At 32.4% G+C, this 50989-nt stretch overlaps 4 protein-coding genes across 4 annotated transcripts; 2 read left to right on the top strand and 2 right to left on the bottom strand.

The window, feature by feature from the left end:
- Positions 1–4656: 4656 nt before the first annotated feature.
- Positions 4657–5742, top strand: LOC134253263 (complement C1q-like protein 4). The gene is made up of 2 exons (XM_062735777.1): positions 4657–4826; positions 5341–5742. Exons 1-2 carry the CDS (start codon positions 4658–4660, stop codon positions 5727–5729), a joined length of 558 nt encoding a protein of 185 aa, XP_062591761.1. The 5' UTR covers position 4657; the 3' UTR covers positions 5730–5742.
- A 2819-nt stretch (positions 5743–8561) lies between these two features.
- On the top strand, positions 8562–17422 carry LOC134253265 (lysophospholipase D GDPD1-like). Its single transcript, XM_062735779.1, has 10 exons — positions 8562–8816; positions 10415–10457; positions 10706–10841; positions 11406–11451; positions 11885–12012; positions 12315–12404; positions 13107–13240; positions 13408–13467; positions 13844–13895; positions 16095–17422. The coding sequence occupies exons 1-10, from the start codon at positions 8669–8671 to the stop codon at positions 16245–16247; spliced, it is 990 nt and encodes a 329-aa protein (XP_062591763.1). The 5' UTR covers positions 8562–8668; the 3' UTR covers positions 16248–17422.
- A 479-nt stretch (positions 17423–17901) lies between these two features.
- LOC134253264 (pre-mRNA-processing factor 19-like) lies at positions 17902–27349 on the bottom strand. The gene is made up of 17 exons (XM_062735778.1): positions 27253–27349; positions 26700–26849; positions 26489–26565; positions 25795–25852; positions 22138–22221; positions 21748–21815; positions 21581–21661; positions 21434–21475; positions 21230–21304; positions 21038–21113; positions 20817–20926; positions 20409–20564; positions 20077–20146; positions 19714–19869; positions 19258–19358; positions 19027–19088; positions 17902–18586 (listed from the first exon to the last, which is right to left on the bottom strand). The coding sequence occupies exons 1-17, from the start codon at positions 27269–27271 to the stop codon at positions 18442–18444; spliced, it is 1530 nt and encodes a 509-aa protein (XP_062591762.1). The 5' UTR covers positions 27272–27349; the 3' UTR covers positions 17902–18441.
- Positions 27350–39599: 12250 nt separating this feature from the next.
- Positions 39600–40934, bottom strand: LOC134253222 (fibrinogen C domain-containing protein 1-A-like). Its single transcript, XM_062735737.1, has 2 exons — positions 40792–40934; positions 39600–40128 (listed from the first exon to the last, which is right to left on the bottom strand). Exons 1-2 carry the CDS (start codon positions 40895–40897, stop codon positions 39902–39904), a joined length of 333 nt encoding a protein of 110 aa, XP_062591721.1. The 5' UTR covers positions 40898–40934; the 3' UTR covers positions 39600–39901.
- Positions 40935–50989: the final 10055 nt, after the last annotated feature.

Raw genomic sequence — 50989 nt, forward strand, 5'->3', positions numbered from 1 at the left:
ATTTTTATGGAATGCTTTCTTCTAAGTAAATATAATATAGCAAATAAAAACCACCTTAATTAAGGTCAAGATCTAGTAAATGAAAGGTGCCTACAGATTTATCAAATTTGAGAAATAAATTCCTTTAATGATACTTTACAACTTTAGCGTGGTCAGATAAGGTGTTTCGGGGCATAATTTGTAGGTAAAAAAGATGAAAACCCATGTTTTAAACTGTCATTTTCAATGAAGTAGTAAGAGAACCAGTCATGAATATGGGAGGGGTTTTTTTCATATTCGACAAAGGAAATGTATGCAGATTGCCTACAGTCTCTCAGAAAACGGTAATTTGTATGTTCATTGTCTCTTCTTTAAAATAACATCAAATTTAATATAAGTATCCTGATTCGTTTTCATATGATTTCATATGGAATGCCATGAAAATACCCTATTTTCTATTATAATTCTGCTAAAGCCGTAGAGTACGGGAAAAAGAAAGTTGATTATGACGTCATAATGGATCTAGCACCAAGTATAATATTTGTTAAATCAAGGATTTTTTGAGAAGTATATTTTGGATAAGTACTCATAAAGTGTAACTCAAAATAGCAAAGAAAATAGGAGGTCAGTGTGCATCCTACTGATTATTTAAGTTGACCTTTTTGCACTTAAATTTTATCTCTTTGTAATTACTTTAACCCTTATTATATTTGATCAGATGTAAGCATGGCAAGAAACACAATCTTATTTTAATAAAATAGTTTGAATAATATTTATCATTAAACAAATCTTGCAAATTAATGCGCGTAAATTATTGTGTGACCTTTTTTGCACTAAAAAATAACATATTTGGTGTATTAAAAAACTTAATAAGCAATAAAAAATTTTCTTATATCAAACTTTTTACGACTTAAGTGCTGATCAGTACAAGTATCGAGTAGTTTAAAATAATGAAAGAAAAAGGTGGGGTCAGTGATGTTAATTTTGAAATATTTGTCAAAATATGTTTTCAGGCAAAAAATTGTAAATTTGATCTTGATAATATATTTTCATTTTTTGGAAAAGTTTGTTGAGGGAAGGTGTAAAATTAGTCTAAAAATATAAATTTCTATATTAAATATTTTTAGCAATATCAAAACGGAAACTATTCTACAGTAAAAGTATATATTCCATTACATTAAATTTTATAAATGTAACATTTTAGAATTTTTGTAATATCCTTCCACCAAAAGAAATAGTTCATAAATCTTGCTTCTTTGTAGATTTTTTAGCAGCATTTTCATTGAATTTTAAAAAAATTACATTGTTGAATTTAAATATGTTATAAAAATTGAATTTAAATAAGTAGTTTTTAATATAAAAGCAAATAAAAAGCTGACGAGTGACTTAATTAAGGTCGCGGGTTTGTCGAAGATTAAAACTACGCAATTTATATGATTTGGGCCGACTTTCTTGTGCACATCTGATTATGACGTCACAACGAGAAATGGGAAAATTCAGTACTATTATCTAGCCAATCTCTCACCAGAGGGCGTTTTACGCGTCCGCTCCAACACGTAAGCGGAGCGCGCCCTCTGGTGAGAGATTGTTATCTAGCTATAACTTGTTGAAATTTGTAGTTTTGTGTAACAGTATTCATACTGCAGGGGCGTAGCTAGACGAAAATGATGTGCACGCCAAAAAAGGCAGGGGGTCTGGGGGCCGCCTTGAGGCCCCCAGTGGGTACAGGGCTTCGCCCTGGTGGGGGCCCAGGGGGCGAAGCCCCCGGGCTTGGGTTTTCACGTTTAGACTGAACAAAATTTACGGTATTTTTAAATATATAACGTACGCTACGAGATTAAGTCAACTTCGCGATATTTTGATTTATGACACCAAAAAATAATAGATCTATTAATATTTAAAAAATACATATTTTTTTTTTTTTTTGATAAAATCAAGTGCATTGTCTTAATTTTTGTGATTACTTTAAAAAGGTATTTTTAGTTCCATTTTTTGTCTAATTTTTAAATAATGAAAATAAAACAAAACAATTTCAATCCAGCAAATTTAATTTCCCCAAAACGTGTCGCGTCATGTTTCGTGTTTTATCGTTTATCCTTTACCTATTTTTATTTGTATATATATCTCGACAAATTTTACTATTATTTATCAGTCATTGGTGCTAAGAATTTTTATAATTCTTATTGTTTCACCTAGTGCTTCCACTAGTTGACACTTAACTCCATGTATGATCGGCCACCAAAAAATGATTGTAGCAACACGTTGGTTATTTATTTATTTATTAATTATTTATTTTTAGAAAATATTTAGTAGTCTACACGATCATACAGAGGCCTGTTCTCTTATTAGAACAGAGATTTTGAGGCTGGAAGCACTAGGTGAAACAAAAAGATTGTAAAAATTCTTAGCACCAATGACTTATAAATAATAGTAAAATTTATCGAGATATATATACAAATAAAATCCGGATTAACTATAGGTATTACATATATAACGTTAGGCCTGCAGGCATAGTAAGTTTACACGGAATCTTTTAGGAATTTAATTTTTTATATGACGATATAATCGATTTTTTAATAATTATTTTATAAAAATGCACAGTAATTTTTTTTTGGAAATGTGCACGCCATGGCGTTTTGCGTATACAGTACGCCCCTGCATAGAACATGCTGAAGTCATAAAAAATGAATTCTTTTTATACATGTATATCAGTCGAAAACGAAATATATGTATTTAAAAACAGCGTAAAGAGATAGAAGAGTAACATTATAAATAACATGCAATACGTATTAAAAATTAAAAATAAGAAAAACCCCAGAAAAACGGAAAGGGGGGTTCGATACCCCAATTGCCTGTGTAAGTAACGGCATACGTTATTAATTTCATGATTGTACATAATTATTTTATTTGCTACGTTGCTTTCCATGTTCATTCAGTAGAATTAATGTTATACTAGTATACATGTACATTGAAAGTCTAAGAACAAAATCTGCCTGTTGATTATAGATACCCCTGTGATTACGCTAAATAAAATTAATGTTCAGATTCTCGTCCCATTTACTCCTCTAAAAATTCCTTACAAGGTTTTTAATAATTTTTAGAGGAGTAAATGGGACGAGAATCTGAACATTAATTTTTTTAGCGTAATCACAGGGGTATCTGTTCCAGAAGGGAATACAAGGTCACTTTTATTTGCAAATCCGACAAGAATCTGTGCATGAAGAAAACAAAACAAAAAGAAAAGAAACGGTAAGAAATCAACACATAAAGAAAATATAAAAAAAGAAACTAAAGGACTGATTGTTGGTTTACGCCTCTTGCGAGAATTTTCACTAATATTTGACGTAAAGAGAAAAATGTCTAATAATTGTTTTATTGGTTTATTGACTTATTACGATGTTGGTCATTTGAAAGCAGATAGACGTGAATTTCCTATTTTAAAAAAATCAGTATAATTTGTTTGTTTGTTTGTTTTCGCTCTGTGCACCGGATCGATATTCACGACGTCAAGCGTGACGTCGCGATATTTTATGACGTCGTTCTTAAAGAGGCTGGGGTGGCAGCCATTTTTAGACTATTTCGATCTCCTTCAAAAGAAGAGCTCCATATAAAGATATACAAAAATGATCAAATTTTAAAACTAAAATGTATGATTTTTTTTTTTTGCCAAATGATAGTTGACAGCTTAAGACACCGTATCTAAAAAAATAAGTTACATCTGGTGGTTAATTTGTGGTTAATTTGTTGACCCCCAGCCTCCTTAAAAATGCTACATTTTTCAATATAAAAGCAATTATCTACAATTAAATTACGAGAAAATGAACCCGAAGACATATTAATTTTTTCACATAGTTTTATTTCAAATCAATTCTAGTTTTAAATACCAAAGGATAAACAAATTCGTCTGCACAATTTAAATAAAAACCTTGCATGAAAACAAGCCAAAAACGACGTTTTTCCTAAAAAATTCAATAGAATAATGTCGAAAATGTTACTACAATGAAATCTTTGGAATTCAATTACAAAAAACGGTGTAGACGAATTTTATAAAATTTTCAGAGAATGGAAATCAAAGGTAGAGAAATCATATCGGTAATTTTCATGGTATGTTTTCGGACACTTTTAAAAGCCCCGCAAACCCGCGACCTACGTTAAAGTCATTTACTAGATCTTGACCTTAAGGGGGCCGAGTGGGGTTTTATTGTGTGAAAACTACAATAGCGAAACTCTTCATTTTCATACCATATATAACATACATTAACTCCAGTGTACATGCCAAGTTTGGGTAAAATCTACCGTCCAGGTATTTTTAAGGGACCGTTTCAAAGTACAGGTACATTTACTGTAGGATTATGTAAGAAAATACCATTTTTTTTCTTTTCAAAGCAAACGTAACAACGTCAACCTACCAATCAATAGCAAAATCGGTTAAAAATCAGTTATATGAAATTATAATGACATATTAAAACCTGTATTTCCTTAATTTTGTTTAATTTTATCAATTAAGCAAAAAAAAATTGCTTTAAAACAGTCAATACGCTTCATTTTACTATGATGTGCGAAATATTGCGCAATGAAAACCACAGCCCCCCCCCCCCCCCCCCCCCCGAAATGTCAAAAAGTTTAATTAATGTAAACAAAATGAAAAACTTCATTTATTTATTGTTTTAATTTTAGAATGTTTGGAGTCCCATTACGATGTTCTCTGCTGTACTTTGCTCTACTAGCATCTGGTGAGAAAATATCCCAGAAGTTCAGCCTCGGGGCATTTAGAGAGGACTTTAAAAGTGTCGAAGAAACTTGTCAGGCGGTTGGATATGTCAAGAGAAATTGTCAAAATGTCTCCGGTAAGAACGTTTTAAATAAGTTCCATTTTGCATGTCAAATAGGACAACTTCTATGATTCCCAGTTTGGATTCCCAAATCGTATTTCTGTCTCCCGCATGATGCAGTGGTCAGAGTCCCTAAGTAAGATGTTGATCCTAACAAAGAGGGTTCGAATTCAATGTTTGACCCGGAGACTGGTTATGATATGAAACTATACAAACCGCGAGGTCCCGGGAAAGGTGGTGGCCAAAAATGATCCCCCAAATCCTAAAGCCCATAAAAGTGCCGAGTACCGGTCTAAATTTGAAACCCTCAATTGACAAGTGGTTGCATCTCAATACTATACATATGAAAGAAAAAAATTCTTAATGAAAAGTATAACTCTCGTAAATCTTTTAAAGCTAGCATTTTTTCCAATTCACAAAATTCGCTCTTCATTTCTTTGGCTTATTTTTATTGCTAAATTTATCTTAAAATACTAATATCATTTACTTTTTCACACATAAATTAAAGTATTTTTTATTTGCTTTTCAGCTACCCACATTATTGCTTTTCATGTCCAACTGAAAAATGATGTTGGAAATCTTGGAAATAATGCAAAGGTAGTTTTTGAGACTGTTGTCTTGAACGAAGGAAACGGATATGACGCAAAATCTGGTATCTTCACGACTCCGACTTCCGGGATCTACGTATTTGATTGGACAGCTGCTGCCCCGGGTGCCAGACATGCTTACACGGCATTACGTGTTAATGGGATCGGAAAAGCGTGGACAAACTGTCACTATGGTGGAAATAAATGGATGACTTGCAGTAAGATGGTCGTGTTGAAACTGAAGAAAGGAGACAAAGTACAGATTGTTGTTCACAATGGACCTGGATATTTGATGAAGAAAAATACTTCATTTTCAGGATACAAACTTTAGTCTTTAAATGAAGGGTGTATAGTTTGTTTGTTTGTTTGCTTTTCAAAATAAAAACTATGATGAAAAGTAAAAAAAAAAATATTCATGAGCATCTGTTTTAATATTTGATGAAAAGAGAAATATTACGGGACATACCGGTAGATATGTATGAAAAACGAATTAAAAGATATAATTTAACGAAAAAAGGTAAAGGTCACGTCCATTTTAGCTTTTTAAATTCCAGGGCCCAGGTTTCCATTTTGATTAACGTAATACGACTTCCATTGTTATTGTAATTGTGCGATTCCCCCCATGGGTTATTGATTTTATTGTAATTGAATGAAAAACAATTTTTTTAAAAGATATTATAAATCGGCAAATCAAATTTTAATATCTAACAAAGAGGAAGCCTTTTCAACACTTTATACAACCATTACCCACGACAAATTAAAGTCCAGGCTTTTTATATCATTGACAGCTGCATTTTCAATAAGAATTGAACTCGTAAAACTTACCTTGTCATTGGTCTTTAGAAAAATATTTTGTTAAAAAAAATCTTTGATTGTTCACATAATAAATCTAAAATGACATCGAAAAAATGCTAAAGCTATCCTAGCTAGTTTTCTGATTGACATTATCTATATGTAGTTTTTGGAAATCGGTCCTTCCAACAATCTGTCGGAATTCCCATGAATACCAATTGCGCCTCTTATTTAGTAGATCTATTTTTGTAATCATATGAAGCAGAATTTATTTAAAACCTTAAACATAAGAATTTAAGAATTTAAAAACACTTGCTGCTACTTTCAACTCGATATGCATGTATATAGGTATATCGACGACGCATTATATATCATTTTACAATTATATAATTATAGTACATGTATGTATAATTATTAATAATCACTTATTTTCGTTGGGGTTTAACTTTCGTTGATTTAAGGTATTGAGAGATCCACGAATTTATGACCACCACAGTTATGTAAATTTTCTTGTGCATTACTACTAAACATTCTCCAACAGCGAAATCAAATCCTTATACAAAGCAATATTTTTTCCTCAAACTTCGAAAATTTGAACTCTTGAAAACATGTGTTTTTACGGTAGTTACTTAGATATTTATATGTGGACTTGATATATATATGTACGTCCCATTGAGCTTGAAATGGAGGATACCACAGATTCTAACACACCTCTTTTTTATTTGGATATTTTCTAGAAAAAGACATTGAAGGTAACCACGGGCCTTTAGATCGCTTTAATTCGACTTAATTTGAAGTGTTATCTTTTTATACATGTACATTCCATTTTTTGAGTCGGATTTTTAAAAGCGATCTAAAGGCCTGTGAAGATAACCTAACTAGGAAACTGTATGACTAACTTTTCTGTCGTCAACCCCCTTAGTTATACACTGTATGTAGCAATATATATACCAGTACTTTTATCACCTCCAGTTGGGGTTTGATTAGATACGCTCGCAAGTGCATGCTATACGTATAAAGAACAATTTCTAAAACGAGAAAAGCTAATGTCAATTGACAAGTTGATGAATCAAGGATATCAACAGTCTCGTTTAATTAAAGTCATTGCAAGTTCTATGGTTGATACAATGGCCTTGTCAGCAAATACAATCTGTCATTAAGTTGAATGTTGACTGACGTTTTTTCATATCAATTGTATCCAATAATTTCCCACTAATTTCCCTCATCATTACTCGGTGTAAACAGCGGTTGTGACCCAACAAGGAATGCTCACTCCTTCATGGCACCTGATTCCACCTCTGATGTTTCTAAAAGTTCGTGTTTAATTGCTCCGCTCCTAATTTGAAGTGTTTAAATGGATTTCTGAGGGTGATTACGGTTTGTTCATATTTCTTCTTACCCCCCCCCCTTTATAGTAATAAAAATCTACATGGTAATGCCTTCCCCAAACCTTTAGGGGGTGGGGGCTTGGGGCGTAGATTCAACAAATCGTACTCTGCACTTTTTGGGGTTTATTCAATGATGACTTTTCCTGAATATTTTCCTTAAAATTCCTTTGGGGACTTACCCCCAGGCAGAGACAGGGGATTCCCCGTCAACGCCTGGAATTTTCATATACATGTATATCAAATAAAATATCTATGTAAAAGTAAAGAAAATTTATCCAAGGACCCATTTTTGTAATAGCCCCCCCCCCCCCTTTTGAAAGGAGAGTAATGCATCTTTAGAAAATTAACTTTGCAAATTGTCTTCTATTTCCCTTTTCCCTTGAAAGACATTTGTTTTCCCAGGTTTCGGAAAGTTGTCTTGTATCAGATGTAATTCTAACAGCATAGATGATGAAACTCATTTTTTAATAACATGTAAAAATTTGATAATCAAAGAAAAGAAATGTAATGAACAAAAACTTTATTGGTTACTCAATACAGAAGATAGAAAACTCTTAATTTTGTAGGCAAATTTATAAATGATAACATGTTATAGTAGTATTAGTCTTTTACACATACATGCATATTGTTGTATTCCTTTTAATTGAAACAGGATTATTGTTGAAATGATTTATGTCAATTACTAATTGTATAATTGTTTTGCTATTCATTGGCTTATCTTTTCCTTAATTATTATTGTAATAATCTCATACTGTCTGTAATGGGCTCTAAATTAGAAATAAATGTTCTGTTCTGTTCTTAATTATCCTTGAACCAACCGTCTATGGTCAAGTTCAGATTATTAATTTCCTTTCCAATGAGCACAAATTGCCTTTTTTTCCAACATTTTCATGTACATTTTTTTTCAAAGATATATATTTATTTCCAAAAATCTTTATTAATCATCGGGTGTGGAATTCTGATTATGAACTCTTCGAGAAAACAAGGTAGAAAAAGTACCAAGTCATGTGTCTCCTATGTTTACACTTCGGACAGGCAAATCATCATCTGACATCATAACTAATGATTGCTGAGAAAAATGTATTTCTAAATGGAAACTCGATATATCATTGCCATGGTTGTTGGATCAATTTTTGTTGGCTATGTGGTGACCTCGGTGATACTTTTTCGGTTCCCTGCAATCTTGCACAGGAAAAAGAAGCTATGTTTTCGACCAGCTCATATAAGTCATAGAGGAGGTATGGAATATGACTATGGTAGTAAATAATAAAAGAAATATGATTCTATTTATCTTTGATTAACTCAGAATTTTACAATTTATGTCTATTTAACAGTCTTACAGAGTATTTCATTTAAAACCTCTTTGTCTATGCTGTCATTTCTTCATGTCCCAGTATTTGCCCTGGTATTTCATACAATAAGCATATTGCTCCACAAGAAAATGTAAATTTATATTGCTAAATTTTCACTTGTAATGAATACCTGACTGCAGTCTTTACTAAATAAAACATTAACCTGTTAACATTGTATAAATATGATAATCTCGATATTCAAAGAGACTAAAAATGTGAGTGTGACTAAAATGGGTAGCGAAACCCGGGCCGGGCCGGGATTTTCGATAACGAAAACCGGGTTTTTGATAATCACGAAATAAATACTCATTCTTTCTTCATGAAATTTACGGACATAGTTTATTATTCTAGGATTGGCCTTCGCTGAAAGTTTTAGGTCAAAATGTTGTGTTTTTCAATGATTATCACCGATTGTCCTTTTCCAAGTGACTAAAATGGGTAGCGAGCCCGGATTACTCATTTTGGCGATTTAAACTTAATTTCGGCAGCATATTTACAATTACTTCATTTGGATCTTTGAAACTGAACTTAAACTACCTAAAACATTTAACTGTTGCAGTAATAAATCACGATTATTGAAAATATACGCATTTTTTGAACACCCGGGATTGGTCGAAACCGAACACGTTCACCCGGGAAAAACCTATTATTTCCGAAATACTTATCAGACAATGACATATAATTGAAATACAAATGACTCTTTTTTGGATTTGCATATTTTTATTAATTTTTTTCAATTTATTTCTTAGATTATCTCAGTCAGGGACTGAAAAAAATCTACATTCTTTTTCTGGCAATACGGAATTATCAATTTGTCCCGGGCAAACGCGTCCGGTTTTGAACTGTCCCGGGTCTATGAATAATGACAAAAACCCTAATAATCGACATTTAATTTCATAATGATTGAACAATTTAACTATTTCAAGTTAATAAACAACCATTAAATGCAAATTTCACAAACACTTTCGATGCATTAAGCTTAAATTCGCCAAAATGAGTAAACCGTGCTCGCTACCCATTTTAGTCACCTGGAAAAGGACAATCGGCGATAATCATCGAAAAACACAACATTTTGACTTAAAATTCTCAGCGAAGGCAAAACCTATAGTTATAAACTATGTCTGTAAATTTCATGAAGAAAGAATGAGTATTTATATCGTAATTATCAAAAACCCGGCTCTCAGTTTTGAAATTCCCGGCCCGGCCCGGGTTTCGCTACCCATTTTAGTCACACTCTAAAAATGTTGGTCTGACGTCTCTATGAGAAAATTTCGAGTCTCTACAGTTATCGCCGAGATTATAAATATATTTTATATACATATGAAATTCAATTGGTAAATAAAGTTGTTAAAAATATATGATAATAACATATAATATTTCAATTAAAAGTTCATTAATTTTCTTAACAATTACAATGAGTCAAGATTATAAAGTACATTGTATATTAGATAATTTTGCATTTATTAATTTTTTTCCTTTTGTAGGTGCAGGGGAAAATATTGAAAATACAATGACTGCCTTTAGACAGTATGAAAATTTTAGATTTCATAATTAAGACATACTAATGTAGAGCTGCTGCAATTGTGCAGTTCAAGATATGTCATTAGGGCAAAAAAGATTTTTTTTAAAAAGAATTTTAAATAAATTAAACAACTTCTTTCAAAACTTTCTTTTTCAAAATGATATTTAGAATTAAAAATTCTGCAATACAGTAAAGAAATATTTTGAATTCCAACATGTTTACTTTATGGTTATTTTAAGTTTGTTATTTGTAGTGCCCTGTCATTAGGAACAGAGATGTTGGAGCTTGACTGCCAGATCACTAAAGATGGCAAAGTGATTGTGTCCCATGACAGCTCGTTAAAACGCGTGTGTGATGTGGAAGGGGTCATTGGAGATTATAATTATGAAGTATGGAACAGAATTTGTAATATTTAAATTCATTAATTTTTTTAAAGCTGCAAAATCATGTAAAATCATGGATTTACAATACCTCTTACATGTACCATACTAAGCATACTTTTTAAAATACAATTTAGAATAATTTTCTGGAACTCAGAATCACAAGTATTAGGAAAAGGCAGTCATTATAATTTTTTATATGTCTAAACTTTGATTACAGAAATCTTGGGATATCTGAAGGTATCATTGAGTTCAAGAAGGTTTGATTGTAGGTATTTGTAGTGCCATGCCATATCTTGATGATATCCTAATAAAATGATTTACCGCATAGCGGATTATTTTAGCGGGGTGCTAATTTTGGCTTATTTTGGCGTTTTGATGATAGTCTGTTAAAATTTTAATCGCTAAAATAGTCAGTACTATTCTTAGTGTCCATCTGCAAATAGCTGAAACCTTGTGTCCGCTAAAATAAATTACGCCAAAATTATTGGCATACCTTTGAGCAGGCAAAACGCCAAATTTTACACCCGCCAAGAAAACCCGCTATATGGTATTTTCTTCATTAATAAATAGGATCTGCCTCTATTAAAAGAATGCCATCCTCTGGATTTTAAACGAAGTATGTTTATATTACATGTATCAAATCAATATCAGAATGATATACTTGTACTTTCTGTCTAAGAGTAAAGTTATATATATTCATGGAAAAAATTACAGTATTTATCATATATAGTATAACATATTTCTCCTTTTTATTGTACTTTTTGTCTAAGAGTAAAGTTACATATATTCATGGAAAAAATTACAATATTATATCATGTATAGTATAACATATTTCTCCTTTTTTTGTACTTTTTGTCAAGAGTAAAGTTACATATATTCATGGAAAAAATTACAATATTATATCATATAGTATAACATATACTTTTTGTATATACATATATGGAAAAAATTACAATATTATATCATATAGTATAACATATTTCTCCTTTTTATTGAATGCATTAATAACTTTTGAATAATACATTTGTATTTATGATTCTGTTTGAAAGATTTTGTTTATGATGGCACTGGATGCCCAGACAGGAAGTTTCCATTGTTAGAAGATGTTTTTAAAGAGTTTCCCAAAACACCTATTAATATAGACATCAAAGTAGATGATGATGAACTTATAGAAAAGGTAATCAAGGAAAATCTGGAATTTTTAATTAATAAAGCATTTGAAAAGGTTAGGAATTTAGTATTTGAACTTCACCCCATGTAAAATTAATAAAAAGAAATTTTGTATCACTGATGTGAAATTGTTTATCAATCTCTTAATATATCTGAGCATGATGACTGAAAATACATGTGAGTGAAAAATTTAATACAATTTGACCATACCCACATTCTCAATTGAAAGGAAAAATGATTTATATTCAACATCTATTCAAGAAAATCAGCTAAATTCAAATGGTTTTATTTCTGTAACTTTTATTTCAGGTGAATAATTTGATTGTGCAATATAACAGAGAACACATAACAGTCTGGGGAAACAGAAGCTCTACTGTGGTGGACAAATGTTATAATGTGGTAAATATATCCAAGTTATGCAGTTGCAAGGACATATAGAACCATTTTTGTTTAAGAAATAATTTTTCTTCTATTAACTTGTCACAGTTGAAAGTGTGACCATTAGGGTGAGTGCTGCAACTTTCATGGACCTATTTAGTTTATTACTGCATACTTCAACTTGTACCTGTACTGACATACTTTCTAAGATCTGTGTAGATAGTAATAGAACTCTTCAAAGTGAAAGAGACATTTGAAAGATCTATATTGTAACAGTATGGGAGGTTGTATGTTATTTATATTTCTATTATGTTGCCTTTAAAAAGAATAACAATTTACAAAGAGAATTTGACCTACTTCTCTATATGTCTACAATTTCCATTTAAACAAAATGGGTTTATTTTTCATTTGTGAATATTTGTTTGATTATCATAAGATTTAGAGCTAGAGAGCATACCTCAGTTTGGAAAATTGGTCTGTTTGAGGTGCCTTGTAAGTACAGCTGTACCAAGTTTAATTTTAAAAAAGTCTATTGGATCAATATGCAGTACAATGTAGTGGCTTAAGCCACTTTTTTCTCATTACAAAGTGCTGACTCACTGTGCTCTCTATGGCTGGTTTATCAGAACAGCAAAATTTGACCATTTATCAAAATGATATAGACAGGAACAAGGGGATATATTCCATGACATTTCAACTGTAAACTTTTTTGTCTTATTTTAGAATCCAAACATTCCCACTTTGTTTCCAGTTGGAGGAGTTCTGAAGTTGCTCTTTCTTTTCTATACTGGGTTACTTCCCTTTGTACCATTGAGGGAGTCCCTGTTAGAAGTTTTAATGCCAAGTATTTTATTAAAGTAAGTGGAGAAACTGTCATTTAATTTTATTCTGTCATTTTTATTTTACCTATTTCTATTTCAATTGTGAAAAAAGACATTGTGAATCATATTACATATTAATTGTATCTTTTTTCTCTATTGGCACGTGACACTTTAATAAGTATGATTTGTCTTTTCTTTATTAGGGATGATGTTATCCCTTTTATTGGAGCAAAAATAAGGTTTCTTCTGAGAGTGGTAAATGTGTGAGTATTTTCCACTCTTTTAAATAATCCTCTCTGTAAAAAAAAATATGACTTTTATGGGAATTATTTCATTCAAGAGGGATAAACACTTTGATATAGGAATATATTTGAACCACTATTTACATTGTGCAGCTGAGCTTAATTGGTATCTCAGAACCTAATATCTTGAATATCTTTTGATATGTTAATTAAACTGATTATGAAGCATAAGCACTTTTTCTTTAAGTATTTTACCTTCAATATCTTAAACCATGAATTTCTCACTCTTTTCACGTTTGAGATAATGAAGTCTGACTTTTTGTTATGGAAATGCATATACTTGTAGTATAAATAACAGCTGATAAATAATAATACGAGATTAACATATTTTCCGTAGATTACTAATGAGTCCAGCTCTGTTCCATCATCTTGAAAGGAGAGGTATTCAAGTAAGTCTTGAGAATATGCTTAATTTCACCCTTTTAAACTTGCTAACAATTTTGCCCTGTTTTAAATTCGCCCAGTCACAGTTCTCTTTAAGAATTTATACTGTGTTCTTTGAATTTTGCCCCGTTTTAAATTCGCTCACTTTTGACAAGGGCAAAAATGAAACGGGGCGAATATTTCCCTGTATACAGTATACTATTTCATGGTAAATTATATTTGATATACATGTACATGTATATTTAGAATGTTAACCACAGCATACCTCATCTTCGCTAGCCAAAGGTTTCCAATCCAAAATCTGCTCTACTAGAATTCGGATCGGAAACCCTTGGCTAGCGAAGATGCCAGGGTGGTAGGTCTTCAAAAAGCTTGACATATAAAATGAAAATCTAGAAAGATATGAACTGTGATCAGTCTCATAAATCCTCTCAAAAATACAAAACATAAATGGGGTAAAAACTCAGACCTCTGGAAATGCAGGAGGTGGGATCAGTTGCCCGGGAGGTGTAAGCATCCCCTATCATCAGACTCCATAGAATTGGGAAGTAACAGTTTAAATATTTTGCTTAGATCATAATAAAACAAGAGGCCCACGGGCCTTATAGGTCACCTGAGTATCGTGTAACAACTTTCAAACAATTAAATTTGGTTCATGTTTTAAACCAGAGGCCATGAAATTCACAATTCATAATTTTGAAAGAGGCACCATTGCTTATCATAATTAAAAAACTTAGCATGCTTACTCTACTTACTCAATACCCAGAGGTAGATCTGAGTTACAAACAGAAAATGTTCTTCCACTTTATAACTAGTTGTGCACCTCACCCCAAAAGAACCACTGACCCTGGGGCCACATATTTCAAAATTTTGCAAATTTTATCAAAAATGGTTGATTAATACCAAAGAGCAGATTTCAAAGCATTAATTTATTTTCAGACTATGTAACTCCCACCCCCACCCCCCTTGACCCAGGGGGGGGCATAAAAAATAAACATTTTCCTACATTCACCTTTCTTCATCATAAATATATATAATTCGATCATTGGCTTAAAACCCAGAAGCAAAGGAAAATATTTTCAAAGAATTAATGTATTTTTACTGAATAATCAAAAGAGCCCTGGCCCTAACACCTGAACCCCTGACTCTGGGGCCATAAATTCACAATTTTGGAAAAGGCACTCTTATCATAACTATGTGCTTAGTTAGTTTATTTAATACTCAGAAGCAGAAAAGAAGATTTTAAAAGAATAAATGCATTTTCACTATATAATCAATAGAGCCCCACCCTAACACTAGAACCCCTGACTCTGGGGCTATAAAATTCACAATTTTGGAAAAGGCACTCTTGCTCATCATAAATTTGTGCTTAATTAGTTTATTTAATACTCAGAAGCAGAGAAGAGGATTTTCAGAGATTAAATGCATTTCCACTATATAATCTCTAGAGCCCCACCCTTACACCAGAACCCCTGACCCTAGGGCCATCAAATTCACAAATCTGGAAGAGGCACTTTTGCTCATCATAACTATGTACTTAGTTAGTTTATTTAAAACCCTGAGAAGCAGAGAAGAAGATTTTCAAAGAATAAATGCATTTTCACTATATAATCTATAGAACCCCGCCCTAACACCAGAACCCCTGACCCTGGGGCCATCAAATTCACAAATCTGGAAGAGGCACTCTTGCTCATCATTACTATGTACTTAGTTAGTTTATTTAATACCCAGAAGCAGAGAAGATTTTCAAAGAAATAATGCATTTTCACTATATATTCTATATAGCCCCGCCCTAGCAGTAGAACCCCTGACCCTGGGGCCATGAATTTCACAATTTTGGTAGAGATCATTACATTCATGCTAACAGTTTGCCTGCTTGAAGTCCAGGAGTAAAAGAGAAGATTTTTAAAGATTGCAATAATTTTAGTGGTTTTGGCCCCACCCCTCAGGCCCCAGGGGGGCGGGGACCATGAAATTCACAATTTTTGTTCCCCTTTACCCATAGATGCTGCATACCAAATTTGGTTGAAATTGGTTTAGTGGTTTCAGAGAAGAAGCTGAAAATGTTCAAATGTTAACACACGACGACAGACGAAAACAGATAGCAATAGGTCACCTGAGTTACTCAGGTGACCTAAAAAATAATCAAATTAAGATAATATAGATAACATGTGTTAGTTAATTGTTTCATAAATTTATTTCAGACATATTTATGGGTCCTAAATGATGAAGAAGAATTTGAGAGAGCTTTCAAACTTGGAGCCACTGGAGTAATGACAGATTTTCCTACCAAACTGAAGGAATACCTTGATAAAAATCCTCAATACAAAAAGAATAATGACTCCCAGGAGTCTTGATGTTGTATTTATTAATGAATAATTGATTATCATGTAGCAAATCCAACAAGGAGCTTTATATAGTGACTAGTCTTCTATTAAAGTATAATTTTTTTACTTTACCTCGATCATATATTGTGATATTTTTTCATTCATGCTTTTTTTCACATTTTACATGCTTTAAATGTGGTCCAAAGTTTTGCATAAATGTATTAGAGAAAAACTCTCCTTATTATAATAGTTGTCCATTGAAAGACATTGCGGTAAATGCATTGTTAATCTAGGTGTAAGAGATAAAATATGTTTTTGTTATGCATTATTAAGTCACCAATTTTTATGGGGGTAATTTTTCATTGTTTTTATGGAATGGGGAGACCTACAATTTCATCCCCCTCTATTTGGAATACTGTACATGTATATAAAGTTTATAATATAAACTCTACACATTCATTCAATAATCTGATTATATGGGAGATAACTCTATCTTGGATCTGTAAATTGACTATTTAATTTTGGCCAATATGCTAAAAATGTAATATATTTGGCTTGTTTAATATGTATTTCAGTAATGAATTTTATTTCTTTTGGAAAACAATAAGCACAGAAAAAAGTTCACTTTTGTGCACAGAGTTTGATGAGCCTTAAATCACCACATCCAAACAATTCTTTTCCTCAAACCACAAAAATTTTATGCCACGTAAATAAGTGAATTTACTGTATGTTATGCAATTCATAATATCAGAGCAATGTAATTTCTTAATTAAAAAGTAGCTAAATTTCACAGAACTGTTGCACATCCAAGGCATTGACAGCTCTCACAAGGATGAAAAAAGTTATGAATGCACAAGAAGTAAAGGGGCAGCAATGATGCATAAATTTTGTTGTATTGGGAAAGTAACAGAACAAATGGAAATCATAAAGTATAATTAAAATTAATCATAATTTGTCATATCTCTTATTTGATTTGATGATAGATTTAATTTATTGAACATAAAATTCTTTCAGATATTGCAGTGATAGAGGTATTTTAAAAGCAGTTATTTTGTTTCATCATTTAAATAAGACTTGATGTACATTTCTGGTATAAGATAGTCTTGTTCATTCTGACCATTCCTGAATTTTTTTTTTTATCATCTTGAATATTTTTAAATTTACAGTAGATATTACTATTGATTAATGTACACTGAATAAAATTTTTTAAAAGGAAATTCTTTTGACTTTCATTCAGCAACCAGAGAAAAATTAACAATGAATGCAAAATTAAAGTTTTAGAACAATTAATAATAAAAATGAAATGGCATTAACAGAGCTTAGTGTCCCCCCCAAAAATGTGATTTTACAGAATTACTTTATCCTGATTCCAAATGAAAGGTACCTTTAGGTTCAAATTAATTAATGTAACCAGTCAGAACTCTTGGATTTCTGAATACAGGTATATTCTTTATTCCGACTTCTTTTTTGGAGTTATTACGTCATACATATTATAAAGTGACATCACAATATGTGTATATTTTTCTGATCTTTCCAATGAAGTAAAACTCAACATTTTATGTGAAATGGTTATTTTTTTATGAAACAATTCTCAGAACTTTTGAAATGCCCCTCCTATATACTTTTAATAATCAAACTTTATTGATTGAAAAAAATTAAGTAGAATAAAGAGAGTTAAGAGCAGTTCTGTTCTATTTTTATTTCCAGAAAAAGCACAATTCCATTTGAACTGATATTTTAAATGAGTTGCTACAATCACTTTGTACAGCTTTATTTTTTACTGCAATTTTAGCTGTTTACACAAAAATGAAACAATCATCGGATTTACACTGAAGTGAACCACTTTAATAATAATGATTATTGGTAAATGAAAATGAACAGGTAATGGTAAATTCGATATGTTGGTGATGCTGTGAAAAAAAACTATGAGCAAATGCAAAGCTGTACACAATAAAAATTTAGAGAGCAAAATTTACTCCAAAGATTATGATAAATGTACATAGAAAACAATTATTTTAACATTTCTTTTCTGTTTTAATGAAGAAACAGCAATCTGGTCATTTCACTTAATAGTTACAATACCATCAAATTTATTAATTTTCTACATTAAAAACAAAATGTACAAATGCCTCATCACATATACATACATGAAGGACAAGGTTAATACAAAATCATTAAAATGTCTCAGCTTGATTCTATGAATTTCTACAGACTTTTATTCCACTCAGGACATTCCAAAGAATTTGACAGATCTATCCATGCTTGCTGATGCAACAAATGTGGCATTGTGTCCGAATCTTACTCCTGTGGCCATGGCTGTATGGTCATTGAAGGAAATCAACTCCTGCCACTGCTTGCAGAGGTACACCCTATTTCGTATAAAAATTCAAACATGTAATGATCCATAAAAATTTTGATGCAACAAAAACTAACATTTACAAAACGTCGATGGCTTCTCATTATCTCAACAATGATAACATGCATTCCAATCTGTGTTCTGGTGATAAAATTCAAGGTGAAGCTATTTCTTACGTGTTTTTTAAAGTATTATCTATCACTGGCATTTTCTTAATACCACAAAGGATGAAGCAATTAATTTAAAGATATATCTTCAATAGATGTATATAAATATTTTTAAAAATTCTAAAACATCACAAGTCTTAGAGATGGATAAACCAAAGTGCTTTACAGAAATGTCCTTCAAACTTTGGGAAATCAAAAGTATCAGATAGGTATTTGATGAAAAGTGATATCAAAGGACCTATAAATTTGATTGTACAGTGTACTCATAAAAATGTCTTATCCATACCTGACATCTGATCCAGCCACACTCAGATATGTTCCACTCTGGTCAAAGGAGAGGGACCTCACCTAAAACAAAGGATTTATACATTAAACAGTGGATAATGAATTGCTTGCAAAATTAATGTCCTTCTCTCAATATGAAGTACTTAAAAGACAACTGTATGACAACAATATTAAAAGTTTTCAAATATATTGAAGTATTTATAATTTTGTATTTGAATTTATCTATGCCTACCTCATATTTGTCTGTCAGTTGAAGAGTCTTGAAATTCTTCAATTTCCTCAGATCCCACAGTTTCACGACTGAATCCTCAGCTGAAGTAGCCAAGTAGTAACCTAAAACAAGAAGGACCACATCAGGTTAGCTTCACTGCCCTGATTTAAATTCACCCAAAGTGAACACATAATTGTGTAAAAGATTTCATTCTTTGATTTTACCACCCTTTAATTTGTCCACTTGTGACAAGGGCAAAAGCAGCCAAATAAACCTTGGGTGAAAATCTTTAATACTGAATACTTTATGAGTAATGCAGTTTCTTATTCTGAGTAAAACAGCTATTACCATCTCTACACAAACTCAAAATGTTATATAAACCATCTCTAGACTTACTCAAAAAATTGAGGCTTTACTCCCAATAAATTTTCCCCATTATTTTCTTTGAAGTAGTGATCATATATTTATAAAACAAACCATTTTCAGAGAAGGCGATGCTGGTAATGGGTCCTTGGTGACCTGGGAAGTTAGCTACATTAAGTCTGCCTTTCAAATCCCAAATCTTGATCATAGAGTCCTCAGTTCCAGTTCCGAAAATAAGACCATCAGGGTGAAACTGGGCACATGTGAGAGCTGGAGAAAAAAAAATTAATCTTAATCATCATTTGTAAACATTGAGATGTAAAAGGAGTATTAAATATGATAAATTCTAATTTTTGTTGAAAAAGACATTCAGAATGATGATTCATCAGATTTTTAAAATATATTTGCCAGTAGTAGAGTCTATCTCATATATATACATACATGTATATACATATATACATGGAATATAAAACCTACCATGCTGAGATGATGGATCACTAACTTTGGTTAAAACTCGTCCTTGTCTTATGTCCGAGAAGGCCCAATGCTATTTAAAATTAGAATACATGTATTATTTTTTAAAAAATTATCAAAACTGCATGGATCAAAATGATTGTAATATGGAAATAGGGTGCATTAACAACAATTAAATCAAGTTAATATTAGCATGCACTAATTTTTCTCCCTGACAAAGTTATGGACTCTCCATGATTGTGCACAGTTAGACAAGCTCTTTTCTAATATATATCACTAAAATATTGCTTTCAGTTTCATTAACTTTAATTAGAAATTAATACAAAGTGACTAACCATGTCTGTGGAGGAGCTGAGAAGGTAATCTCCTGTAGCGTGCAGACTGATTCCTGTGACAGGGGCATCGTGAGCTCTGATCACCTGACCACACTGGGCGGTCTCTACCCCCCAGACACGGATCGTGGCATCAGGGGAGGCGGTAAAGACAAGTTCCTGTAAATCAGAATCAAAATATCTGTACAAAAATTACTCATCACAGAATCAGAGGCCAAGAAGAAAAAATAAATATTTTTAAATGATATGCAAAATCTTAACCTATCAAGAGGGATTAATTTAAAAATCATAAATGCATTTATAGCAGTTTTATCAGTTTCAGATATAAATTGGTTATCATTCCTGAATCTTAACCTGCAATTCTTATCCAACAGTATGATTCTAAATATATCACAGTTTTTGTTTACTTACATCTTCTGGATGATAAATAACACTTGTGACCTTCTTTGTATGACCTTTGAGAATGGCCATGACCTGCTCTGTGTCCTTGTTAAATACCACGGCATTTTTATCATTACCACCTACAAATAACAAACACCTCTACACATCTAGTTTTCAATCACTTCAAAGAAAGATTTTACTTCAACCTGAATTTTATATCAATACAAATTATTATCTGGGAAATTTCTTACCTGTAACAATTTTGGAGGTGTCCTTCAAACAGATATCCAAAGCCAGAATTCCAGGAACACTAGCACTGTGAAGTCCCTATTTGTAAAGAAAAAACACAATTATTACAATTTGTTCATTTCTTTTATTTTTCATCAACTGAAATTTACATCATCATTGAGTAAATGTACATGTAAGTAAATAGTGTAACTTACAGTGTGAGACGCCAGCTGTTTGAAAGATTTAATGTCTTCTGTTGTTGCAAGCCCTTCTGGTACAGTTTTACCTCTCTACAACAGATTGAAATCCATAGTTAGTCTAGTGATTTACTGTTCTGTACTGTCTTGTGAGTATTAAGAATTTTTAATTTCTATGTGATTACAGTATGCTTTTCGAGCAAGATAACAATATACTCTCACCTTTTTCCTTTCTGCTGTAAGAAGTGTGGCTTTGTCTTGTAACTACAAAAAGAAATATCATCAAGACCAAAAAATATTTCACATATGTTATTTTCAATACTCATTTTATTTAATAATAAATTTATATCTAAATCTATCAATCTCTACCTTTTGGAGCACTTCATCACTCATGCCAGTCTCCTCCATTGGTTGAATGGCTGACTCTGGTCCAGCTTCTGCACCATAAGTCTAAAAATAATTTTAAAATTCTGTCATTCCAATCATGTCTACAATAATACATACACATAACCTGCTTGGGTTTTATCAGAACTTACTGGTTGTGGAGCTGGGGCAGCGTAGGCACCAGCAGTGATCCCAGCCTGGGGCTTGAGGGTTGCCAACGCTGTAAGTAGGAAACAAGTGGAGTTTTAGTCAACTACAATCATGTAATACCTTAATCTTCAGGGTACATCTTTTTATTATGAGAATTTTTGGAGGTTGCCATAGACTGTGAAGGAGGGAGGTATTACACCCAGTTGAAAAATTATCTACTTTTTGAAGGTATTTGTGAATTATTTTTGGCAGAAGACCTTATATTTACATTGTTACAAGCATATCAATTGGTGCCACACATCTTTTTTTTTCTATTCTTGAAGCAAATTTTTACTATGTATATTCCCTTTGACAACGGAAAATGGTAATGTCTTTTGATAGTATACTCTTACCTTCTCTAGCAGCTGTGACTTCTTTGGTGAGACGAGCTATCACACGACAAGCAGCATCGTGTTGATAAAGAGCATGGGACAATTCTGTATGAAAAAGTCAAATCAAAGCATGAAATATTCTTAAATCCAATTTTTAAATTTCAAGGTATTTAAAAAAAAAAAATCAAAATTTTCCTTGACAAATCATTCTCACACCGTCTTTTGTTTACATTTCTGTGTTTATAAAATATGTTAAAATCCTGTACTGCTTTTGGTCATTCTTCAATTTTACATTTCAAGAAAATAAATTGCTAGTTTATAAATTCCAAGGAAAAGCATGTACTGAACCATACAATGGATTTAAATAAAGTGCCACGCCACAGCATGATACGCCCGTCAAAAAATTACAATTATAATGTATCTTAAACAGTTAAAAGTGCAGGAAAATCATGTCAACCTTGATTTTAAGATTTCAATGATTTTTACACACCTTAAAAAATTTGTTTATCCATCTCATGTGGTGTAGGCATTAATTATAACAAATATTGCATCATTCAGAGATTTCTATACCTTGCCAAATGCCTATCATGTTAAACAATATCAAATTAATTTTCACAACTTAATCTATACCTAATTAATTTTGGAAATAAAAGGCTGGCCATCAAATATAAACTGACCAACAGTTCTTCTGTCTAATTCCCGAAGGAGACAATTAAGAGCATGCTCTGAAGTAATGAAAGAGACATGCAGCTAGCCTTCCTACATTGAACACATTAATTAATCTTTAGCTGGATGCTTGTCTACTCATTACTCCCAAAAGATTATTGGATCTGCACTATCTACCATAAAACATTTTTAAAACGTATAAAACATCAATGATATTTTTTTTTTAGATTTAATGTCAGACAGTTAATTGTTAATATGCAATTCACATGGACATGCAGATTCAACCCCTACCCCCATAAAATTAATTTTTAAGTTCACAATATTATGTAATAGTTTAATATGCAATATCAAATTAGTTTTAATTACTTCTCATCAAATTCATTTTAAAACTTTGGCTATCCAAGAAGAGCTATTTTTAATCCAAAAGGCTTACCCATTTGGCCCAATACTCAAGGGATATAGATAGCACTGATGCTCTTACAGCTACTCCTCACACTAAACTCATTAATTTCTCTCTCTAATTTGACATGCAATTTTCTGTTATCAAAATTCTTCTTGACCAGTGCTTGATAATTAGACTCATGGGAGTGGTGGAATTTCTCTAAAAAAGGCCGGTTTACACTATGCATCTTGACACATGCATCTAAACTCATGCTTCAATTTTGAATCATGCATCCTCTTATTTACACTATGTGTCTTGATGCATGCATCTTTAGAATACTTTGTAAAGATGAAATTTATATTCTTAAAAAAATTAAAATATCTTCAAATTTCATTTCCTTATTTATTTTAGCTGAACATATCATTCTTAATTTCCTTTTTATGATAATTCTTGGAAGATATAATTTATAATTATTCCAAAACAAAACCCCCTCTATATTATAATAATCAAATTAGTTTTTTTAATTGTAGTTTTAATCAGTATTTTCTTTTTTTGTGTATCTTGGGAAACTATTTTTGCAATTATATGAAGGAAAATAAGGCTTATGATTCAATATCAACTCTGACCTTTCTTTTCATTGGTCAGTTCCATGCATCTTGAAGCATGGAATAGAACAAGTTCTATTCGATCATTCAAGATGCAACACCAATTTAATTTGAAACAAGGGGCTATTACACTGTGAATCTTGACACATGCATCCAAGATGCATGTGTCAAGATGCATAGTGTAAACCGGCCATTACATTTGTTATAGATTGCTGTCAAGTATATATGCTAAAAAAATAAGTATTTTCTTAATTTAACATTTTTCTAATAAGGTTAGTGCAATAGTTTTACATTTTTTTGAATGTGTAAATGAATAGAAAAAAAGACATTTCTTTTTAAAAATTCCACTTAAATTAAAGGTCACAGTGACCTTGAAATAGGTCGCGACACACCTTCTACCTAAGATGCATAAACTGGCCAAGTTTGATGATTCTAAGTCTAATAGTTTTCTAGTTATGAACCGGACAGGATTTTTCCATATTTGGCTATAACTTTTTAATTATAGGTCAGAGCGACCTACTTTTTGTGCGCGACACACCTTCTACCCAAGATGTATCAGCTGACAAAGTTTGATAACTCTAGGCCTTATAGTATTCAAGTTATGAGCCGGACACGAGAAAAGCTAACAGACGGACAGACAGACAGACGGACGGACACGAAGCCTATAACATAATACGTCCCGTCTTAAGACGGGCGTATAAAAAGTTATTATTTTAAAAAAAAATCAAAGGCCTGAAGGGCCACAATGGCGCCGCGCTTTAGATATGGCAGTGATACCGTGAAATAATTATATAGCTTAGTTGTACATGTATATCTAGATAAAATATTTATGAAATAAAAGCATTCAATTCATATGGTCCAACTGAACAGCTTGAGAACAGGTTTTAATGTGTAGTCACTAGTCAGTACCCTGGTAAAAGAGTATTAGGACCATACTTACCAACACCCAAGATGTAAAAATTTGGTCATTTGTGTACATGTATTGATAATTCTATTCAAAAAAAGCATTACTGAATTATTTACTTACAATGATGAAAAATTATTGATTAAATTGACATGTTAAATAAGAACATTGGTTTCATTGTCCAGCATTGACCTGAATTATGGTAAGTCTGCATTTAAAAAAAAAAAAGCCTTTTCGGTTTGTGCTAACAGGGACCTGTATCATGTATATACTAATATATATATTGTTTATATATAGGTCCTTGGTGCTAAATTTGAAAGTAATTCCAACTTTAGAGGATTTGAAATTACTTTTCCTCTCTCATAATTAGGCCTAATTAATTTAATTAACCAGTGTAATGTGTACTAAATGTACAGTAAGACCTACACTGTTTCCAAACACTATTTTATGTGATGAAAGTTGTTTTCCAAGATTCCTTGACATGTACATATATATTGTTTCTCTTTCTCTTTGTTCAATTTGTTTCTGCTGGTCTTGATAATAATCTTGTTCTATCGGAAGCCATTTTAAATTTTGATTTGTCAAAACAATTCCAGTTAATTGTTTACACCTCCACCGATAATTTACTGGCCTACTGAACCACATAGCCAACGGGTTTGTTTATGTAGATCAAGCTTGGGTTGTAACTGGAAGTTAAAAATACAACCTAATTTACGAACCAAATCCGGAAATCAGGGATTCGGGCGATAAGCATGACTCGCCGTGTCATAAAAAATAATCAGGTTAAGGGTCGAAAAGTAACCCGACGAAAGTGAGTGAGTTGTCAACTATGTATAGGACTGTTGAAATTGTATGATTTTCTAGCAATTTATGGAATAAACGCAAAAAGTGGCATGTATATTCCTACGCCAGATACATGAAGGTCTTGGTTCGAGTACTATATCATTTGGCGCATGAAGAAAGCCGTGAACAGTCAGAGATATTTCATCATAGCTATATGTGCGCCGAGCTAAAGCTCGACGCCATAAAAAGACTTTTCATCCTGTTCATATAAATGATGTAATACTTCTTGCATTTTTTAACAAAACAGACTTTTACCATAGAGTAATTGTCAGGCTTACCTTGTCTAGCTGTCTGTAGCTGTTGTCGCAGTGTAAAGCTGTGTAACATTACAGCATCCTAAAAATTCAAGCAATTCTGATATTTGAATCTTGGAAACATTTATGAAACTTAAGTTATCAGTTTAAATCAAAGATTACTGAATTCATCTCAATGAATCTAATGTAAGGCAAAGTCCCATTCTAAACTAATGATCAACATCAGTCATGAATTTTGGAGTGATAGACTTGGGAATAGATTGTTTTAAAACTTTTTTTTTGTGTGGCGGTCTGCCGGGCTTGATTGCCGGTGGCCGGATAGCTCAGTCGGTAGAGCACCTGACTGGAGATGCAGGGGTCCTGGGTTTGATTCCCGGTCCAGCCATACATTTTCTCTCTTCCAGTTACAGAATGGGTGCTGTGACCAGGAAACGAAAGGTGAAAGGCTTGCCAGGGATGAGCCTGGTTTGAGGTCTTTGAGGGACCAAAAACCTTTAAGGAGGGAGGAATGTGGCGGTCAGCCAGGCTTGATTGCCCGTGGCCAGTCATACATTTTCTCCCTTCCTGTAACATTTGTAATAAACCTCTTTCACCTGGTCAACTTTAACAAGGGAACCTGACACCAATGCTGAGGGTATAACATAACCTTCCCAAACTTCATTGAGATAAGCAGAAAAAAAATAAAAATCTAACAATACTTTAGATAATAAGCATATACCCATTCATCTTGCAGTGCTTTGAGTATGGCAGGAATACTTGTCGCAGAGGGTGGTCTAGGTTTTACCAGTGGAGATGCTAAAATGGAAATACTTGATATTAGAAAAAAACATTTTTTCTGGTTATGCGTATTTTCTATTATTGGTAAATTGCCATTTATTTAACAGTTCTAACTGTTCCATTCTAAGGATTAACTTGATATATTCACAAACCTTTGACTTCAACAAGCATTTCTATTCCCAGTTTCTCTCCATTCATTGGATCAGAGCCATTTTCTTTGATGTACTTTTCTATGAGACGTCGCTCATAGATGTGTCCAGATACAGGTGATATAACTGGTTGCTCAGGAACATCATTACTAACTGTTAAAAATAATACTAAGATTTACCAAGAAAAAATTCCTTTAATCCTGGAAGATGCACAATACCAATCAAAAAATGGTTCAAATACAAGCAGGAATCAAAGAGCAATTAGAACATTTCATTTATTTATTTAAACGTAACAAATTTATTTAACCTTTATTTAATATCAGAGACATAAAAATTTATTTATGTTTCTGTCTAATATGAAAAAGTTTACTAACAAAACCACGCTGTCTCTACACCGGCTTTATGTCACCTAGTTTTGTACAAAGGCATTTAACAATACTTTTTCATCACTTTAATTTTGAAACACAGAATAAATTCAATATAAATCAAATTGCAAAATGAAGAGATAATACATAAATTGGGGAAAATATAACGACTTCTTTTTTCAAATACTTACTTGCACAGCACAGCGCCATTTTGGATGGGTCACGTGATCAAATATTGTGGGAAACGGAATATTCTAAACGGGCATAATATTTCCGTTTTGTACCCATGGGGACAAAATCATACCCTAGCTTGTAGTTCCCCTACCAAATTGTCTTACATATTTATTTTATTGCCATATTGGAAAAATACGAATACAAAAAATGTTTAGGCAAGTAGTTCAAAGAAGGTGTACTAACAATATCCTAGGATGCATGTAAAAATTTTATGTTGAAATGAAAAAAAAATACTAAAATAAAAAAAATACTGTATATAAATAAGTCCCTGATAAAATTAATAAACTAGAGGTACTTTGAGCAATGAGCTCACTAAATGATACCCCACCTCCCATATATGAATACTAGTATAATGGTACTGTCCATGTTTTGCTATGGGAAACCCAAAATATGTGTCAGGTCAAAAAGTAAAATAGGAAGTGCCAATATGTAATAAAAATTCTGTGAAAGTCCCATTCAGTGGTATAATTGAAGTTGCGGATAAGAGATGGGTACCCAAAAGCGGAACGATGAACGGACGTACAGACGGACCGGACGAACGGACAGACATCCCAATTACTATAATATATTATACACTCTCCCGCTTTTCAAGCAGTATACAGTGGCGTAGCATCGTTTTTGAAAGTGGGGGGGGGGGCCAGCCAGAGAAAAAAAAATTTACTTACCTGAAAAAGTTGACAAGCAAAAAAAAAAAAAAAAAAAAAAAAGGAAAGAAAAAGTTGCCCAAAGTCGAAAATCCTATTCCGTGGGGGGGGGGGGGGGGGGGGGGGGGGGGAGCAATAGGTCAACTTTTTCTCAGTGTCAACTACCCATTCTAATATACTACATTTTCGGTACATCACTAAAGGGGGGGGGGGCAACCAGGCTTTCAATTAACATTTCCTATAGTATAAGTAAGGTTGGGAAAAAAAGTGGGGGGGGCCAGCCCCCCCCCCCCCCCGGTTGCTACGCCCCTGGTATAATATAGTATTATCAATGGTACAATAATATTATCAATGTTATAATGAATAAACTAGAGGTACTGTGCTGAACTCACTAAATGATACCCCTTCTCCCATATGATTATAATGTCAAAGTCCATGTTTTGCTCTGGGAAACCCAAAATGGGAAAATGTCGGATCAAAAATTAAAATAGAAGGTGCACAGAGGCACTATGTACAAAAAGATTCTGTGAAATTCTCTTCTAATTACATTCGTTAGTATAAGAGGAGTTTTGGATAAGAGACTGGTACCCCCCAAAGCGTCAACCGGGAGTCAGTTTAACAATAAATCGCGTAGGTGTACCACTCTAAATTTGAATATAGGATTTTAATAACGTGACAAGATTCAACCATTCTGCAACAAAGTGGATTGGGGACACGGAGGATTTTAAATAAAAATCCACTGTAAACAGTAAAAAAAATAAAAAATAAAAAGAATAGTGGGGATGGGGGACAGACCCCTGGGGGTGCTCAAGGGTGAGGGGAGGAGTTCATAACAAACTCTCTGGTCAATTGTTCTAGTATACAAGGTATATCGTGTTATTTGTCGAGGATCAGTAACTGCTCTGTTTTCCTCATAATATACTAAATTTGTAAACCTTTAAAGAAAATATACATATTCCAAAAATTTAAAAATCACATTTTAAAAAAAAAATGTTTAACTTTTCTATGAAATACACGCGGGTAAAATAATTCACTGCATTATATTGTACATAAGGGAAATAATAATGAAAACAAAGATTTGTAAATATATTGTTTACACGAGCTCCCATTTCACATTACTCACTAATTACGATGCATTTTAAAAAAATAAACAAAGGCGAAATGGGATTTATTTTTTACCTGGATTAAAGCGAAATAATGAATGACAATATACCATTATACTCCGCTACTTTCTACAAACAGTTATGAGAACCGTGATTTTTAATGAGTGTTATGTTTTCTATTAATTACTTGCAGGTCAACCACTTTGTCTTTAATCATCCAATATCGTGTCCAGGACTAATCATGTCGAAATTAACAAGTTGTACGTGTCTTCGGTCTAGCTGCAGATAAAAATGAAGACCTTTTTATCATATATTCCTCTTTGATTATTAATGTAAAAAAATTGAATGGGAACTAAGACAATAATTACAAAGATGAAAACCCAAATTGCATTGGCGTCACATTTATTCGTTTTTTGACTCCTTTAAATCAATATGATCAAACATAGCTATTAACCGTTGGGGTATCTAGAAATAACGATATGGAACGAAAGTTTTTTTTTTTTTTTTTTTTTTCTTTTCAATCTTTATTTTCAATTACAACTGACCTTGGGATAATATATCCTAAGATTTTCCCGGCTAATCCTCACCTATGGTGCCAGGGGCCCATTGGATTGGATAAATTATATCTTATATGTAGATATGTATATGTAATATAAATAAATATATATAAATATATAGACATAGAAATTATACATATATGATATGAATCGGAAAGATGAACTACCTTATAAATATAAAAATATGCAAATATTTGTTTTTGCAAGAAAAGATAATAAATAAATAAATAGATAATTAGGCCTCGCTGCCATGGGGTACATCTTCCACCTCACAGAGTCCATAATAATTCCCCCCACATGGCAGCACTACTGAAGAACAGACTCCTTCAGTTAGTCAAAACTATTATTATCACAAAGCCATCGAAATATCATAAAACCATTTATATGTAAAGTTTACATCTTATTTTTTTTTTATAAATCTCATATTGATACATTAGTTTGTCTGTAAATAATACAAGATATCATTTATATTTTCTTCTCTGTTTTCATATCTTAGCTTCATTTTTATCTTATATATAAAAAAAAGCTATGTATGATAATAAATAATTCAATGAAATAGTGGTTTTGTTTTCTTCATAGAAAAAACCCAATACAATATTTTTCCATTTTATATTCAAATTCAGACGGTTTTCTATATTTTCCCAAATCAATTCTACATTTCTACAATCAAAAATTTGATGTTTTGTATCTTCAAGTGATTCACAAAAAGGACATTTATTCGATACATTTCTATTCCATTTGTGAACATTTTTGTTATTATTTAGTAGATTTTGTAATAGCTTATAATTAAATTCTGCTAATTGTTTATCTTTTATTTTCGTAATTTTTGTTTGATAGATGCGTGTCTTGTTTTCCTCAAAGTTAAAGCTAAAGCTTCTCGACCAATATTTCTCGGAGTAAGGTTTTATAAAAGTTTTTTTTAGAAAAATGTCATATATTATTTTGCTACTTATCAGGTTTATCGGTAGTCTTTGTTTATTTTCTAACATAATCATCGTCTGATTTTTTATGTTTATATAAGCTCCTTTTGAAACATCATGATGTTTCTGTATAGGTTTTACAACTTTTTTTTAAAATATTGTATTCACTGATTATGTTGGATTTGTTTACAAGAATATTTTGAAAATAATTGATATCATGGAATTTTCCATTTTCGTCAAACAAGTCCTTAATATATAAGATCCCACTTTTTATCCAATTAGTGTAGAAAAGAATTTTATCATTAAATCGAATCAGGTTGTTCAACCATATAGGTAGAGACAATATTTCATTATCGGTTATCTCCCTTATATTGTGTTTTTTATATTTACAATCGTTCAATGTACTGAAAATTTCACAGTAGAAAATTGGTAATGACTTAAATATTTGTTTTATTTCACCTGTACTTGTTGTATTTGTCCTAATAAGATACTCAGGTGAAACGAATTTTCTGGCAACACAAGATATAAAGCAGGACTTTAAAGATGAATTTTTTTCGTTGAAAATTCGTGTAATCCATATGGAACGAAAGTTAAAATAAGAAATCATATTAAAATCTCATCAAGAAGAAAAAGTACAGTAGTTCTTTCTTCCATAATTTGCTGATTTTGCTGATCATATTTGTGTCCTCGTTTTCGCAAAAGCAAAGGAAAAATAAATCTCATGCCGCGGCGCTCTATCAATCTGTCGTTTAATCATTTGTCTGTCATAAAAAAAACACTTTACCATGGTCATAATATTTTTAAGAAAAGAAAGGACTTGCATATATTCTTAACAGTTGGCTTATAGAGTCCCATGAATCTTACAATTTAGTTATCAAAAGGTAATAGAAACCCTGTTCTGGGATACAGAAAGGAGGTGACTCTTGCTAGCTTCTTCAGAGTAAAGATTCCGAGGAAAGCTGGTTCTACGCGGGAACCTCCCTCTGTAAAACATCGATGTTGTAATAATTATTGAAATAATGACCACTAATGAAACCATGGTTTTGAAAGATGCTAAAAATGGAATCAAAAAAATTATGTTTCAACAACTTCTTTTATATCAGCCACTGTTGAAGGCATTTCAAACTCTACACTACGTTCCAACCACTAGTGAAATATTGACAACTATTGAAAAAATATTATTTCCTTATAACGATTCTGATATAGAACACTATGAAAATTAGAGTTACTGTGAGCACTGAGCTCACTAAATGATATCCCCGCCTCCTATACATATAATTATAAAGGCAAAGTCCATGTTTTGCTCTAGGAGACCAGAAATAAGTGTCAGATTAAGAAGTGCACAATGACATTAAGTAATGAAGAATCTCTAAAAGTTTAAAATAAAATTAAATTTTATTCAGTGGCATTATAAGAGTAGTTGCGGATGAGGAATAGAAAGAATGGCAGTTTTCAGTGCTATGGGAAACCCTAAAAATGTGTCAGATCAAAACGTAAAAAAGGAGGTGTATAACGACACTGTGTAACAAATATTCCGTGAAAGTATCCTTAAAATGCATTCAGTAGTACCAGAGGAGTTGCGGATAAGAGATGGGTACCCCAAAGCGTAACAGACTGATGGAAGGAAGGAATAAGGGACAGGCGTACAGACAGACGGATGGACGGACTGACGGGCATCCCGATTACTATATACCCTCTCACTTTTCAAAGGGGGTATAAAACTACAAATGGGGAGCAGAAGAAACACGAAGCACCAACACATCAGAGGTGGGATCAGGTGCCATGGAGGAGTAAGCATCCCCTGTAGACCGGTCGTACTTACAATATGCTCCATGTCATGATCGGATAAACGCAAAGTTTCTTAAAAAATTAAATGTATTGATGATGAACTACCAAAAAGTATGAAAAACCTCACCCAGCATTTGACTTGACAAGAAGTTATTTTTGCTGAAAAAATAATTGTATCGAACATAGAACTTGCGAAAAGATGGCTTCAAATGAGACTGTTGATATCCCTGATTCATTAACTTGTTATATCCCCTGCATGAAAAGTGGGAGGGTATATAGTGATCGGGATGTTCGTCCGTCTGTATGTCTGTCTTTTACACTTTGGGGTACCTATCTCTTATCTGCAACTCCTCTATAACCACTGAATGAAATTTAATGAGACTTTCATAGAATCTTTGTTATATAATGCCATTGTGACCTCCTATTTTACTTTTTGTTCTGACTCTTATTTCTGGTTTCCCAGTGCAAAACATGGACTTTGCCTTTATAACCATAAGGGAGGCGGGGGAGGGGTATCATTTAGTGAGCTTACTGCTCACAATACTTCTAGTTTGTAATTAATAGTTTTAAAATGATCATATTTAGAACATGTGCTTGCGCATCGGAATGACAGGGATATATAAACGCCATTTGCAGATGATAAGGGTATATTGCTACATAGTAAGGAAAGTTAACAATAGAAAAGTCGAAATCACGTTGAACATATAAACGATAGTTGTTAGGTTACTATAAACGAACGTCTTTTTCTAGTAAATTATCCAAATAAGAACCGTTGTGCCAGACTCTTTGATGCTTTTTTCCGTCGTCGTTACATCTAAATGTCGACTTAAAGTCCACAGCAAGTTTTTTTTCTTTTCCCTGTAGAAGGTTTTGAATAATTTCTGCTTCATATGAATACAAAAATAGAGATAAAAATTTCGTGATATTTAATTTTCTAAACTTTTCCTTGGACCTTTTTTATCCATATCTGATGTACATCACTTTCGAGTATACTATGGTACCGTACTTCTGAAAATTTCCCCCACTTCCTCGAATATTTTAGGAAAGCTTGGTAGAACATTTACTATATACTTGAGATAAAAGACATCACAGAGTCTGCCAGATTTGTTTCATATTTGGATATTTTACTTGAAAAGACGTTAATGTTAATCAAACAACAAAGCTTTATGATAAACGTGATGACTTTAACTTTTCAATCGTCAACTTCCCTTACTTATGCAGCAATATACCTTCATCACTTGCATATGGGGTTTATGTCTCTCATTTGATTCGATAGGCAAGAGCATGCTCTACGTATGTACATTTTCTAAACCGAGTTACTAGTAAATTACTGACAAGCAGGTTGATGAAAGAAGAATATCAACAGTCTCGTTTAAAGTCATCAATTCGTAAGTTTTTCGGTTGATACAATTGCCTTGAAAGCAAATACAATTTATCATTGAGTCTAATGCTGACCGACGTTTTTCATATTAATTGTTAGGCCATTATTTACACACTAAATTGTAGACGGATTTTCCCGTTATTTCCCGATCATGACAAGAAGCACACGGCAGGTGTGACTGGTCGGCAGGGGATGCTCACTCCTCTATAGCACTTGATCCCACCTCTGATGTTGGAGATCCGTGTTTGCTCTGCTCCTATTTCGTATTGTTTAATGGGCTTTTGTCTTGAATACTGTTCGTTATCTCCACATATTTGATCTAGAAGGATGTAAATGGTTTTCATACTGCCCCTCAATCGCTTTCATTCAACATACATCTGAATACATGTATTTTGATCCATTCTGACAAACTGTCATGGTCTTCTTTTTCTTATTTGGCCCATCATCTGGCGAAATCTTTTAAAGAAAGTCGATCCTCGGATTAGTTGCACCAAATTTTTTTTTTGTTCGGTCAGCAGATGGATATTGGCATTTCCTGTTTAAAGTGGAGAACCTGGAATTTATCTAAGTCCAATGGGCATACCTCTGTCACAAATGGCGCGATCGTACCCAAAACAGAACTTGACCTAGATATTCATCTGATAAATCTATATACCAAATTTCATTTCAGTACGTACAACGGTTACGAAGAAAATGAACGGAAACAAAGTGGACCGACAGACCAACCAACAGACAGCAGCAAAGCAATTTGCCTTCCCTTCTTCGAAGGTGGCATAAAAATAGCTAAAGGATAAATTATGATACGATACTACATCATTTTGGGTACGTTTCTAAATTATTTTTTTTTGTCTCGACAGCCAAGAGCCCGTCACTTTAAAGTGAAAGTTACGGGTTCTTAAAAACCGCAGCCCCTGTTCCATGTCCAGTGCCCCTTAGTGCCGAGTAAAGGTCCAAATTGAAGCCTTTCACCGGTTTGAGTGAAAATTAGTGAATTTTTTGCATTATTTCGCGAAATTATGATTATGTATATACTATATAGTAATGTTACTCAGGATCCTGGCTGATAGATAAGGAACATGAACGCAGACGGGGACTTTTGAATTTATGAATAATAATTCCGCAGAAGATGTAAAGAAGAAAAAAATGATTTGATTTGAACATATATATTTTATTGTTTAACACAAAAGGATCAGAAACAAGTTCATACAACTTACAAGTTTTTCTCTTGAAAAGAATAGGATACATTAGTCCTGAGAATTTTGCATTTAGTTCAAAATCCTTCTATCAATAAAATGAATATTCCTTTAAAGGTTTTCTTGTTTTCATGTGGTGAATTCAAGAAATTCTTTAGACTGATTTTTTTTTTTTTTTTGATTTTTGTTTTTATTATTAAAGTTCATAACAATTGCACCACTAGTAAATTAAGCAATCCATAATTTTGAACTAAAACATATACTAGTACCCTGTAGAAACCTGAATTAAAAGCGAGGGAACAATTATTATTTTATTAGCTTAGCGTGCCATATGATGCTTCATATAGAATAACCATAATTGGATATTGTTAATTACCAAATTATCGAGGAGGAGAGAGCTACTTTTCTTGATTTTTCTCCAATGTTTATATGTATGAGGGATAATTAAAAAGATGTGAACTAACGCCATAAATTAATCTATTATGGTATACATCAAAGAGTTTGCACACTTTAAATAATCATCAATGATTTCCAAAGTAATGGTAAGACCAAGTGACGCAACATCAAAATTTCTACAGTTTATATAAGAGAAATAAATATTAATCTTCCCATTTTCATAAGGTTAGCCATGTGAGTGGACACAATTGAAATCCTTAACCCATTCTGATTTTTTTTTCTTTATTTATATCTCCCATCTTAAGAAATATGGCATTCTAATGAAACATAATTATGGAGATAACGAACTGTATTCAAAAATCCACAAAACAAAACAAAATAGGAGCAGAGCAAACACGGACCCCCAAAACATCAGAGGTTGGATCAGGTGCCCTGGAGGAGTGAGCATCCCCTGCTGACCGGTCACAACCGCCATGTGCTCCTTGACACGATCAGAAACTAACGGAAATATCCGTCGTCAATTCAGTGTATAAATAATAGACTAACAATTAGTATGAAAAACTTAAGTTATCATTTGACTCAATGATAAATTGTATTTAATGGCTGACAAGGTCATTGAATCAACCATAGAACTTACGAAATGATGACTTTATTGCTATAATTGGTAAATTTAAACTTTATTAAAGGAAAATAAAAGCAGTCTTTGTACTTCGAACCATTGAAATTGTGAGGGTGGAAAGACCTTAATTGTCTAAAGAATATCGATAGCATTGTAGTAGGTAAAAAGTATACTAGTAATTGTGAAATTTGCATTTCCTGTACAAATTTCAAACCATTTTTTTTAAATCTTATTTAATGAAAGAAAACAGTAAATTTGGTGGAAAGTGTGAATGTGAATATTCTACAGAAGTAGATATACCTTTATTTTACGTGAACACTTATGGTAGTCGGTACCGGGTCATGATGAGTTCATGATTTCTAAACCTCACTCCGAACAATCGACAATCATGGGAGGTGTGTGATAAAGTTCCACACCGAAACACATCCCTTCAACTGAGCACATATAGTGGTACACTGTACTAACAGACTACCCAGCGGTGACATTCCAATTCAGAAAAAATGGTCATCTCCACTTCTATGGAATACGTAAAGGATATTTTATGAATTCAAAAGAGTACATTGAAAAAAAAAACAAAGAAAAATATCAAAATAACCATTTTTCTCCGAAATAATATACTGTATGTATGATACATTCATCAAACAAACATCAACATTAAAAAGTACACTACCTGCATTTATTGACAGAAGGATGAAAATATTTTAAGTGATTTTTGAATTTTAGACATCATTCGAAAAAAAAAATTATTATGAAGATCAGACGAAAACAAAACTTTTAACTCCACTTGTGTAGGAAATTAAGTGTAATACATTAATTGAAAGGTCAAAATATCACGAAATTTCTCGGAGAGACAACTTATATACAATTTTTTTAAATCATAGTATGGGATTCTTTGTATCTTTCCTATAAACCACATTACCAATGTGCATAGTCAGGAATATCCATGGCACTAAGGTAACGATTGCCCCGGGGATATTCCTGTGACACTTGTTTTAAATATTGGATAATGGGGCATTCATAATATTTGCACTCTTTGATACAGACCTCCTGAACTGAAGACCAAATATTGAACAGTTGAAGGCTCGGTACATGTAATATAACATATTGGAATATTGCTCTTAAAAAAGAAATCACAAGTGAAGTAGAAAAAAACTTAATGGTTTTGAGTGATGAAATTTTATCAAGAAATTATAATTTCCTTTGAAAAATAACCAATTGTTGTTGCTTTTGTTTTGGTAGACTGTTACTTAGCCAAGTGATTGGCTTGTAAAGGTCTAGGGGCTAGGGCTATTCCTTACTTGAATAAACAATGTTTTATACATGCATTTTAATAGTTTAGTATTTAAAAAATGATAATACTCAAATTCACAGAGGTATTATAAAGAAAAGTGTTGTGATATATTTTACTAATATTTTTAAGAATATTACATTGTCAGCAATCATAAGAATCCTATCAGCTCTACAAATAAATGATTATTTTACCATGTTGTTCTTGAAAGATTTCAAATTTTCTTGAATTTTCTGCAAATGCACAACCACCCTGACCATTCTTAGTGATTTTAATCGCATGAACGAATGATTACAAACTTGTTTTAGTAAATGGTGGCAAGAGAAATATTTTTAATGAAACTGAAAAAAAACTTACTGTGTTCATGTGTAATGGGTTGGCTGAGCCTATATAATTAATATGGTTTAAAACATTTATTATTAAAAAGAATCCTCTCGACATTCTTTTAAATAATACATACTCACAATTTTATTTTCCTTATTTTCTCCGAATTAATATATATAATGGGGCAAATTGATAAAACCGTATCACTGCGGCACTGCGTAAAAAACTATAGGTACAGGTAACCTGTGTAGGTACGTTGTATTGTATTCCACATGATCTACTTTTAGCAAAACTTAATGCATATGGTTTTACAAATGGAGCTACTAGTCTTATCTCAAGCTATTTAAGCAATCGAAAACAGTGTGTAAAACTGGGGGAAGTTTGTAGTGATTTTTTAGAATTGTACAAAGGTGTTCCACAGGGTTCAATACTTGGTCCTGTTATTTTCGATATTTTTATCAATGATATTTTTCATTTTGTGTCAGATTGTGATTTCTACAACTATGCCGATGACAACACTCTCTCAAACTCAAGTGACGATATTATACATATTGTTTTTTTTTTTAAAATCTGTTGAAACTGTGTCCATATCCATTTAAGTGTTATTACATGTCTTTGAATTTCTTCATTTTCAGACTGAATGTTTTCCTCCAAAATTGTTTTTCTCCCTTTGATTGAAAATTCTCAGACTAGACTCATTAAAGTGTAACTTTTTGTATTATACATAACTGTAGCATCGATGATTATTTTCAAATGCATGTCAAAATTATCACAAAAATTGAAGACCTTTTTAGTAGAATATTTTTTTTTTAGGTTTTTACTTCTTTTTGTAGAGAGGGTTATCCACGTATATACGTACATAAACTTCAGGTTGCATAATTTGTTTAACAGGAGCACAGTTTTATCTAATTGATACTTTTGATGACTTGGAAACTCAATTTGAAGCCTTTGTATGTGTCATTTGAAGATGACATAATCAATAGCTGTAATCTAGACGAAACAGAGACGAACATGTGAAGTAAAGATTTAATGAATATCGAGGATGGTTATTTGAAATTTCGCAATAATTATATTTGATACTTTTATGGCACACACCTCCCTCTTTATAGTATGAATTCAATTACCCCGTTACGGAGAATTAACCACCGTTGCTACCTTCAGTCTTATCATCTGGGTTCCTCATGAAGCTTAATCTGGTTGGTGAAGATGAACGACCTTTGAAGCATTAGGAATAAATTCATAAACAAAACATATATGAGGATGATTCAATCATTTAATAAACGGTTTATAGGAATCAGCAGGATTTTAATTGCATATAGTTGTAAATCAGTAGGAGTCCGATGTTCAGCTATTATATGATGAATCTTTTTCTCTAACAACGATCGGGTGGTTTACCCAGCTTAGCTCTTATACTTTCTGTATATTTCTTTAGCGATGGCTGCTAATGCATGTTTAATTGTAAAAATTTGATGAACCATTCGGAGAAACTGGGGGGTGATCGTAAATATCTGAAGCAAAAGTATAAGAAAAAAGCAGATCAATATGTGCTTCATTTTTAGAACAATAATATGCGAAAGAAGTGGCAGGGAAAGAGGACTTAGATGTTGTCTCAAATCCACAATTGAATCAAAACACATGGCGGCCATCATAGAATTTAAGGTTTAATCCAGTATTTACGTTTCAAATGATGACATGTCCAGCATTTATAATTGTGACTGAATTCACAGTAGTCACTATAAATTGTAAATATTGAATAACCATATTGCAAATAATAAGTACAAAGAGATCATAAATACATGATCGAATACTTACATCTAATGATAATTTTAAATTTTAACCACAACATTAACAGGTGTAGTATAAACCAATTAAAACAGAACAATGAAATATATGGAGATAACGCACAGTATTCATGCTCAAAAGTCCATACTACGATATACGAGCAAACACAGTCCTCCAAAACATAAGAGATGGGATCAGGTACCATCGAGAAATAAGGATCCCATGACAAAAATCATGATCTGCTTACATAATTCATAATTTGGGGAACATAGATCTACTATATTTCAATACACATGACAGAGGGAGTTGTGCTATAAAAGAGGGGGGGGGGGGGTAATGCTACCTATAGTTATCGTTTCTTGGGGAAATTTCTGCAATATTGTTTTTCTCCTGCGTTGGGAAGATTTATTTTCATTGCAATTTATCGAGGGAATGTAAATAGTGAATTTCCCTGGGGGAATTTCTGAAAAGGAAAGTCATTGCTTCAAAACACCGACACATATTCATCTCTCAATCTGCAACGATCGTTTAAGGTCAATAAAATCATATTTTACAAATTTTCACTATTATCAGCAATTTATTGTTTCCAGTTTAATCCCTCCTACTATTCTTTATGGTTCCCGAATCATCATTCTGGTCTCTTTTAAGGAGGATGTGCTACCGGTTAAGGTGCTCCAGTGAACTCCGTATCCGTACTTTCCATTGAGGTCGCACCTGTTGCAATCTCTATACCACCAGCCGGACTGTAGGTACGAGGCACAGTCAAAATTAGATGCTGCGTCGTTGTCAACTTCAGGGGTGCTGAAGCTCATACCATGGTGGAATCCCATCATATCCCCTGGAGAAAATTAAAACAAATATTCCTCAAAGGAAGCCACGTCAAAATTTATACCTATACCCATCATTTTCAAGAAAGAAAACGTAAAACATAAGTAAATTGATTCCCTAGTATGAACTAATTTAACCCCTTCACATGAACTACTTTTGCAGTGAGTGAGTAAATAATTTTTCATATATATGCATTTAAAAAAATTGAATTTGCACACAAATGTAATATAAGAAGATGACATGTGCAGACAAACTCTTTCGTTCTTTCTGCATCATGTTCAATAATGTGAAAATTTTTCATCATCACTGCTTTACATTGTGCACAAAGTAGAATTCAGATGCATGTGTGTTTGTTTCACAACCCTATACCCACTCATACTTATCTAAAATTTAACCTCGGGGGGAATTGTTTTAATTCGTAATTCTTTTCATCTGGCAAACATTAAAAATTAATTCTGCCCAAGTCTGCACAATCCCACGATAATATGAATTCTATTAAACTATATTTTTCCATTTTATCTACTTTATTCAGTTTTCTTTATATTCAACATATCGCACATACTTGATAGAGTAAATTGATATAATGAAATAAATGTATAATAGGGGAATATATAGGAGTCAACGGGGATTTTTAAAGAACCTGGATATTTTTCAGACTTCTATGATGATCTACCTGCGTCCCCTGTGTATCCGAAAACAGAAAGTCTATACATGTTTCCCTCGGTGTCCAAGGAAAAACTACTAAATTCCGCATACTTCCATTCTCCGTTATTTTTCATTAGATCGATCCGCAGATAAGTTAGACCATTCTTTGTTAACAGATGGATGTTTTCATTTCCTGTTTAAAGTAGAGCATATCATTTTTATGAATATTTGTTCGTACCTTAAAAGGACATGGGCACAGTTTAAACTAAACATGGCACAAGCCTTATTTACATAAGAAAGGTTTGGAGATCTAAATTTGTCTTATATCTCGACAATTGAAATTCAAATTTTTAATATTAAAAATACCTTAGTTAAGTAATGGTAAACATAAAAATGGAAAAATAAATTTGAAAATTTTTAGCTGAAACTGTGTCCATGTCCCCTCAAAGGTCATGCCACTTGAAACTTTAATTTTCCTACCTATTTGAATTTATATTTGAATACAGATAACTTCATTAAATAGTATATGTTTACTCAACTAGTCAGTTGATTAAAGAATTGTAAGTTTAAATAAATCTACAATTGAAAGCCTGTAAACAATATAAAATAAATGTGTTATTTTGTCTTCTTTTTAAAACAATTTTAATACTAGTAATTTAATTTCAATTAATCTTACCGAGCCAAAATTCAGAATCTAATGAACCGAATCCATTTTTGTAAGTCATCCAATCCCGATTAAACGACACAGAGCCGTTAAACCTCCTTTGTATAACCTAAAAAGTGAAGGAAATGTTATAAATTAAGATTTCATGAATGAAAAATATAGAGATAACGAAAAGTATTTAAGCTCAAAAGTCCATTAAACAATGACAAATAGGAGCATAGCAAACACGGACCTCCAGGTGCCATGGAGGAGTGAACATCCTTTGCCCACCTCTCACACCCGCCGTGTGAATATGTATGAATATTTTTTTCAATATATTTACGTGGTGCTATTTCAACATGTACATGTAGTTAAATATCGCTTGATGAGCGCAATTTCGTATCGTGTAGCTTTTTTAAAATCATTGTTAGGCCTAGTTATTGAAATAGAAAATCATATAGTGAGAACACGTCAATTAATTGTCGTGTTCTAATAATTCAATTAAAACTAGTAAACGGCATTAGTAATCACACGGGAAAAATCAGGGGGGTTTTGTAATCTTACTCAAGTACCATGGAAGATTTTGATAAAATACCTAAAACCTGTAAGAAGCATTCTAGCTATAAAAGCCAGAGATTGCATTTTTTCGACATTATGGAAGTTCGTTAACGATACAAGTTTTTATAATTTCATTAAAAATACCATTAATGGATGTAATGTCATCACTTCTTAGAATAGTATTTTTTGTGAGTAAATCTTAAATTTAGTACCAAACTGTTTTCCCATTCATTTTTAGGGATACTCATAGCAGCAAAAAGTACTTACAGTCCACATATGGTTTATTGACCGAAAAACAGCAATAATTGTTTTATTACTTTCCATCAACTGATAAAATGATACAGCCGGTTGACTCGTATGCATTTAATCAGAGCATCCTATCAGTGGTATAGAAAAAAATGTCAAATGCATGATTAAGCTCATGCACAAAAAAAAGCAGAATTAGAATGTAATTAAACCTTACTAGTCGTATCAATCTGAAGGGGTTTTTTTTTATCAATTTTAGTTGCTATGAAAAGAAATATAATGTCAGTCTATTTTATAGGATAAATTTTGAAAGGAAGGAGTTATATGGGAAAACTGACTGCCAAAAAGTAAAATATTGTTGTTCAGTAAAAGTATTGGAGGGGTTTCCTGCATCCCCTTATACCACACTAAGTTCCGAAAATATATTATTTGATTATGTTTTGTTCATATGAAAAAAAGTCATAGTCGTTTAAATAGCTTTCCAAAACAATTTGTATCAATTTGGAATTTCCCGATCTATTTTCAGATCAATGTAGTGGAAATAAATCCTTGTATTAACCCGGAACGTTACGTGCAGGTCAATACAACGTAGTATTTTTCTAACATAGTTGGATCTCAGCCAATCAGAGAGATGGAAATTATTCAATCATATAATAAAAGTATTTATATCATTAAAATACCAGTAATGGATGTAAAGTCATCACTTCTTAGAATAGTATTTTTTGTGAGTAAATCTTAAATTTAGTACCAAACTGTTTTCCCATTCATTTTTAGGGATACTAATAGCAGCAAAAAGTACTTACAGTCCACATATGGTTTCCACGGAAACATTTCTTAACTTCCATCGACTTTCCATCAAGAGTAAGAGATTGTAGACCGGTTGAATCGCAATCGCAGGAATCAGAGCATCCTATCAGTGGTATAGAAAAAAATGTCATTTGATGCATGATTAACTTGGCTCATGCACAAAAAAATTATTTAAAATTCTAGTACATGTATTTAACTTAAATTTAATATACATTATCCTGTTTTTGTTAGTTTCAATTGCTTTTTGTTAATGTTCCTCTCGAGAATGTTTCACTAATATGGAGTGACTTACTTTACCTTCAATCCCAAATATATCACTTATTTTCGTAGGAGTTTGATTTATTGGATTTTAAGTATGAAGAGACCAATTAAGTCATGTCTACCTCTAAATGTAAAAAAATCATACTCATCATTTTTTTAAGGATCGACATATTTTTCCCCAAGAAATCTTTCAGTACCAATCAGAATCACTCAACTCTTCTAACAACGAAATCACATGTCGATAAACCAATATTTTCCCCCTGAAAATTTTTGATTTTAAAATATTGGAGTTGAAACCAATGTAAACCACTTATATAATATAAGTTCTAGTTAGGACATAATTTGAACTTTGGTCGTTAAAAATGCAAAGAGAAAAGCAAACGGCTCAAAATATTTGAGAAGGAGGGCTCACTTTGATCTCAGGTTTAGGTTACTAGATTCAAAAGCATGCACTTTATATAGAGTTTTAGGATACTAAACGAAAAAGTTAGATAACAATGTATTAATTCCAATTTCTGTTTCTAGTTTCATTAAATGACACCAATATATATTACAGTATTAAGTACATGATTTTGATTCTCAATTGCAGTTTTGTTTCTTGACTACTTTTTACAGCTGAACCTATTTTTTTCTTCTACATGCCTACTCGCACAAACTTTCTAACCATTTTTATCCTACACATGTTATAATAATCTTATGAAATCATTATTTGTTCTGGTTTTTAATAATACATCTTTTTATTAATAGCGTTTGATTATATGTTAATGCAAGAGAGTATCATAAGATTTTTATGCATATACAAAAATCAGGTTGGATTGGATGATATAATTAATTTGTATGCATATAATTAGTCCACCAAAATCTTCGAAGAGTACACTCCATTACTCACCATTTATGTTCCCTATTTCCTACGAGTGCAGGCATGTAATGAAAAGAAAAATATATATCCTAAATATAAGCCAGGATCAAAACATATTTAATATGCAAATGATTTTAAACTGAATAATCATTCCAACGAACAATTGCTTTTATTCCTTTTTGAATAAAGACAAGATACAGTTAAATTGTTGGAAAATAAACATTATTTGCTAAGATATGAAACATATGAAGCTGCACTTCTTGTATATAATTTTCAAAGCATATGTTCCATAATTTTCAGAAATTAAAACTAGGGAAAAATAGAAAAAGGAGGTGAGACCATTTGCTTCTCTAGTGGCATACCTTAGTATAACGCGAGCACTGGTTGAAGGATACATCTCCCCCACTGTTTGTGAATTCTGCACCCCAAAGTCGACATCGTTTGGGGGAAGTGTCACAAAGTTCCACACCGTAACAGATTGCTACTTTTGAGCACTCAGAAGCACATTGTATTAAAAAACTCCCCGGTCGCGTTAATTCAAATTCAGCGAAAATGTCTGAATTTTGTTCCATCGTCACTTTGGAGGAATATGGAAAGTTAAAATCCGTAACTTGGAAAGAATATGTTGGTAAAATTAAGAAACATGTAAAAATGTTCATGATTTCTCCAAATTAATGCTTGTGCGAAATAAATCAAATAAACTCATCATAAAAGGGTATATCTGTGCTATAAAAAGTCGTGAAGTGTCATTATTAAAGGGCATAACTATGAATATTGACCGTAGGGGGAAAACGTTACATTGATTTTTGAATTTGCAAAGCTCCAAATATCATTTCCTACGTATTAAAAGATCAGATGACTGAAAGTTTTTGACTCTTTTTGTGTATAAAGCTATTGTATCATAATGTTCGAATTTAAGAGGTTTTCGTTGAAATGGGTCATGAAATTTATCAGTTACCACCTTCACGATTTTTATGTACACATGGGGTTTGGTTGAAACCTTTCCATTTATCTACAAACTAAATCAAAGAATTTTTTTCAAACAGAGAAAATATTCGAGGTAATAAGGTAAACATTTGCCTGAAGGTATTCCTGTAGTATCGTTTATGTTTTCTCATTGTATAGACAAGAGTACACATAACAACACTTGCACTCTTTGATACGGACTTCTTGCACTCGTGATCACGCACGTATTTGAAAGATACATCTAGCGAAATGAGGGCACATCAATACAAACATTATTTGATGATGAATAATGTTAATTGAAGTGCATTTATTTTCAAGCAAACTTTTTTAACAAGACAATTAATGCACATATATCGAAAAAAAAATGAATTTGAACCAATGTTCAACCAACTGGTGAATTTCAAATTGATGTACTATCGATATAAGATGTATATATATCATATTATATATATGATATTATCAGTGAATTTTCATTGTTACAATAATAAGAACTAGGACAGGAAAAACTTTTTTTTGATTTGAAATAGTCATGCTTACAGTTTAGAAATGCAAGATACCCGGGTATTAGAAATTTAGAATTGACATATAAAGGTAAAGATGTCAGAAAACGCTAATCTTTGTCGGAAGTTTAGGCTTAAGACCACAAATCTAACAAATCCTGTGTCTTGTATTGTGAATAAAGAGTACTGCCTCTTTTTATATAGATAAGAATAAAAAATTCATGTAAATAATGATTTTAGCTATTTGTACGTGGTAATTGTATTTTGAAAGTCATGATCTCAAATATTCATGGGATTTTAAATAATAAAGAGAAGTTATGATTACATTACTTGTGGAACATCTTTTTTAAAAAAAAAAAAAAACAATAAGCTATCTATGGAATGCCATATACGACAGCCAACTGCTCACTGCCAACTGCTGACTGCTTACTGCCAACTGTCAGCTGCTTACTGCCAACTGCCACACACATCTGAATAAATTTTATTTTTATATTGATATTTATGTAAATTAAAAAAAAAAAGGGCGTGGATCTATAGGACATTTTTTCCAAGAGGGTCACTCTGGTAAAAAAAAAATCCAACCCAGAAATTTCTTGACAAGAAAAAAATACGTAAAGTTTTTGAGATGTGAAAATTTATTTGCGGGAAGAGGGGGTCCAAATGCGTCATACCTTCATGTGTATGACATTTTTCATACCAACTAAACACGAATCTACATTTTCGGTTCGGGGGGGGGGGGGGGTATAAAGTCCCTTTTAGTTGATTTATCTTATACATTAAATAACTTTTAGTTGGTTTAGTTTGTACATTAAATAACTTTACAAATTTCAGAGGGGTGTTCCGGACCCCTCTCTCTAGATCTATGCATGTAAAACATATTTTATTTGTACAAACAGAGAGATATAAATATTTGATCGGCGTTTTCTAAGTGGAGGGTCCAAGGTCAGTTATACCGGTAGTTCTTTTAGTTTATTTAACGTATGACTGTACAAATTTTAAATGCCCTCCAGATCTATGCATGTGAAACATTACAGGGACGTAGCAACAGGGGAGGGGGGGGGGGCTGCCCCACCCCCCACTTTTTTTCCATTACTTTTACTATTGAAAATGTATATTGAAAGGATGGTTGCCCCCCCCCCCCCACTTCTTACCATAGTATAATGATATCAAGGATATGTAGTATTGCGTGGAAAAAAATGTAAGTGAAAGATAGTTAGCCACCTACCCCCCACCCCCCCCCCCCCACCCCTCCACCCCACCACCACCACCACTTCACACACACACACACACACACGAAATAGGATTTTCGAGTTTTGGCTATTTCCTTTTTTTTTTTTTGAATTTCAACTTTTTCAGGTAAGTAAAAAAATATATATATCATATTATATATATGATATTTCAAAAACGATGCTATGTGCCTGCATTATAACACACAGAGATATACTTCTTTAATTTGAGGAAATTTTTAACTATAGAATATAATGGAAAACGGAAATTTATTTTCAAAACATCTTTCTCTGCGAAACGACAAATCTTTTTTTTTATTATCATTCTCTCTTCAAAGGTTTTGTTGTCTCCGGGGGAGGGGGGGGGGCTTTTTTAAAGATTAACTGCAGAAAATAGTCATTTTATTACCTATTTCAAATAGGAAAACAAATAAAAAAAATAATAAACAATGTACTTTATCAACCGCATATATTGAATATTACATAAGATAAAACATATTAGTCATTTTATCAATTCAATTTTACCAGGGTGACCCCCTTGGAAAAAAAATGTCCTGAATCCGTGCCTTTTTTTTTTTTTTTTTTGTGAAAATTCAATACGAATATGAAATTTATTCAAATATGTGTGGCAGTTGGCAGTAAGCAGCTGACAGTTGGCAGTAAGCAGTCAGCAGTTGGCAGTAAGCAGTTGGCTGTCGTATATGGCATTCCATAGCTATCAATATAGATTAAATGAGGCTTTGTTACACTTTCGTTTATGATAATGTCTTCAAAAGAGAGTGCGTTTTGATACATTTTAGAAATACATGTAGTTTTCAACCATACTTAAAGCAGTTATACTTGTCAAAAGCAATGGATTTTAATTATTGTAAATATTATAAATCCAAAGTAAATAAATTAGGTTATAATTACATGTTATATATCAGAAACGGGTGGTTATAAGATTATCTTAATATTTATTTATTCAGCGTTTCATAATAAATGTGTTACATTTTTCAATTTGAACAACTTTCTTATGTTTCATATATTTAATTTAATTTCAATATCAATTCCTGCACTTTTATTTTACTTGAAAAAAGTTCAATGAATTATGAAATCATAATGTTTGATGATGGTATAAATGTCGATATCATCATTTTAATATATTTTGAGTTTATATAAATAATAAATATAGAGGGATGCATTTGTTAAGTTCTATTACTAATATGAATTGTCAACTTTAATCACAGGCTGAATAAGGATTAATTGGTTGATTGTTTATATGTTGTTTAATGTCATTTAAAGAATTAAAGAATTTTTATTCATATAAATACGTCACAAAATATAGGGGCGAAGGGCTTCAGATTTAAATATTTCCTCGACACTTAAGGCCTTGAGCAATGAGGGTTCATATATATTGTGCCAACGCCTACTGTGATACGGAGCTTTGTTCTGAAAGACACAACTTCTTTTCATTGAACCTACGACCTCCCAATCACAGAGCGAGTACTCTACGACTGAACTACCATGATGTTGGCTGAATAATGTAAGCATCCTTGGAATACTTATTAGAAAGCTAGTTATCAATAAAATTTGCAATGATGGTGTCAATATGTGATACTAGGAAAAGAGCCGAAGAAAACAATGAATTCAAGAATCAAAGATTTCTCAAATGAAATCTCAAGTAGATTTTATTTCTCCAATTGCCAGATCTGAACCGGTTAGACATTTTCCTGAAAGGCTTTCAAAAGACATTATTATTGTCTACACTGCTAAACCACAAACACTAATTGAACTTACAAAATAATATAAAACTTCAGATGAGGATCGTTTCGAAAGAGATAAGTTTGAATGTCAAGAAGCGACTTCTTTTCTGATTGTGATGTAAGGTTCTGATGTTGTGGGATTTTTTTTCCATAAAACATATTGATATAACGAACGGAATGCAAGTCAAAAGTCCATAAAACAATAAAAAATAGGTGCAGAGCAAACACGAACCTCCAAAACGTCAGAGGTGGGAGAAGGTGCCATAGAGGAGTGAGCATCCCCTGACGACCGGTCACATCCGCCGTGTGCTCCTTGTCATGATCGGGAAATAACGGAAAAAATCCTTCGTCAAATCAGTGAGTAAATAATGGGCTTCAATGATAAATTATATTTGCGGATAAGGTCATTGTATAGACCATAGAACTTACGAAATGTTGACTTTAAACGGGACTGTTGATATTCTTGTTTCATCAACTTGTTTGTCAATAATTTTCCTCGTTTTAGAAATTTTACATATGTAGATCATACGCTTGCGTATCGAATCAACTGAGAGATATAAACTTATATGCAGTAGATGAAGGTATATTGCTGTATAAGTAAGGGAATTTGACGATTGAGAAGTTATAGTCATAGGGTTTATTATAAAACTTGGTTGTTAGATAACTATCGACATTTTTCTCAAGTAAAATATGAAACAGATGTGTCAGACTCTGTGGTATCTTTTATCTCAAGCCCACCGTGATATAGCCTATCGCATCAACATAAGAATGGAAATAACCATTGCTGATTGACAATACGTCGTCGATATATCTAATTGTCGAGTGATGGCCACAGCAAGTGTTTTCTTCTTTCCACGTAAATTTTGGACAAATTCTGCTTTACATAAATACAAAATAGGTCTGCTTGTCATATGAAATAAAATTTGATAAAAATCTTATACATGAGAAGAAAAAACGGAAACGCTTGCAATTGCTGTCTCCATTAACTCAAAACATTTGAATATATCGACGACATATCAATTAACAATAGTTTCTTTCATTCATACAGTATGTCGACATCATGCATCCCAGTGAATGTGAAAAAAGAGTCCACAAATTGGTTTATGTTTCTCAGTTGATTCAACTCGCAAGATTATGCTCTACGTACGAACAATTTCTGAAACGAGATAAGATATTGATGAAGATCTGTGATGAAACATGAATATAGACAGTTTTGTTTAAAGTAAATTATTCTCAAATTCCAAGGTCGATTTAATTACCTTGTCCGCATACACAATCTATCATCAAGTTATATGCTGATGAATGTTTTTCATACTTATTAATAGATCATGACAAGGAGCACACGTTGTGTGCAACCGGTCGGCAGGGATTGCTCACTCCTCCATGGCACCTGTACCATCTCTGATGTTTAAGAGATCCGTGATTGCCTTGCTACTGATTTTTATTGTACAAACGGACTACTAAGCTTTATTACCATACGTTGTCTCAATATTTTTTAAAGAAATGATGCAAAGAAGGTATGGTTTCGATGCAAATATTGCCCAGTATTATATCGCCTTACGGATCACGGATGATAACGTCAAAGTGTCTAAAACAGCGTCACTTTTCATCTTTGCTACATTGTATGTTGGATATGAGTCCCTCTACAATTCAGGGATTTCATTAAGCACGTACTCGGTTTTCCTAAACAGTTGAGGAATCAATCTGGCACACACATACCATCTTATGAAGATTTAAGTTACGGACAAAATTCTCACCATTATTTAACTAAATAGACAATCTTATATCGACGGTCGACAGTGACAGCGTCTTTTCATATTACAATAGCAGTATATCCGTATGTTTTGTACTACACGTGGACTCGAGCAAAAATAGAAAATAGATCCAAAAAAACTCCCATTTCATTTGTATACTAAATATCTGGTAATTTTTTAAGAGAAAAAATTCTTCTATATTCATTTAAAGTCTTTAAAGGTGCCATTACAACATCTTAATCAAACTGAACTGCTCTCCGAAGCGCCGTAACGTCATCAAACGTCGCAATTTTTCATATGTTGTGTTTATCGCTTTCCTATTTCGAATTCCCCGAAACTGTCAAAAATTAACCAAATGCCTTGATATTTTTAAAAAGCCGACAAAATAGATTATGGAATCGAATAAGCATAATTTTAACCCCAATCTTATGTACATGAATTTAAAACTTTTTTTCGAGATATACTCGTGTATTCTCTAATAAAACATTGATATTTTGCCGGTGCGCCGTAGGACCCTAACCTGTGCACATTCAAGCTGAATAAAATCTTAATTTTTTTTGTCTATATTTTACGAGAAAAATTATGATGCACTTAGATATGATAAATAAACATTTACTGAAAATTTTAGCTTAGTGCGCCTATTATTTTTCGAGAAAAACGC

This window comes from Saccostrea cucullata, unplaced genomic scaffold (assembly GCF_032062105.1).
Source record: "Saccostrea cucullata isolate Sc308-1 unplaced genomic scaffold, CSIRO_AGI_Scuc_v1 ctg28, whole genome shotgun sequence".
In the NCBI taxonomy this organism is placed as follows: Eukaryota; Metazoa; Mollusca; class Bivalvia; order Ostreida; family Ostreidae; genus Saccostrea; species Saccostrea cuccullata.

What these genes read in the sequence shown, in the direction of transcription:
- LOC134253265 (XM_062735779.1), top strand. Translation starts at nt 8,669, where the DNA reads ATGGAAACTCGATATATCATTGCCATGGTTGTTGGATCAATTTTTGTT. An exon ending in TTGGAGATTATAATTATGAA is followed by an intron (nt 10,842 to 11,405) that starts GTATGGAACAGA and finishes ATTAATAAATAG; the next exon opens with GATCTGCCTCTATTAAAAGA. An exon ending in TTGAAAGGAGAGGTATTCAA is followed by an intron (nt 13,896 to 16,094) that starts GTAAGTCTTGAG and finishes AATTTATTTCAG; the next exon opens with ACATATTTATGGGTCCTAAA.
- LOC134253222 (XM_062735737.1), bottom strand. Translation starts at nt 40,897, where the DNA reads ATGAAAAATAACGGAGAATGGAAGTATGCGGAATTTAGTAGTTTTTCC. An exon ending in CGGATACACAGGGGACGCAG is followed by an intron (nt 40,129 to 40,791) that starts GTAGATCATCAT and finishes AATTTTCTCCAG; the next exon opens with GGGATATGATGGGATTCCAC.
- LOC134253263 (XM_062735777.1), top strand. Translation starts at nt 4,658, where the DNA reads ATGTTTGGAGTCCCATTACGATGTTCTCTGCTGTACTTTGCTCTACTA. An exon ending in AAATTGTCAAAATGTCTCCG is followed by an intron (nt 4,827 to 5,340) that starts GTAAGAACGTTT and finishes TTTGCTTTTCAG; the next exon opens with CTACCCACATTATTGCTTTT.
- LOC134253264 (XM_062735778.1), bottom strand. An exon ending in AGTCACAGCTGCTAGAGAAG is followed by an intron (nt 21,816 to 22,137) that starts GTAAGAGTATAC and finishes TCCTACTTACAG; the next exon opens with CGTTGGCAACCCTCAAGCCC. An exon ending in AACAGCTGGCGTCTCACACT is followed by an intron (nt 21,114 to 21,229) that starts GTAAGTTACACT and finishes CTTTACAAATAG; the next exon opens with GGACTTCACAGTGCTAGTGT.